A 72089-nucleotide genomic window follows, 5' to 3' on the forward strand; every position below is an offset into this window, starting at 1 on the left:
TTGCAAAGGAGAAAACTGAGGATGAGTTTGATCAAACTTACTTAGCCATTGGGTTCACATGGGTTCTTTCTAGTGTCTTGTAACATCATACTATTCTACTTAACTCACAGTAGCACAAAATGTTATGGGACATCGACTGAATGTTATGTTATGTAATAAGCGATAGAAACAGCCAAAGAACTGACAAAGTACCTGCATTCATTAAGGTCATCATCTGGTGTGGGAGAAAAACTAGTGTAGCATCATCCAGAGGACATGGTGTTAAGTGTGGGTACCCAAGGAGAGACCCATTAAGAGTTTTAAAGTGGAAATATGCGGAAAGATTCAAAATTCTCTGATAATACATATTAAACAAAACATGTTGAAAGTAATTTAAGTGTGTAATGATGATAGGTAAGTTAAATATCAGTGTCATTTTTTAGTTGACATTGTTACTGAAATGATTGTAGAATCATGTAAAGTTGTATGCAATAAAATGGAGAGATCCACGTAAATCCAGTAAAGATTCTGAACAGTTCCATGACTGTAAGGATGTCTCATGTGAGGATTTTTATCGAATATAAATATTGACCACTGAATAAAGCTATCAAATATTGGTAGTTTGTTAGAGGTTTAGATAAAAGAAATTAAAAGTTGTTTTACTCACTCTTTAACATTTTTTACGTTCTCTTTTTCCTCTTTCCTGCCTATGTCCACCTACTTACTCATTCAGTACATAAATCCATATTAACTGGCTATTGTGTGCTATGCACCATGAGCACAAAGATTAAAGAGACACAGACCTCCTTTCAAGGAACTTATAGTCTCAATAAAAAAGTTGGAGGAAATTGGAGGGGGAGACGAATCATGAGAGACTGTGGACTCTGAAAAACAATCTGAGGGTTTTGGAGGGGCAGGGGGTGGGGGGTTAGGTGAGCCTGGTGGTGGGTATTATGGAGGGCACATAATTGCATGGAGCACTGGGTGTGGTGCATAAACAATGAATTCTGGAACACGGAAAAGAAATTAAAAAAATTAAAAAAAGGAAGTGCAAAGACATAAGAAGAGGAGTCAGAAAAGGTAGACAAGTCATGAAGGAACTTGTCTGGAACACTAGGAAAAAGGATTTTCATCTTGCACATTTTGGAAAGTTATTGAAATACAGAAAATGCAACAGTAATATGATGGCATTTCCATTTAGAGATATAATTAATAGCGGCATGGAAGATAGCTTGGAGGAAGGCAAGCTTTAAGAGAGAAAGATCAACTAAAGAGCCCTTTCAACTGCATCTCAGAAAAGAAAGAAATGCACACTCATGACTCTCCAGGTCAACTACTCGTGTGGACAGGCAGTGGCAGCAGGCATCCAGCGTGGTGCAGCAGGTGGTAAATGGTAGCCAACTGTGTGAGGAGGTCAAGTCGATGAGGGAGTTTATGCTTTGGCAGTTGTGACATAACAAAGTAGAGAAAGCAATGAGTGAGTTCTGAGGGTACAATGAAGAGTCTAGTTTTAGAACTGTTTGGGCTAAATACCTGAAGAAATTTTAGGTAAAATTTTCTAGTTGACGGTGTAGCTTAGGAGACTAGGCAGCTAAAGACTACAAGGTTAAGTAAGCAAGAGGACGGGCCCCCTACATTCTGTCATTTGTGCTGGCCTTAAACATCCATTCCCTAATTGTGCAGAAAGAACCTTTTCCTGTTCCATGAGGAGCATAAGCAGGGACCAGCTCAGGGAAGAGCAACCTCCACCTTTCTTACTTTTCTACATAAGCCCAAGAAACATGGTTTGGGAGAAATCTGTTTGTACAAATCTGTTGTTGCAACTCATTTGTCACAATAATACCCAAAGACCTTTACAGAGATTGTAAAGTTAAAGATCCCCTAAGACAGTGCTTGGAAGAGCAGCTACTTCTCAATGGTAAGGTCCTGGAGATACCAAGGGATGGGAGGTCCTGAACGTTGTTCCACCAGTTCCCTAAGGCTATTGAACTATTCTGCTACAGAGATTACACGCATATAGCACCAGGAGCATATCCGAAGAAGATGAGATGGAAATGAAGTCAAAAGCCTTAACATGAATCATGAAGGGAGAGCTGGAGGGTTTGGGGGACAAAGATGCACAAAGTAGGCACATAGTGCACATGGAAACATACAAACTGGGCGTTTAAAGGCAGTGATGAGCCTTGTAACTCATAGTAATCTAGAGTGTGGACACTTGGCATAAATATTGATGTATAGATCAACGGAGAAGCATATGAGTGTAGACCCACACATATCACTCAGTTGACTTTTAATCAAAATCCCAAACCACTTCAAAGGGGGAAAATACATACTTTGAACAAATGATGCTTGAAAAGCTGGCTACGCATCCATAAATACCGACCATTGACTACTACTTCACTGCATACACAGCAGTTGTCTTAGATTGGATTACTGACCCAACTGTAAAAGCTAAAGTTATTACATTTGTATGGGGAAAAAAATCAAGAGAAAATATTTGTATACATGAAGTATCACAGATCTCTTAGAAAGGATAGAAAAGCATGAGCCATAAAAGTAAATGAAAAATACCCTTATTAAAATGCAATAAAAACTGTGTTCTCTGGATGAAATTAATGAAGACATGAGTAGGCAAGATACACACTGAATACACACATTAGTAATGCATATGTCTGAGAAAAAAATTCAAGCCCCAAATGTGTCAAGATACCTCATAAGTCAATAATCAGAAACAAAGGACTAATGAGAAATGGGCATAAGAGTTGGGGGCTCACTTTACAAAGAAAAACATGGGTAGCCAACAGAAAGGTGAAAAAGTACCCAACGTTATTAATAAACATTGAAACATCAATTAAACCGTAATAAGATACTACCACACAAATCAAATGGCTAAAATAAAAAAAAAAAAACTGACAACATCAAATACGCATAAAAATGCAAAGCAATTGGAACTCAGATACTGCTAGTGGATATATAAAATGGTATAATAAGATTGTAGCACAATCAGATAATTTCTTAAGGTATTAAACCTACACTTGTAATTTGACTTACCATTTCACTTAGCAGTTCTAGCCTCTGATGTTTACTCAAGAGAATTGCAAACATCTGTCCACACAAATATTTGCAAATGAATCTACAAAGCATCTTGATAAATACCAGGCCCAGACTGGAAGCAAGACAAATGTTAAACAATGGGCGATAAATTATGACGTAGCTATACAATAGACTACCATCCGGTGAGAAATGAATGATCGATAGGGACAAATACACAGATGAACGAGAAAAAGAAGGATGAGTGAAAGAAGTTGGTCACAAAAATGTGTGTGGTGTGGAGAGGGTGGTGGGGTTATGGACCCTGGTGAGGGTATGTGCTATGGTGAGTGCTGTGAAGTGTAGAAACCTGGCGATTCATAGACCTGTACCCCTGGGGATAAAAATACATTATATGTTTATAAAAACATAAAAAAAATTAAAAAAAAAATAAAAAATAATAAATAAAATCTGTTTCTATTAAAAAAAAAATGTATGTGTTCTATGAGTCCTTGCTGGAAACTCCCAAAAAACCAGATGTCGTCCACAGTGAGAAAGCAAGCAGCTGGGTCTGGGTTTCAGACTGGTGAAGAGCAACAGAAGGGACACCAGGATTCCACTGTGGTGATGCGAAAGGTTTTTATCTTGATTGTGGGAGTAACGGACATTTATAAAAGCTTCAAACTGGGTACCTAAAATGGATACATTTCAACATATGCAAATTATACCTCTATAAAGTTGCTTTTTCAAAGCAGGCAAGGAGAAAGGTCAAATTCCAAATTAAAAACAAAAAGAGAAAACATTATTTCTACACAGCCACGATGAAGTAGCGGTCAGACTTAACCTCCCTCTGAAAAAGTATGAACTGCATACAATATACTCCCGTGCCATAAAAATTACTAAGGGAAATTCCAAAATTGAATAAAATAGGGGCGCCCAGGTGGCTCAGTCCGTTGAGCCTCTGCCTTCAGCTCGGGTCATGATCCCAGGATTCTGGGATCGAGCCCCACATCAGGCTCCCTGCTTGGCTGGCAGCCTGCTTTTCCATCTCCCTCCACCTGCCACTTCCTCTGCTTGTGCTCTCTCTCTCTCTCTGTGTCAAACAAATAAATAAAAAAATCTTCAAAAAAATAAACAGAAATAGGTTTAAAAAAACCCCAACCCACCCCAAAATTGAATTAAAAGATCCAGATTGAAGAAGTACAAGAAGAAATAAATAGTACTCATAAGGGAAAGTATAGGTAAAGATAAAACACTATTAGTTATTTAAAGCACAAGTAATAATAAAAATCAATTAAATAATAAAGTACCAATAATGATGTCCTATGAGGTTTATAACATAATTAGAAATAAAATATAGGACAAAATATAAAAATGTATAAGATGTTACACGGAGTTAAATGATTGTAAGGGTTTTGGATTTTTTAGGATGTTGTAAAGTGCTAACATAAGTAAATTATTATTATTATTTTTTTAAAGATGTTATTTATTTATTTGACAGACAGGGATCACAAGTAGGCAGAGAGGCAGGCAGAGAGAGAGGAAGGGAAGCAGGCTCCCTGCTGAGGGGAGCCCAATGTGGGGCTGAGGCTCGATCCCAGAACCCTGGGATCATGACCTGAGCCGAAGGCAGAGGCTTTAACCCACTGAGCCACCCAGGTACCCCTAACATAAGTAAATTATAATTTAAAAAATTATATTGAATATCATAAAAAGATAAAGAATAATGAAAACAGGTAAAAACAAAAAAGTAAATAAAACAATGAAAACTCTTGTTAAATACACTAAATACTTTGATTAATATAAGGAAGACAAAAATTATGGGAATAAAGAAAAAAGAATTTAAGGTAAGAATTGAAAGCAAGTAACAAAATGTTCAATTTAAATCTAACTATATCAGCAATTACAGATAAAATAACCACCTTAAATAATATAAAAATGATACAGACAGCCTGGAAAATTCTTAATTATCTAGTTTATAAGAAATTGTATTAAATACAAACAATGGAAATTAAAAAATGGAAAGTACCAGAATGGAAAATGTATGCCACAAAAACACCAGGAAAAAAAACAAGTCTATATTAATTATCAAATATGGTGAACTTTAAGGTAGGAAGTAAGAAGCATGAAGGATATTTTTTAAAAAATTTATTGAAGTCTAGCTGATATACAATATTATGTTAGTTGTAGTGATTTGACAATGATCTGTATTAGGAAATGCTGTCAGGATAAGTGTAGTCACCATCGGTCACTACACAAAATTATGTATTTGCTGCACTTTTAATCCCAGTGACATGTTATTTGATAACCAAAGTTTTTACCTCCTTATTTCTTTCACCTACTTTGCTCATCCTTCCATTTCCTCCCCTCCCACTAGTTCTCTGTTTGAGCGATTTGCTATTTGCAGAGCCTGTTTCTGTTCTACTGTTTATTTGTTTTGTTGTTTAGATTCCAGGTGAAATCATATGCTATTTGTCATTCTCTCTCTGATTTCTATCACTTAGCATAATATAGGTCCATCCATGTCGTCACAAATGCAAGGTTTCATTTGTTTTGTGGCTGAGTATAAAGGGCATTTTATAAATATAAAACAATCAATTTAGCAGGAAGCTATTAAAATCCCAAATTCTTATGAATTAGCAAAACACCTTCAAAATATAGGACTTGTGAAAATTGCTTTTAGTAAGTTATTCTTCAGTGAAATACTGTTTGAACAGTTGATTGAGCCTCAGCAATGATACAAGTCGACAAATATGGAAATAAACTGCAAAGAGTGTGAGAAGATAACTGTCAATCCAGAATTGTATGCTGTTAAATGCAGAGAACTGGTGGCTGCCAGAAGGGCAGGTCTGGGGGCAGGGGTGAAGTGGGCAAAGGGGAGCAAAAGGTACAGGCTTCCAGATATGGAATGAGTAAGTCCAAGGAGGAAAGGCACAGCATAGGAAATACAGTCAGTGATATTGTAGCAGCGTCGTGTGGTGATAGATGGAAGCTATGTTTCCGGTGAACAGAGCATAATGTGCAGACTTATCCCATCACAATGTCATACACTTGAAACTAATGTAACATTGTGTATCCACCATGTTTCCATAAAAAATAAATATAATTGAATGTTGAGTAATTGTCAAATCTGAGTGTGAAATAGTAACATTTAGAGACATTAACAAATGGAGAGTTTCTAACACTATTACAATCGTACCAAGTAACTTCAAAATATACAACACAATAATAAAACTTTCCTGAAATGAGCATTTGCGATATAAGAAGGAATAGAAAGTTAAACAAAGTCATACCTATTAGCAAATCTGAATAACTACTGTATCATGTAAAAATAATGCTCAGTTCTTGAGCTTAAAAAGTCATGATTTGTGACTTCCGGTTTCATCTCCAATATGTAAAGAGTTGGAAGCTGTCCTTGCCTTCTTAGAACAAGGCAGACTGGGGGACACTGAAAATCAAGGCTTTTCTTGGACCCATCAGGCAAGGATGTATAATTAACATACAGCAGGCTGCCCATTGTGACTTTGCTCTTCTGTGTTGATTTTAGAATGTGGTCCACCTATGAATGATTGTCAAACTTTGTTACTGATTTCAAATACCCTCATATCACATTGTCTCACGTATGAATATACAGCCAGCAGACAGCCTTTGGAGGAGAACTAAATAGAATTCCTCCCATGTCTCAGCCACTCACAGCTCACTCCATGAGAGCCCTGTGCCTTCTGTTTCTATCTAATGATCTGAAGCGCTATCAGTAGGGCATCTGACCGCCTGACACTTGCTGCACAAATTCCACAATTTTCAAAATTCTACTATGGCTTTCCACGGCCCCTGCTGACTGTGGGTAAACTGGAGGAGTAGAGTGATAGCGAGTCTGTAGGGCTTCACCAATGTCTCCTTTGATCTAATATGTATGCACCCTGGTCACTGTGATAATATGGGCATCCAAACACGGGAACCAGGGCCCTCAAAATAGTTTGATAGTGATAACTTTGAAGAAGGATATAACTCTTATTTATACACATTTTGATAATGTCCCCCCATTCTACCAAAGAGATATGTCTTTGTCTTAATTTTACCCACAGCGAGAAAAATAGGGTTACACTGCAAACATTTGAGTTAGACCTTCGTCAGACTTCGTGCAGCCCACCTAGTATTTCCTCACGTCTTCCTTGAGGACATGGTGGCATTACACCTTCTTGTGTCTTTCCTGTGGTTGGGTGGGGGCAGATGCTGGCCAACATGTATGCCTGGTCAGGATACAGAGATTTTCAGACAATAAAAAGAAATGTGAAATGCCTTGGGTTTAGTCTCTTGTGTCCAAATTTTCTTCTTGTTAGAATGAAAAGATTCAATATGCATTAAGATTTGGCCTGGAAAACAGAAGCTCTGTAAATTTGGAGCAGACTCCAAAACACATAGACTGAAATCACCTTTGTGTTATTCATACTTTATATGTACTAATTATTTATTAGGAGTTATGTCATTGAAGCAAGCATTTGTTATCTGGATATGTTATTTTCTTCATTTTCAGGTGGTAATTCACTCTACTACTTAATCTGTGTTAGATATCATGTCATTTACTGTAGCACTCCATACTTACAGTAGGACATTCTAAGATTCACTTGTGTACTTGTGCGTTTCTCATTGAACTCTGGAGTTCTGGAGCATAGACACTGTCTTGATGCCCTGTATTTCCTGTGCCTTAAATATAGGTGTCACCTAATTTAAATTATTGAAAGAATTACTGCGCTGATTAATTATATGAGAAAGTATGAGTGAATGAACCAGTATCAGCACTGGGATCATTATAAAAGTCACCCTATTCATTCATAATTTGAGCCTGATTTTTTCTATTAGTTAATTACTTCTTATAATTCAGCTACGACATCTATAACATAGACGGTTTTCAACCATTAGTGAACTCAGAAAATATAGCTTCAAGGAATCCATCAGACACATCATGCTTCTACCAAATAACATTTTCAAAATTCAGTGAAATGGTACCAGTCATTAAGAGCCTCAGTGGAGAAGGTCAGTACTCCAGAGCTGCTATTTTGAGGAGAAACTCAGGAGAATATATCAAACTGTGACACGATGTGGTGAGACATTTGCTCATATTTCATTGGTCCCCATGTGGAATTCAGACATCAATTCTCCTGTATTTTATTCTTTTTTATTTTCCTCTTTTGGAAGCAGTACTAACAGCTCTTGGCGCATACTAACAACACAATGAAGTATTTACAAAAGAAGGTGTTCCAGTTGTTATTTGAAAATGCAAAGGATTCATTATTAAAGTTTTAAAATTATCCAACATTGTTCTTTATTTTCTGGAATTTCTTCATACCATCCTACCTCTTCCTTCTCTATTTCTTCTCTTACCCCCTTCCCAATTGCACGAAGAAGAAATGCATGAACAGAGTCTATGGGAAGATCTTCCGAGTGTCAGGGTTACTTTTGTTGGGTCAATCATACTACAGAGAGACAAATGTTGAAGAAAAAGGAAAAAGGGGTTTTGGTGTAGACGTAGGAATTTTGATGTGATAGCTTTATCTCCAAATGGAAGCATCGAAAAAACTCAAGTTACCAGGGACTTGAACAAAGAAGGTAGGGACAGCATGGACAGAAAGAAGTGGCATTTGTTTAGGAATGACACCTAATACCTTGAGTGTGGATCAGAAGTTGGGTCCCTCAAAAACCAAATGTTTGGAAATAGAAGGGTCAGTAGCAGGGAGAATATTCTAAAGAAATAAGACCAGGATTGATGTAGGTGGAGACTAAGGGGCTAAGACAGTATTTTTCCCAGAGGAATCCACACCTTCATGTGGAACACATGACACATTTGCAGTCTCACTTAGGTGGAGGTAGAGTAGATCATACACTTTTCCTGGTCTACGGGGGAAATGTGGTTTCCAACAAAACTTACATTTCAGTCATAAAATACATGTAACTATTCAAAGATCTGTGTTTTGTTATTCCAATAATTACTGATGTTCATTGATATGACTCTGCTCTCCCCCAAATAGAAAGTTCCTGAAATTAGTGATTGTAATGTACAGTAGAATTTACCACCATGAACTTTGGTACCAGATAGCCTGAAATTAAACCTTGACTATATTCCTTACTAGTGTGTGACTTTATCAAGTTATCTAAGCTGCCATCATTTTCTTTTTTATTTTTTTATAGTAGCAGAACCTATCTTATAGGGTTCTTATAATAATTAATTTACAAAATGTCTAGCATTTATCCCAAGCTCAATAATGTTTACTGTGTTTGCCTCTGAATTATCCTAGAAAAACTTAATTCATTATAATTTTAATGTTTCAGATACTTTCCTATAAATTCCTTGAAGGCTAGTAAATATAGGGGTAGCAAATTTATGAAAATAGTTAATGAATCAGAATGATTACATTGTCCATAATTAGCTAGATTTATTATCTAGAAGGTTATTTAAAGAAAACAACATTCATGTATCTTCAAAAGTATTATTTTGGTGGCTGGGAATCATTGACAGAATTTGTGAAGAGAATGATTCTGAGAATGAGGCTACCTGATTGGTGGCCTTAGGTTTAAACTTTAGATCTCTAATTGGGAATGTACTGGGGTGCCTGGTGGCTCAGTCAGTTAATCATCTGCCTTTGGCTTTGGTCATGGTCTCAGGGTCCTGGGTTGGAGCCCTATGTTGGGCTCCTGGCTCAGCGTAGACTGTTTCTCCCTCTCCTTGCCCCTCCCTGTCTCTCACTCTCGAATGAATGAATGAATGAAACAATAAAATCTTTAAAAAAGAATTATTATAAATCACTGTCACTCAAACCACTTCTATACACTCATTTAATCCTCATAACAGTATTTTGAGAGAGGGTCAATTTTGAGATGGAAAATTGAGGTGCAGGTCATAGAATTATTTCCAAATATTGAGCCAATATTTGCTTTTGTTTGGGTGCAAGTATAGCATTTCACCCATTATATGTGGACACCCACAAGCGTGGGCCATGTATCATTAATTAGGTATTTTCAGAGGGTTTTATCCTCTGCAGGCTTTTTTCTGATATGTAAAAGAAATGTTGAAATCCCATGAATAGATTACTTAAAGATATTTTCATTTTTCTACTTTCTACATGGGAAGTATCATTGGCCCCAGCCGGTAGTGTGGGTGTTCCTGTCCTAGACCAGGTTGTAGTTTGGTACAGCTGGATTTCCAAGACTCTAAAAGGGTAGGAGCAGGAGCTCCCTGGGCAGACGACCAGCTGCCTCCAGCTGCGGTAAAAGAATTCAGTGTTGAATGGTTTGGTGCTAACTGTGGACATCTGGTCAGATAGCACAGGAAATCAAGGTCAGAATATGTGGTGGAGACCAATGGCTTCTGTCCTTACCTTCCTCTTGATCTGCCTCACCCAGCCTGGGAAACTGCAGGACCCTGGCAATGTGGCAGTTGTTGGCAGTTCCTGAGAGGAGCATGTCAGCACCACAGCCTGTCCTGACAGACCCACCTGGAGAGTTAAGGAGCTGCTCAGAGCTTAGAGCTCTTTCAGTGTGGGAGCAATGAACATGGTCACGATGTGCCAGGTGGAGGGGTGGTCACACTGGGATCCACACACAAACACAGATGTGATGGAGAAGGCAGTCACACAGCTGCAACCATGAATCAGTGACTCTGATATTTGCTTCTGTCCTTGGACACTATGCTCAGGAGGGTAATTCCCAAGTTGTGCACATAAACCTCAAGCAAATTAAAAAAAAAAAAAAAGCATATTACAAAGTTAGGTAGATGACTAAAACAACCCTGGCGTCTGAGTTCCAAGCAGAATACAGAATTTTTAAGAAGGCAAAACTATGTTATATGTCAACTGTAGCTCAACAAAATGGAACAAAAGATAGAGAAAAAATTCACAGGGAAAAATTTGATAGACCAAAACTTAGGCAAGTTCATCACCAATAAAATTTAATTCTGACTTTTAAAAAATTCCTCAGACAAACCTGTGAAACAAATATTTCTGAGTGGATGGTTTTGGAGAACATTTAACACTGAGAACTACACATGTATACGTTGCACCTTGGTGACCGAATTATATTAGTATTTTTTTAAGAAAAATGATGATATCTACTTTCCAGTGTTTATTTGCTCCGGGAAAATGTTACTATGTGTATAAGCTTCCATAGAGCTTTCTTCACTTCCTTGTTCCTCAGAGTGTACACCACAGGGTTTAGAAGGGGTGTCAGCACCATGTAGAAAACTGCCACAACCCCATCCACAGCATCCCGGGATCCTGGCCTCAGGTAAATGAAAACACAGGGAACAAAGAAACAAAGGACCACAATGCAGTGAGAGGCGCAGGTCTGAAAGGCTCTGTGTCTCCCTTCTGAGGTGCGGATCTTCAGGATGGACCAGACGATGGACACATAGGACAGCACTATCAAGAGAAAGCAGCCCGAGGCCACTACCCCAATGTTGACAAAGATCACCATCTCATTGACAGAGGTGTCTGCACAGGCCAGCTTGAGGATGGGAGGTCCATCACAGAAGTAATGCTGGATCTGGCTGGGCCCACAGTAGGGCAAACGGAATGTCAGTGTGGTCTGGACAGCAGAGTGCAGAGAGCCACTGAGCCACGTGCTGGTGGCCAGGAGGGCACATGTCCTCCCACTCATCATGCTGGCATACCTGAGTGGGTGACTGATGGCCAGGTAGCGGTCATAGGACATGACTGTGTAGAGGAAACACTCGGTGCTCCCCAGGAAGTGGAAGGAGTAGAGCTGGGCCACACAGCTCAGAAAAGAGATGGCCCTGCCTCCTGGCGATGCCAAGGTCATCAGCATTTTGGGCACAGTGACGGTGGAGAACCACATGTCAATGAAGGACAGGTTGGTCAGGAAGTAGTACATGGGGGTGTGGAGGTGGGAATCCACCTTGATCACCAGCAGGATGAGGAGGTTCCCCACCACAGTGAGTACATAGATCACCAAGAAGATTCCCAAGAGGGGAATGTCCATTGCTGGAGCATGGGGAAGACCCATGAGGAAGAACGTTGTGACGAGGCTCACGTTTGTCATTTCCACGCCTTTGGTACTTCTCCCTATGGGAATAGAGAGAGCACCCAGCATTTAACTGAAAACCGAAAACCCATTTTCATGTGTCAACTTTATCATCCATGGTAGATAGTTCTAGAGCTAAACTAAATTTTGCTTCTTATGAAACTTATTTGTTAAAGATGATAGAATGATTTCATCATCTTCTCTCTTCCTCTCTCTCTCTTTCTCTCTTTCTCTTGCCCACACAGATACACATGCATGCACAAACAGAAACACAGATAGAGATACATGTAGAAGAAAGTCATAGAAATCCATTGTATTAATCTCTAGTTATATATCATAAATGACCACACACTTAGCTGCTTAAAAACCATACAAATTTCTATTCTTACAGTGTTTGAGTCAGGTGAGCTGGATGTTTTGCTCAAGGTTGAAATCAGGATGTCAGCTAAGTCTGGAATCTCATCTGAAGCTTGGGTTTCTCTTCCAAGTCCACGGAGATTGTTGGCAGAATTCAGTTCCTTGCAGCTTTAGGACTGAGGCGTCTGTCTTTCTTGCTGGCTCTTAGCAGGGATCATCCCTCTTAGCTTTTGAGCCCACCCTCGTGTCCTAACCACCTGGCCATCTGATAACATGGTGGCTTACTTTTATAAAGCTGGTAGGAGAATCTGTCTCCAGTTTGCTGTGATGAAGCGTAGTGTAAGAATGCATCATAAGTGATATCCCATCATGATCTCAAGTCTCACCCACACAAAGGAGAGACGATTTAGCAGGGAATGTACACCAGGGGCAGCATTCAGGGGGACCTCTTGGAATTCTATTTTCTCTCCAGAGTTCATGGAAAAATTTAAAGAACCAAGTATTTAATTGCTGATAGCAACGCACACTTCAAAAGTCTTTGGTACACCTGAATAATTCCTTGGGGTCCTCATATGTAACTTTATAGTAGTATTCCCAGCTAGGAGATAAAAACTAAATAAGATAATAGTTGTAAAGTCCATAATAAAGTATCTGACAGTTGAGAACTTCACAAGAAATTGTAGTGAATCATACAAAACTGTTGCCTTCTGATACAGAGTTGCCTATGTATCTATCTATCATCTATCAATCTATCTACCTATGAACAGAGAGGGGGAATGAATGGAAGAATAAATTCTCTTTGTGTTGTAGAGACTTCTTAGTTTCGAAACTAGATCTTTGAGGAAGGCTTCATCACTGGTATTTGACTGGTGTCTCACTACAGCCATCACCAGCTTATAAAGGGATTTCCCTCAGAGGACGTGAGAAACTCACTCTATGATATGAGACCAGCTACCTTCCATATCATTCAGAATACCAAACTTGTACACTGCTGTCTCCTTGCTTCTCTTACACTAGACTTACAATATAAGCTTACATAATGGATTTTGTGAGGCTCTAAGAACATAAAATTTATACCTGTTCTCCCAAACACAATCCAAGGGCAGTTTTCTAACATATATCTTTCTATCCTAAATACCTAGATATTTAGGCTAATTTGGCTTTGTTAGAGATAATATCCCTCCCTCCATCTTCCACTCTCATACTCATAAGTTCAGGCAATGCCCTTACAGGAGAAGACATCTCCACCAAGGGTATGGCTCTTATTTAAGACCTACTATCTGAGACAGGAAGAACAGAACCAACATCAGAGGAAAGGATGTTGCCAGCTCGATGTCAAGAAAAGTTGGGATTCTATAAAATGAAAATTGAGACAGAATTGATATTTTTAAAATTTAACCCAAATTCGTGTTGAGTTCATGATAATTATTAATTATTCTTTGAGGAAAACTGTGAAACCAGCTCCACAATATGAGAGAAGCCAGGATCTCTGATCCCAGCAAAGCTTAGACAAAATGTATCCCGTGTCTAGGCAATGTGGCTTAAGCTACATCTAAGCTAAAATTTTCATGGGTGAAGGAAAGTGGGAGATTCAGGCTTCCAGGTATGGAATGAATAAGCCATGGGAATGTAGGCCCAGCATAGGAAATAGAGTCGATGGTATTGTATAGTGACAGATGGTAGCTGCACTTGTGGTGAGCAGAGCATAAAGTACAGAGAATGTCAATTACTATGTTGTACACCTGAAAATTGTGTGACGTTGTGTGTCAAACATACAAGCACACACAAAAAATGTTAATCTATATTTTTCCAATAGGAGAATAAATAACAGAAACAAAATTATCATAATCACCTATATGGATATCATAATTCAAAAACTGGTACAAATGTATCTGAAGTTTCTACTTTACCAGTGGGATCCCATACCCAAGACATCTTCATATTCACATTAGATGAAATATGAACATTTTCATCAGGTGAATTGCAAAGTAGACTAAGATTTATCAATTAGAGGTGTCAATGTTTCATTTGTTTGTCCATTTTGCAACAATTTTGTGCTTCTTTGTAGGTTTTTAATTAATAATTGTGTGTGTGTGTGTGTGTGTAAAGAGAGAGAGAAACAGGCAGACAGACAGAGATGGGATACAGAGACATAGACAGAGATAGTGACAACCTGAGACTTGATAACCCAATGTAAGATGATGTCTAACAATGCCCAAGCATCTTACCTCTCAGTGGAAGTTGAAGAGGGAAAGCAGGAAGACTAAGAAAAATCTACCATTTTAAGAACTCACCTACAGTATGTGATTCATTTCAGTATAAATCTCATCCGTATTTTTTTCCTCCAATTTTTTACTATTTATGTCGAGGCAGTAGTTTGCATGTTATTACTCAAAGAACAGTTACCTGTGATTCTTTGGTGAGAGTGGCTCTTTTCTAGTCAAAGACCCAACTAGCTGAAGTCCAGGGAATAGAACACACTCAGCCAGATGGGTAGGAGCTTAACTTGATGTAGTGTCTCAGGGGATAGATTCCTCTTGAGTCTTCAGGTTCCTTGATGAGCAGAAAAACAAGAAGAAGAGACTAATGAAAGGTTTTTAATAATCATGCATAGATGTCCCACTGTGTTTGCTTTTTGAATGCTCCTGAGAGGAGCTCATGTCTTTCTGATACTTGTATTTACACCTAAGAGGAAGGAAGAAGGACCTAGTTCCCTTTTCCCTCAACTGTGATGCAGATAAACACAAAACTGTTGGCTCTCAACTTAAACTTGTCCAGAATCCATAAACAGTCACCACCTGTCCCCACGCTCCATCTCAATGCAACTCTCTCTTCCAACACCTTTTTAAGCTGTGTTAAAACCATCGAAATTCCTAAAAAATTTTATTGTTTAGAGTTTTTTTTTAAAAAAAGACTTTATTTATTTATTTGAGAAAGAGAGAGAGCTTGAGAGGGGAGAAGGTCTGAGTGGGAAGCAGACTCCCCGTGGAGCTGGGAGCCCAATGTGGGGATGTGGGACCGGAGCCTGATGTGGGACTCGATCCCGGGACTCTGGGATCATGACCTGAGCTGAAGGCAGTTGCTCAACCAATTGAGCCACCCAGGCACCCATTGTTTAGAGTTCCAGAGTGACTTTGCTGAAGGAAATATCTAAGGATATATAACTATTTCCCAGCTGTATATATAATAGGTTGCATTGCTGTCATAACTTTTATGGTCTTATAAGCAAGGGTAAACACTTGATATAGTAAAGTCATTCTTAATTTGCAAATAAGCTTTTCACAAACAGTATTGAATTCTTTGTTTTGAGGTAACAGTGCTTTCTCCCACATAGTGTTGGTACAAATCTGTATAGTTACAGCGCCTTCTTTAGGAAAGCAATATAAGAGTAGTTATTGAATATGCAGATCTATAACTGTATTGGAGATCTAGTGTTTGCACCAATGTTCACATTAACTATGAGCATAAGAGAGCCCTTGTAGTCCCCATTCTTGCTAGGACTTTGTATATTCACAGATGACACATTTTTCTCCAATCTTGAAAGCATAAATTTATGTATTATTGTAGGTTTTTTAAAAAAAGATTTATTTATCTACTTGAGAAAGAGAGAGTAGGAAGGAGAGGTAGAGGCAGAGGAAGAGAGAGAATCTCAAGCAGACTCCACTCTGACCATGGAGTCTGACCAGGTCTTGATCTCATGACCCTGAGATCATGACCTAAGCAAAAATGAAGAGTTGGATGCTTAACCGACTGAGCTACCTAGACACTCCTATTACTGTAGTTTTAATATGCATTTCCATGATTTCCAAAGAGGTTGAGCATAGTTTTTTTTTTTTTTTTTACTTTTTCAACATTTCTGGCTTTCCATTTCTCTGAAAACTCTATTATCTGACTTTTGCCTATTATATTTATTTCTTTTTACGTTTTGATTTATATATTTTTCAATACTGCAACTAATACTTTCTTTTTTTTTAAATCATTTTTTAAAATTTATTTTCAGCATAACAGTATTCATTGTTTTTGCACCACACCCAGTGCTCCATGCAATCCGTGCCCTCTCTAACACCCACCACCTGGTTCCCCCAACCTCCCACGCCCCACCTCTTCAAACCCTTCAGATAGTTTTTCAGAGTCCATAGTCTCTCATGGTTCACCTCCCCTTCCAATTTCCCCCAACTCCCTTCTCCTCTCTAACTCCCCATGTCCTCCATGTTATTTGTTATGCTCCACAAATAAGTGAAACCATATTATAATTAACTCTCTCTGCTTGACTTATTTCACTCTGCATAATCTCTTCCAGTCCTGTCCATGTTGCTACAAAAGTTGGGTATTCATCCTTTCTGATGGAGGCATAATACTCCATAGTGTATATGGACCACATCTTCCTTATCCATTCATCCGTTGAAGGGCATCTTGGTTCTTTCCACAGTTTGGCGACTGCTATAGACATTGGGGTCCAGATGGCCCTTCTTTTCACTACATCTGTATCTTTGGGGTAAATACCCAGTAGTGCAATTGCAGGGTCATAGGGAAGTTCTATTTTTAATTTCTTGAGGAATCTCCACACTGTTCTCCAAAGAGGCTGCACCAACTTGCATTCCCACCAACAGTGTAAGAGGGTTCCCCTTTCTCCACATACCCTCCAACACATGTTGTTTCCTGTCTTGCTAATTTTGGCCATTCTAACTGGTGTAAGGTGATATCTCAATGTGGTTTTAATTTGAATCTCCCTGATGGCTAGTGATGATGAACATTTTTTCATGTGTCTGATAGCCATTTGTATGTCTTCATTGGAGAAGTGTCTGTTCATATCTTCTGCCCATTTTTGATATGATTATCTGTTTTGTGTGTGTTGAGTTTGAGGAGTTCTTTATAGATCCTGGATATAAGCCTTTTGTCTGTACTGTCATTTGCAAATATCTTCTCCCATTCTGTGGGTTGTCTCTTTGTTTTGTTGACTGTTTCCTTTGCTGTGCAGAAGCTTTTGATCTTGATGAAGTCCCAAATGTTTATTTTGGCTTTTGTTTCCTTTGCCTTTGGAGACATATCTTGAAAGAAGTTGCTGTGGCTGATATCAAAGAGATTACTGCCTATGTTCTCCTCTAGGATTCTGATGGATTCCTGTCTCACGTTCAGGTCTTTTATCCATTTTGAGTTTATCTTTGTGTACGGTGTAAGAGAATGGTCGAGTTTCATTCTTCTACATATAGCTGCCCAGTTTTCCCAGCACCATTTATTGAAGAGACTGTCTTTTTTCCACTGTATATTTTTTCCTGTTTTGTCGAAGATTAACTGACCATAGAGTTGAGGGTCCATATCTGGGCTCTCTACTCTGTTCCACTGGTCTATGTGTCTGTTTTTATGCCAGTACCATGCTGTCTTGGTGATCACAGCTTTGTAGTAAAGCTTGAAATCAGGTAATGTGATGCCCCCAGTTTTATTTTTGTTTTTCAACATTTCCTTAGCGATTTGGGGTCTCTTCTGGTTCCATACAAATTTTTGGATTATTTCCTCCAGCTCTTTGAAGAATACTGGTGGAATTTTGATCAGAATGGCATTAAAAGTATAGATTGCTCTAGGCAGTATAGACATTTTAACAATGTTTATTCTTCCGATCCAAGAGCATGGAATGGTCTTCCATCTTTTTGTGTCTTCTTCAATTTCTTTCATGAGTGTTCTGTAGTTCCTCGAGTACAGATCCCTTACCTCTTTGGTTAGGTTTATTCCCAGGTATCTTATGGTTCTTGGTGCTATAGTAAATGGAATTGATTCTCTAATTTCCCTTTCTGTATTTTCATTGTTAGTGTATAAGAAAGCCACTGATTTCTGTACATTGACTTTGTATCCTGCCACGTTACTGAATTGCTGTATGAGTTCTAGTAGTTTGGGGGTGGAGTCTTTTGGGTTTTCCATATAAAGAATCATGTCATCTGCGAAGAGAGAGAGTTTGACTTCTTCATTGCCAATTTGGATACCTTTTATTTCTCTTTGTTGTCTGATTGCTGTTGCTAGGACTTCTAATGCTATGTTGAACAAGAATGGTGAGCGTGGGCATCCTTGTCGTGTTCCTGATCTCAAGGGGAAAGCTGCAAGCTTTTTCCCATTGAGGATGATATTTGCTGTGGGTTTTTCATAGATAGATTTGATGAAGTTCAGGAATGCAGGAAATATTAAGGGGGATTCTATAAAAGAGGAAAATCCTAAGAATAGCATTGAACAGAAATATAGAGACAATCTACAGAAAGAAAGACTTCAAAGGTAACACGATGTCAATAAAAATGTATCTATCAATAATCACTCTCAATGTGAATGGCCTAAATGTGCCCATAAAATGGCACAGGGTTGCAGACTGGATAAAATGACAGGACCCATCCATATGTTGTCTACAAGAGACCCAATTTGAACCTAAAGATACACCCAGACTGAAAGTGAAGGGATGGAGAAGCATCTTTCATGCCAGTGGGCCTCAAAAGAAGGCTGGGGTAGCAATTCTCATATCAGATAAATTAGATTTTAAACTAAAGACTGTAGTCAGAGATACAGAAGGACACTACATCATTCTTAAAGGGACTATCCACCAGGATGATCTAACAATTGTAAATATCTTTGCCCCCAATATGGGAGCACCCAATTACATAAGAAAACTATTAATCAAGATAAAGAGTCATATTGATATGAATACATTAATAGTAGGAGATCTTAACATACCTCTCTCAGAAATAGACAGATCATCGAAGCAGAAAATCAATAAAGAAACAAGAGCATTGAATGAGACATTGGACCAGATGGACCTCATAGATATATACAGAACATTCCACCCTAAAACAACAGAATACTCATTTTTCTCAAGTGCACATGGAACCTTCTCAAGAATAGACCACATACTGGGTCACAAATAGGGACTCAACCGATACCAAAAGACTGAGATTATTCCCTGCATATTCTCAGATCACAATGCTTTGAAACTGGAGCTCAATCACAAGGAAAAGTTCGGAAGGAACTCAAACACCTGGAAACTAAAGACCATCTTGCTTAAGAATGCTTGGATCAATGAGGAGATCAAAGAAGAACTGAAACAATTCATGGAAACCAATGAGAATGAAGACACTTTGGTCCAAAACCTATGGGATACAGCAAAGGCAGTCCTAAGGGGGAAATACATAGCCATCCAAGCCTCCCTCAAAAAACTGAAAAATCCAGAACACAGCAGCTGTCTCTACACCTTAAAGAACTGGAGAATCAACAACAAATCAAACCAACTCCACACATAAGAAGGGAAATAATCAAGATTAGAGCTGAGATCAATGAGGTAGAAACCAGAGATACAGTAGAATGTATCAATGAAACTAGAAGCTGGTTTTTTGAAAGAATCAATAAGATCAATAAACCATTGGCCACACTAATCCAAAAGAAAAGAGAGAAAGCCCAAATTAATAAAATTATGAATGACAAGGGAGAGATCACAACTAACACCAAGGAAGTAGAAACAATCATCAGAAGTTATTATCAACAGTTATATGCCAATAAGCTAAGCAACCTAGATGAAATGGATGCATTCCTGGAAAACTATAAACTCCCCAAATTGAACCAGGAAGAAATCAACAACCTAAATAGACCAAAATCTAGTAATGAGATTGAAGCAGTGATCAAAAACCTCCCAAAAAACAAGAGCCCGGCACCTGACGGATTCCCTGGAGAATTCTACCAAACTTTCAAAGAAGAAATAACACCTATTCTCCTGAAGCTGTTTCAAAAAATTGAAGCAGAAGGAAAACTTCCAGACTCTTTCTATGAAGCCAGCATTACCCTGATCCCCAAACCAGGCAAAGACCCTACCAAAAAGGAGAATTTCAGACCAATATCACTGATGAATATGGATGCTAAGATTCTCAACAAGATCCTAGCAAACAGGATCCAACAGCACATTAAAAAGATTATCCACCATGGCCAGGTGGGATTCATTCCTGGGCTACAAGGATGGTTCAACTTTCGCAAATCAATCAATGTGATAGAACAAATTAATAAGAAAAGAGAGAAGAACCACATGGTCCTCTCAATTGATGCAGAAAAAGCATTTGACAAAATCCAGCATCCGCTCCTGATTAAAACGCTTCAAAGTATAGGGATAGAGGGAACATTTCTGAACTGCAACTAATACTTTCTATTTTCTCTTTAGTTTATGCATAGTAAGCATTTTCTCTCAATGCACAACTTACCCTTTCTCTGTCTTTAGAATGTTTTTGGTAATTTGACCAAATCAAGATGAAGAATTTCTACTCAATTCTTTTTGTGTCTTTTTAAGTGTTTATCTAAATTTCAGTTAGTTAACATACAGTGTAATAGCTTCGGGTGTACAATTTAGTGATTTAACACCTACATACAACACCCAGTGCTCATCACAAGTGCCCTCTTCAATCCCCATCACCTTATGATCCAGCGATTGTACTACCCAGAGGATATAAAAATACTGATTCAAAGGGGCACATGTATCCCGATATTTTTAATAGCATTATCAAAAATAACCAAATTATGGAAAGAGCCCAAATGTCCATTGACTGATGAATAGAAAAAGATGTGATATATATATATATATATATATATATATATATATATCTCAGTCATAAAAAGCAATGAAATATTTGTCTTTTATTTAGCTATTTATTTATTTATTATTAACATATAATATATTATTAGCCCTAGGGGTACAGGTCTGTGAATCGCCAGGAATATTTGTCTTTTATTTTTTTATTTTTTAAAAAGATTTTATTTATATATTTGACAGACAGAGATCACAAGTAGGCAGAGAGGCAGGCAGAGAGAGAGAGGAGGAAGCAGGCTCCCCACGGAGCAGAGAGTCCGATGTGGGGCTTGATCCCAGGACCCTGGGATCATGACCTGAGCCAAAGGCAGAGGCTTTAACCCACTGAGCCACCCAGGCGCCCAGGAATATTTGTCTTTTAAAGAGAATTTTTCTACACCACAATTTTATTTATTCAAAGCTAATTTTTATCACATATGTGACAGGTACAATTTTGGATCTTTCTTTTTGTGTAATGATTTATCTGTAGTGACTTGCCCACCCATGAACACACCGGGTATTATGTGTTGACTATACTGGTGACATCATGCTAATAGGAGCTGGTGTGTGGGAAATAGAACATAGCCCAGATGCCCTAGAAATTCATATGTGAACTGCATTGTGGGAGTCGAGCCTACAGAAAAAACTGCCACCTCGGTGACATTTCTGGCCATCTAGTTGCCTTGCGGTGAGTTAAGCTAGTCCACAAATCTGGTCCAATTTGACAATGTTCAGCAATGTCAGCTCATACTGTGTTCAAGTTTCTTTTTATTTCATTTACTCCTGAAATACTAAACAAGTAGTTCAAAAGATTTATGTGACAGACTGACATAGGGTAAAGGACTTGACTTCCTCTGGTGTCCCTACTTCCACGGTGAGGGGGAGCTCTCCAAGGTTTCATTTCCTTGGCACATTAAGTGATGAAAAGTATCTGGCTGTCATACAACACAAAACTGTCAAATTACAGGTTTTTATCCCCTTGCTGAAAAAATACTTGCACTAACATACAAGGCAGTAATTTTTCTACTCTGCCCTCTTCCTTACCCAGACAGTGAATCCAGGTAATTCTATGAGAATTCCTGCATATAACTACATCTAGATGTAAAAATTAATCATAAGAGTACAGCATAAATTGGCAAGATCAGTAAGTGTTTTGTCTTGCAGAAACAATGTTGTGATTCATCCCATTGACGACACTGACATGCTGAGTGTCCTGATGAGACAATGTGAGGAAGAAGACAGAAGTCCTTAATGTCAGCTATTCCCTCATAACGAGTTGCAAAATAAGTCTTGTACCTTTGACATGTATTTCTACATTGCTTTGGTATGTGTGTGTTTCCATATTTTATTTTCCTCCCCCCATTCAGTCCATTATTATATCTAGGATGTGTTCATGGTAATTTTACTGTTTTGTCCATAGGGCACACGATGTTGAACTAGACTTGCCTCAGAACCAATGATAGAGTTGGATCTGGATGGAATAAATGGGGATTTTTCAGAACGGCTCCGTGTGTGAAGGGAGTGACACGAGGCATACAGTCATGCTGTAGTTGGTGCTGACATCGTGTGTGTGTAAGTAGGCAGGGAAGGATGTATAAAGATGGTGTGCAGTCATTGCAGTGCACAGCCATGGATCTTTACTGGCATACTTATTTGTTCACAGGTTGGCTGTGTCTCATTTAAGCCCTCTTCCTGTAATTGGGGCTGCATTTTGCTATAGAAACAGCAGTACCAGATGCTTTCCCATTCCCTCCAGCAAATAGGGACACAGACATGGGATCTAGACTTGAGCAATCGCTATGTCAACTTAGACTTTGGGTCAGAAGCAAGGGCAGTAAAAGGCACATGAGAGAGAGGATGATTCAGAGGATGGCCATGACAGGGTTAACAACACAGAGATTGGAAAGGCAGGGTGACAGCATCCTGCAGGGTGGTAAGGGGTTCATGCCTGGGGTGATAGTAAGCCGCTGTGGACTGGAGCCCTCCATGAAATGTCAGTGGGCCGTCGTCACATATTAGGCATGATTTTGCAATAATTCTGCCTGTTCCTGTTTCCTGTTCCTCCTCCAAGTTTGATTCATTGGTTTTTCTAGGGCTTTGTTACATGAGTGTGTGTGTGTGTGTGTGTGTGTGTGTGTGTGTATGGGGGAAACGTGTTTCCACTGACATGTAAATTTTTGTTTAGCTAACTTTTTTTTTTAAGCTATTGTGGACATCAATGCAAGTCAATAGATCAATATCCAAATCTTTAATTTTCTGGTTTCTTTAGGCATATAACAAAGGTGTATAATTTAAATCGACCAGTTTATATCATATATGCTATACTTCTGTTCTCATCTTTAATTTTTTTGTCCTTTTTTCAATACTACCTCTCAACTGTAGATTTAATAATCTCATTTTTATCCTTCTTCTCCTTAATCTATACTCCTACAATGTACAAATTGTCATTGTTTTCTTTATAAAGATGGCACAAGGCTAACATCACTTCTGTGCATTAAAGAAAATATCCTGCAAAAGCCACTCAGAGTTAACTGGTGCAGTTATAACTGCTTAATATTTCATGATGTAGCAGCACGATGATTTATTCAACCCTTTCTCTGTAAGGATATTTAAACCCTCTCTGTAACAATATTCACTTGCTTTTCAGTTGTTTTGTCACTAGAAACCATGTATGAACACAGACTTCATTCATTTATGTATTTATTTATGTATTTATTTATTTATATTATTTTAATCTCTACACCCAACATGCGGCTTGAACTCATGACCCCAGATCAAGTGTCACAGACTCATCCGACTGAGCCAGCAAGGCTCCCCAAAGCACATGTTTGAATAAAGACACTTATGACTGGTGCTTTTATAATCATGAATAGATTCCTGAATTGAATTACCGGAATTAAGTGTATATGTATTCTTAACTTCAACTACTGTCCTATTGCTTTCCTAAAGAAGGCTCTGTAACTGCATACATTTGTACAAACACTATGTGCGAGGAAGCTTTCTTCTTCATCCAAGTCAGCAATAAATATTGATATTAGTAACTGGAATTAGTTACCTTAATTAGTAAATGTCCTGACAAACCAATAAGAAAAGACTATTTCCTCAAAACAAAGAAATCAATACTGTTCATGAAAAGCTTATTTACAAATTAAGAACAACTTTAATATATCAAGTGTTTATACTTGCTTATAAGACCATAGAAGTTATGAGAGCAATGCAACCTATTATGTATACAGCTGGGAAATAGTTATGTATCCTTAGGTATTTCTTATGCAGAGTCACTCTAAAACTCTAAGCAACAAAAAAGTTTTAGGAATTTAGGTATTTTAAACTCAGCTTAAAAAAGTAGTGGAAGAGAGAGTTGCCTTGAGATGGAGAGTGGGGACAGGTGGTGACTATGTATGGATTCTGGACAAGTTTAAGTTGAGAGCCCATAGTTGTGTCTTTATCTGCATCACTGTTGAGGGAACAGGGTAATTAGGTCTCCCTTCCTTCCTCTTAGGTATAAATACAAGTTTCAGAAAGACATGAAATTTTCTCAGGAGGGTTCAAAAAGCAAACACAATGGGACATCTATGCATGATTATTAAAAACCTTTCATTAGTCTCTTGCTCTTGTTTTTCTGCTCATCAAGGAACCTGAAGACTCAAGAGGAATCCTTCCCCTGGGTCACCAAATCAAGTTAAGCTTCTATCCATCTAGCCATCTTCCTTTCATTCCCTGAACTTCAACTATTTGAGTCCTTGGATAGAAATGAGCCACTCTCACCAAAGAATCATAGATATATCTGTTCTTTGAGTGATAACTTGCAAACTACTGCCTTGACAATGATAGTAAAAAATTGGAAGAAAAAAAACCAGCTGAGTTTTATATTAAAATGAATCACATACTGTAAGGTGAGTTCTTAAAATGGTAGATTTCTCTTAGTCTTCCTGCTTTCCTTTTTGAACTTCCCCTGGGAGGTAAGATGCTTGGGCATTGTTAGACATGCCTCTACATTATGTTACTAAGTCTTTCTGTCTCCATCTGTCTTTTTCTCCTCGCTACACAGACACACACACACACACACACACACACAGAGTGACACCATAATTGATAGTCCTGTGTTAAATCTTAGTCTACTTTGCAATTTATCTGATGAAAAGGGCTCATATTTCAATTAATCTGAATACGAAGATATCCTGGATATGGGATCCCAATGGTAAAATAGCAATGTCAGATACCTATTTGTATCATTATTTGTATCATTATTTCAATTCTGATATCCATACAGCTATGATTATGATAATTCTGTCTCTGTTATTTATTCTCTTATTTGAAAAATATGATTTCAAAATCTTTTTGTGTGTAGTTGATACATTGTTGCACTATTTTCAGGTATATAATATACTGACTCAGCTTCTCTGTACTTTATGCTCTGCTTACCACAAGGGAAGCTACAATCTGTCACCATACAACACTGTGACATTACCATTGATTCTATTTCCTATCCTGTGCCTTTACTCCCATGGCTTATTCATTCCATACCTGGAAACCTGAACCTCCCACTCTCCTTCACCCATAAAAATTACAGTTTAGATGTAGCTTAAGCCTCCTTCACCCATAAAAATTACAGTTTAGATGTAGCTTAAGCCACATTGTCTAGACATGGGAAACATTTTGTCTAAGCTTTGCTGGGATCAGAGATCCTGGCTTCTCTCATATTGTGGAGCCAGTTTCATAGTCATCCCTCAAAGAATAATTAATAGGGCACCTGGGTGGCTCAGTGGGTTAAATCTCTGCCTTCGGTTTGGGTCATGGTCTTGGAGTCCTGGGATCAAGTCCCGCATCGGGCTCTCTGCTCAGCAGGGAGCCTCCTTCCCCCTTTCTCTCTGCCTGCTTGTGATCTTTCCCTCTGTCAAATAAATAAATAAATAAATAAATAAATAAAATCTTAAAAAAAAGGAATAATTAACAACAATTCTGAACTCAAAGCTAATTTGGATTAAAAATCAATTCAGCCTGCCTTTTCTTGACATTTCTTTACATCAAGCTGGCAACATCCTTTCCTCTGGTGTTGGTTCTGTTCTTCCTGTCTCAGGTAGTAGGTCTTAAATAAGAGCCATATCCTTGATGGAGATGTCTTCTCCTATAAGGGCATTGCCTGAATTTATGAGTATGAGAGTGGAAGATGGAGAGAGGGATATTATCTCTAACAAAGCCATGTTCATCTAAATATCTAGATATTTGTGACAGAAGGTTATATGTTAGAAAACTGTCAGTGGATTATGTTTGGGAGAACAGGTATAAATTATATGTTCCTAGAACCTCATAAAGGATAGCCTATTGTAAACAGAGTATGGAGCCAACAGTGTACAAGGCTTGGTATTTTCTGGATCAGACAGAAGATTGCAGGAATCATGTCACAGCATTGAGTTTCTCAAACTCCCCTGAGGGAACTCCCTTTATAAGCTGGTGATGGCTGTAGTGAGACATCAGTCAAATACCAGTGATGAACCCTTCCTCAAAGATCTAGTTTTGAGGGGTGCCTGGGTGGTTCACTGGGTTAAAGCCTCTGCCTTTGGCTCAGGTTATGATCCCAGGGTCTTGGGATTGAGCCCTGCATTGGGCTCTCTGCTCAGTGGGGAGCCTGCTTCCCCCACCTCCTGCCGCCCTCTCTGACTCCTTGTGATCTCTGTTAGTCAAATAAATAAATAAAATCTTTAAAAAAGGTCTAGTTTTGAAATTGAGATGTTTCTATGACACAAAGACAATTTATTCTCCCTCTCATTCCCCCACTCTGGTAGATTGGTACATAGATAGATATTGGTAGATACAGATACGAAGCCGGTTCTGTATCACAAGGCAATTTTGTATGATTCATTATCATTTGTTGAGCAGCTATCAAGTGCCAGACACTTTATTAGGGACTTCAAATCTACTGTCTTATTTAATACTTATAATGTCTCAGCTGATATTACTACTGCTGAGTTACCTATGAGGACCCCAGAGAATTATTCAGCTATGCTGTAGACTTTTGAAGTGTGCAGCCCTATCAGCAATTAAATTCTTGGTTCTTAAGTTTCCACATAAACGCTGGAGAGAAAATAGAGTTCCAAGAGGTCCCCCTGATTGCTGCCCCCTGGTAAACACTCCTTGATAAATCACCTCCCCTTGGGTGCGAGCGAGACCTGAGACTGTGACGGGATATCACTTGTGATGCATTTTGTTACATCACACTTTGTCACAGAAAACTGGAGACAATTTCTTCTACTGGCCTTGAAGCAGTAAGCTGCCATGGTATCAGATGGCGGGGGGGTTAGGACCTGGGGGTGGGCTCTACAGCTGAGGGCGAAGATTCCTACTAACAGCTAGAAAGCCAAACACCTCAGTCCCAAGCCTCAGATGAAATTCCAGACTCAGATGACATCCTGATTTCAGCCTTGAGCAGAACACCCAGCTCACCTGACTCAAACACTGTAAGAATGGAAATTTGCATTGTTTTGTGTTGCTAAATTCGTCATCATTTATGACACATAACCAGAAGTTATACAATGGATTTCTATGGCTTTATGCTGCATAGATCTGTGTGTGCCTCATTGGTGTGTGCATGTGTTTGTGGGTGTGCAAGAGACAGAGAGAGAAAAAGAGAGAGAAAGAGAGGATGATGATGAAGCAAGTTGAGTATAACTCTTGCATTATCTGCCAGGGATGATGAAGTTGACACATGAAAATGGGTTTTCAGTTTTCAATTAAATGCTAGGTGCTCTCTCTATTCCCATAGGGAGAGGTACCAAAGGCGTGGAAAATGACAAACGTGAGCCTCGTCACAACGTTCTTCCTCATGGGTCTTCCCCATGCTCCAGCAATGGACATTCCCATCTTGGGAATCTTCTTGGTGATTTATGTACTCACTGTGGTGGGGAACCTCCTCATCCTGCTGGTGATCAAGGTGGATTCCCACCTCCACACCCCCATGTACTTCTTCCTGACCAACCTGTCCTTCATTGACATGTGGTTCTCCACCGTCACTGTGCCCAAAATGCTGATGACCTTGGTATCGCCAGGAGGCAGGGCCATCTCTTTTCTGAGCTGCGTGGCCCAGCTCTACTCCTTCCACTTCCTGGGGAGCACCGAGTGTTTCCTCTACACAGTCATGTCCTATGACCGCTACCTGGCCATCAGTCACCCACTCAGGTATGCCAGAATGATGAGTGGGAGGACGTGTGCCCTCCTGGCCACCAGCACGTGGCTCAGTGGCTCTCTGCACTCTGCTGTCCAGACCACACTGACATTCCGTTTGCCCTACTGTGGGCCCAGTCAGATCCAGCATTACTTCTGTGATGCCCCTCCCATCCTCAAGCTGGCCTGTGCAGACACCTCTGTCAATGAGATGGTGATCTTTGTCAATATCGGGGTAGTGGCCTTGGGCTGCTTTCTCCTGATAGTGCTGTCCTATGTGTCCATCGTCTGGTCCATCCTGAAGATCCGCACCTCAGAAGGGAGACACAGAGCCTTTCAGACCTGTGCCTCCCACTGCATTGTGGTCCTTTGTTTCTTTGTTCCCTGTGTTTTCATTTACCTGAGGCCAGGATCCCGGGATGCTGTGGATGGGGTTGTGGCAGTTTTCTACACGGTGCTGACACCCCTTCTAAACCCTGTGGTGTACACTCTGAGGAACAAGGAAGTGAAGAAAGCTCTATGGAAGCTTATACACATAGTAACATTTTCCCAGAGCAAATAAACACTGGAAAGTAGATATCATAATTTTTCTAAAAAAATACTAATATAATTCAGTCACCAAGGCGCAACATATACATGTGTAGTTCTCAGTGTTAAATGTTCTTTCATGAGTGTTCTGTAGTTCCTCGAGTACAGATCCTTTACCTCTTTGGTTAGGTTTATTCCCAGGTATCTTATGGTTCTTGGTGCTATAGTAAATGGAATTGATTCTCTAATTTCCCTTTCTGTATTTTCATTGTTAGTGTATAAGAAAGCCACTGATTTCTGTACATTGACTTTGTATCCTGCCATGTTACTGAATTGCTGTATGAGTTCTAGTAGTTTGGGGGTGGAGTCTTTTGGGTTTTCCATATAACGAATCATGTCATCTGCGAAGAGAGAGAGTTTGACTTCTTCATTGCCAATTTGGATACCTTTTATTTCTCTTTGTTGTCTGATTGCTGTTGCTAGGACTTCTAATGCTATGTTGAACAAGAATGGTGAGAGTGGGCATCCTTGTCGTGTTCCTGATCTCAACGGGAAGGCTGCAAGCTTTTTCCCACTGAGGATGATATTTGCTTTGGGTTTTTCATAGATAGATTTGATGAAGTTCAGGAATGTTCCCTCTATCCCTATACTTTGAAGCGTTTTAATCAGGAGCGGATGCTGGATTTTGTCAAATGCTTTTTCTGCATCAATTGAGAGGACCATGTGGTTCTTCTCTCTTTTCTTATTAATTTGTTCTATCACATTGATTGATTTGCGAATGTTGAACCATCCTTGTAGCCCAGGAATGAATCCCACCTGGCCATGGTGGATAATCTTTTTAATGTGCTGTTGGATCCTGTTTGCTAGGATCTTGTTGAGAATCTTAGCATCCATATTCATCAGTGATATTGGTCTGAAATTCTCCTTTTTGGTAGGGTCTTTGCCTGGTTTGGGGATCAGGGTAATGCTGGCTTCATAGAAAGAGTCTGGAAGTTTTCCTTCTGCTTCAATTTTTTGAAACAGCTTCAGGAGAATAGGTGTTATTTCTTCAAAACCACCCACTCAGAAATATTTGTTTCACAGGTTTGTCTGAGGAATTTTTAAAAATCAGAATTAAAATTTATTGATGATGAACTTGCCTAAGTTTTGGTCTATCAAATTTTTCTCTGTGAATTTTTTCTCTATCTTTCATTTCATTTTGTTGAGCTACAATTGACATATAACATTGTTTTGCCTTCTTAAAAATTCTGTATTCTGCTTGGAACTCAGACACCAGGGTTGTTTTTGTCATCTACCTAACTTTGTAATATGCTTTTTAAAAAAATTTTTGCTTGAGGTTTATGTATACAACTTGGGAATTATACTCCTGAGCATAGTGTCCAAGGACAGAAGCAAATATCAGAGTCACTGATTCATGGTTGCAGCTGTGTGACTGCCTTCTCCATCACATCTGTGTTTGTGTGTGGATCCCCTCCACCTGGCACATCGTGACCATGTTCATTGCTCCCACACTGAAAGAGCTCTAAGCTCTGAGCAGCTCCTTAACTCTCCAGGTGGGTCTGTCAGGACAGGCTGTGGTGCTGACATGCTCCTCTCAGGAACTGCCAACAACTGCCACATTGCCAGGGTCCTGCAGTTTCCCAGGCTGGGTGAGGCAGATCAAGAGGAAGGTAAGGACAGAAGCCATTGGTCTCCACCACATATTCTGACCTTGATTTCCTGTGCTATCTGACCAGATGTCCACAGTTAGCACCAAACCATTCAACACTGAATTCTTTTACCGCAGCTGGAGGCAGCTGGTCGTCTGCCCAGGGAGCTCCTGCTCCTACCCTTTTAGAGTCTTGGAAATCCAGCTGTACCAAACTACAACCTGGTCTAGGACAGGAACACCCACACTGCAGGCTAGGGCCAATGATGTTTCCTATGTGGAAGGTAGAAAAATGAAAATATCTTTAAGTAACCTGTTCATGGGATTACATTTCTTTTACAAATCAGAAAAAAAAGGAAATGCTATACTTGCCCCCAAACAAAAGCAAATATTGTCTCAAGCTAGTTTTGAAATAATTCTGTGACCTGTACCTCAATTTTCCATCTCAAAAATGCCCCTCTCTCAAAATACTGTTATGAGGATTAAATGAATGTATAGAAGTGGTTTGAGTGATAGTGATTTATAATAAATATTTTTTGAAAAATTTTTTTATTTTTATTTATTTTTTTTATTTTTTGAAATTTTATTCATTCATTCATTCATTCAATTGAGAGAATGAAAGTCAGGATGGGATAACATTTTCAAAATGGGTATAAATAAGCGTCTTATCCTTTTTCAAAGTTATCACTATCAAATTATTTTGAGGGCTCTGGTTCCCGTGTTTGGATGCCCATATTATCACAGTGACCAGGGTGCATACATATTAGATCAAAGGAGACATTGGTGAAGCCCTACAGACTCGTTATCACTCTACTCCTCCAGTTTACCCACAGTCAGCAGGGGCCGTGGAAAGCCATAGTAGAATTTTGAAAATTGTGGAATTTGTGCGGCAAGTGTCAGGCGGTCAGATGCCCTACTGATAGCGCTTCAGATCATTAGATAGAAACAGAAGGCACAGGGCTCTCATGGAGTGAGCTGTGAGTGGCTGAGACATGGGAGGAATTCTATTTAGTTCTCCTCCAAAGGCTGTCTGCTGGCTGTATATTCATACGTGAGACAATGTGATATGAGGGTATTTGAAATCAGTAACAAAGTTTGACAATCATTCATAGGTGGACCACATTCTAAAATCAACACAGAAGAGCAAGGTCACAATGGGCCACCTGCTGTATGTTAATTACACATCACTGTCCCAGGCCAGTTTGCCCTGTGACCTCAGCTCTCTGACGGGTCCAAGAAAAGCCTTGATTTTCAGTGTATCCCAATTCGCCTTGTTTTAATAAGACGAGGGACAGCTTTCAACTCTTTACATGTTGGAGATGAAACCAGAAGTCTCAAATCATGACTTTTAAAGTTCAAGAACAGAACATTATTTTTAATGATACAATAGTTACTAAGATTTGCTTATAGGTCTGATTTTTTCAACTTTCTATACCTTTCTATATCTCAAATGCTCATTTCTGGATGAGTTTTATTATCGTGTTGTATATTTTGAAGTTACTTGACATGGTTGCAGTAGTGGTAGAAAGAAACTTCCCACTTTTTAATGTCTCTAAATGTTATTATTTCACACTCATATTTGACAGCTACTCAGTATTCAATCATACAGAAGTAATGCTGGATCTGGCTGGGCCCGAGGTAGGGCAGATGGAATGACAGTGTGGTCTGGACAGCAGAATGCAGAGAGCTACTGAGCCACGTGCTGGTGGCCAGGAGGGCACACGTCTTCCCACTCATCATGCTGGCATACCTGAGTGGGTGACTGATGGCCAGGTAGAGGTCATAGGACATGACTGTGTAGAGGAAACACTCGGTGCTCCCTAGGAAGTGGAAGAGTAGAGCTGGGCCACACAGCTGGGAAAGGAGATGGCCCTGCCTCCTGGCGATGCCAAGGTCATCAGCATTTTGGGTACAGTGACGGTGGAGAACCACATGTCAATGAAGGACAGGTTGGTCAGGAAGTAGTACATGGGGGTGTGGAGGTGGGAATCCACCTTGATCACCAGCAGGATGAGGAGGTTCCCCACCACAGTGAGTACATAAATCACCAAGAAGATTCCCAAGAGGGAGATGTCCAGTGCTGATGCATGGGGTCGACCCATGAGGAAGAATGTTGTCACTATGCTCATGTTGGTCATTTCTTTTCATATATGGAGCTCTGTCCTTACTGGAAAGAAAGCAAACACAACATTTACTGAGATCATATATCATGGTAACTGCATTTTCACTGATAGAAAACACAAGATGTAATTGTCATTTATGTGTTACATGGCATTTTCACTTTCATGGGGCTTTGAGGAGGATTGGTCACTTCCTTATCACAGTACCCCAATCAGCCAAGTAGAAAAGAGGGGTAAATTGCATATTTTATTTTCTGTAGAATTAGAAAAGTTATACTAGAAGCAGCAACTTTCCAGAGTTGGCATGCTCTTCCATGGGTAAGTCTTTACCCAGACTTCTCTCTCTCTCCCTTTTCCTCTCTAACCACCCTCCCCACACAAAGTACACACAAGCACATGCACACATGTGTACAAACTACAGCCCTATAGACAGATGCAGTCTGTCATCATCAGAGGATTTCCACTATAAATACAGATTTCTAAAGAAAGCTTCATCCATAATGGCTGAGAAAACTGCCCTCATAAAGCTCCCTGAGAAGCAGCAGCTGTGTCAGGGCGGGACCTCAGAAAGGACTTAGCCTCACGGGTTCATCTGCTCGATGCAAAGCAATGATCATAGCCCCCTAACCAGTTGTGAAATCTTACCCCAACCTGATGCATAATGGTCCGAGTACTGTCCTGTTCCCTACCTCCTCTCATCCTATGTTCATTTCTATTTATAAATTTTATTATTCCTCATCCTCCTTCTGAAGTATCATCAGATCATGTCAGAATGTATTTTGAGGGGCCATGAAGCATTACATTTGATTAATTAGTAAAGAAGTCCAAACGGCATGCTTGGGTTTTGAGTTCCAAGACAGAATATTTATATTTGCTATAAAACAGACACCAATGTTCTTTTAAAAATAAAGGGAAAATATGTAGTCTTAAATAATGTTTATGTTTTCTAGGATTTCATTATTCCAGGGCTCAGACAGCAGTTTCCTTCCTTCTTCCCTCCCTCTCTCCTTTCTCTTTCTCTCTTTCTTTTGAGTGATCTGAAGGTCCTTGAAAATATACATTGAATGAGAAAACACATAAAGAGGGATGAAGAAATGAAGAGGAATCTGGTTCAACATTTGGAACTCTCTGATAGAAAAAGAGCATTTCTTTACCAATTTCTAAGATTCTTCTGCCATATAGAGTCATGGCAGCGACAAGTCTCCATTCTGGTGTATCTGATAAAAACAGACTTTTTCTGTTGTTTCAGCTCAGAGTTGTAAATGTTACGTTTTATCAAGAAAGCACTCTATTCACTGTGATTTTATAGAAATTTGAGTGTTTCATAAAACCATGTAAAGCTCATCCTGCAGCCATGACTAAGCAGTATAAGCCAAAGCTGAAGAAGAAGAAAAGTAAAATGATGAATTCTCATCAATGAAAAGTGCTGAGGTTTTGCCAATTTTTGCTACTTACCAATTTTACAATGAAGTTTGGGTCATAAGGTAAAATTCAAAATTTAAAGAAACTCTCAGTCTTTGACAAGTAAGATGCTTGTTCTTCTTGAGAGACAAAACCACAGGAAGAACAAGCAATAGAAACAAACATTTTATTTTTTTTTTTAAAAAAAGATTTTATTTATTTATTTTTTTACATTTATTTTTTAAATTACTGTTCAGTGTACTAGAATTCATTGTTTATGCACCACACCCAGTACTCCATGCAATACGTGCCTCCACAATACCCACCACCAGGCTGGCCCAACTTCTCACCCCCCACACCTTCAAAATTCTCAGATTGTTTTTCAGAGTCCATAGTCTCTCATGGTTCATCTCCCCTTCCAATTTCCCCCAACTCCCTTCTCCTCTCCATCTCCCCATGTCCTCCATGTTAGTTCTTATGCACCACAAATAAGTGAAACCATATGATACTTGACTCTCTCTGCTTGACTTATTTCACTCAGCATAATCTCTTGCAGTTCCGTCCATGTTGCTACAAAAGTTGGATATTCATCCTTTCTGATGGAGGCATAATACTCCATAGTGTATATGGACCACATCTTCCTTATCCATTTGTCCGTTGATGGGCATCTTGGTTCTTTCCACAGTTTGGCGACCGTGGCCATTGCTGCTATGAACATGGGGGTCCAGATGGCCCTTCTTTTCACTACATCTGTATCTTTGGGGTAAATACCCAGTAGTGCAATTGCAGGGTCATAGGGTAGCTCTATTTTTAATTTCTTGAGGAATCTCCACACTGTTCCAAAGAGGCTGCACCAACTTGCATTCCCACTAACTGTGTAAGAGGGTTCCCTTCTCCACATCCTCTCCAACACATGTTGTTTCCTGTCTTGTTAATTTTGGCCATTCTAACTGGTGTAAGGTGATATCTCAATGTGGTTTTGATTTGAATCTCCCTGATGGCTAGTGATGATGAACATTTTTTCATGTCTGTTAGCCATTTGTATGTCTTCTTTGGAGAAGTGTCTGTTCATGTCTTCTGCCCATTTTTTGACATGATTATCTGTTTTGTGTGTGTTGAGTTTGAGGAGTTCTTTATAGTTCCTGGATATCAGCCTTTTGTCTGTACTGTCATTTGCAAATATCTTCTCTCATTCCGTGGGTTGCCTCTTTGTTTTGTTGATGGTTTCCTTTGCTGTGCAGAAGCTTTGGATCTTGATGAAGTCCGAAAAGTTCATTTTCGTTTTTGTTTCCTTTGCTTTTGGAGACATATCTTGAAAGAAGTTGCTGTGGCTGATATGAAGAGGTTACTGCCTATGTTCTCCTCTATGATTCTGATGGATTCCTGGCTCACGTTCAGGTCTTTTATCCATTTCAAATTTATCTTTGTGTACGGTGTAAGGGAATGGTCGAAATTCATTCTTCTACATATAGCTGTCCAATTTTCCCAGCACCATTGACTGAAGAGACTGTCTTTTTTCCACTGTATATTTTTTCCTGCTTTGAAGATTATTTGACCATAGAGTTGAGGGTCCATATCTGGGCTCTCTACTCTGTTCCACTGGTCTATGGTGTCTGTTTTTATGCAGTACCATGCTGTTTGTTTATTTATTTATTTATTTATTTGTCAGAGAGAGACACCGTGAGAGAGGGAACAGAAGCAAAGGGTGTGGGAGAGGGAGAAGCAGACTTCCTGCTGAGCAGGGAGCCCAATACTGGGCTCGAACCCAGGACCCTGGGATTATGACCTGAGGTGAAGACAGATGCTTAATGACTGAGCCACCAAAACAAACATTTTAAATAACAGACTTTAAAATGGATTTGACACCTCAGGAGATATTGCCTTGACCCTTGATTCTTCCTGGATGAGGATCATGCTTCTCCATGATGATAAATACTCAGAATGTTTTCCAAATGCCTTGTTTAGCTCGGTTTTATATATGACAGGCCAACATTCCAGAAAACATTTTATTTAGCAAAAAATTAATTTATTATTATTATTTATTAATTTATTTATTTCTAAGTAAGTAATCATGACACTCTGGGTTAGAAAATGCCTTGTCTTGGGAGGATATAGTTATGTTTTGTTTTGTTTTGTTCTTTCCTCTGATTTCTTCCTGAAATTCAAAGGTAGAAAATAAGGGCTTTCATATCAAAGGGACAGTTCTCTGGTGAGGTTCATAGTCTCCTTGATGAATCTTTTACTTTCTGGTGATTATGGCCAGTATGAACAGGAGCTCTGGAACTTCTTTACCCCAGGGACCACCTGAGTATTCATCTCCTAAGATAAACATCTTACTAATTAAACTTTCCCCCTCCAGGGCTTGGCAGACTAAGTTTTTCAAGTATGGATGCCACCTCACTTGTCTGATTCAAAGATTTTCTTTTTTCTCAGGGACTTCTGCCTTTGTACCTTCTTAGAACACATTCAGATTTTCTGTGAAAGTTGATTTTTTAAAGCTTGAATTAATATAACTAAAGAAAGGGAAAATACACTTTCCTACTAGAACTAATGTATGTCTTAATTAGCAGGAAAAGGGCTTTGTGAAACAAAGAAAACTTGATCTAGGGGCACCGGGGTGGCTCAGTTGGTTAAGCATCTGCCTTCAACTCAGGTCACGATCTTGGGGTACTGGTTTCAAGCCCCGCATCAGGCTCTCTGCTCAGCAGGAATCCTGCTTCTCCCTCTCCCTCAGCCGCCCCCCATTCATGTTTTTTCCTCTCTTTAATAAATAAAATCTTTAAAAAATAAAAGAAAGGAAGGAAGGAACCAGGGGCGCCTGGATGGCTTAGTCCCTACACATATGCCTTCAGCTCAGATCATGATCCCAGGGTCCTGGAATCCAGCCCATCATCAGGCTCCCTATTCAGCAGGAAACCTACTTCTCCCTCTCCCACTCCCCCTGCTTGTGTTCCCTCTCTTATTGCGTTTCTTTCTGTCAAATAAATAAATAAAATCATAAAAAAAAGAACTGCACTGAATCTATAGATCAATTTGAGAGAATTGGCCCCTTAACAATATCTTACCATGAATACTGAGTCTCTTTCCTTTCTCTCAATAATGTTGTATCATTTCCATGTTCAGGTTTCCAGCACATCTTTTGTCAGATTTATCACTATCTTCTATTTTGATGCTATTTTAAATGGTAGTTTTAGCATTTTTAATTTCTGATTATTCATTGCTAATAAATAGAAATACAGTTGATTTTGTAAAATGGTTATGTTCTACAACTTGGCTACACTCATTTATTTGTTCTTGTAGCTTTTTTAGATATTTCACCAGATTTTATATATAGATGATCATTTTGTCTACACATGTAGACAGTCTACTTCTTCTTTATAATCTGGATGTCTTTTATTTCTCTTTCTTGCCTAATTGTCCTCACCTTTGCTCCTGATTTTAGGCAGAAAATGTTGTGTATTTTTAACATGAAGTATGAAGGTAGGTGTGTTTTTTGTAGTGTTTTTGGTTTTGTTTTTCTCTTTAATAAGTTGAGAATGATTCCTTATATTCTTAATTGCTACTGTGTTTATCAGGGATGCATTTGGGAATTTGTCAAATGCATTTTCTGCATCTATTGCGATGATCATTTAGTTTATTAATATGATAAATTATATAGCTTGAGTTTTAAATGTCAGACCAAACCTACCTTCCTGGAATCAACCTCACTTGATCATGATGTATAGTTATTTTTCAAATATCAAGGACTTGATTTGATAAAATTTGTTAAGAATTTTTGTTTTTGTGTTTATAAAGGATATTAATCAATAGCTTTATTCTTGCAATGTCTTTCACTAGTTTTTTGTATCAAGGTAATGTTGGGGTTATAGGATGTGTAGGAAAGTTTCTTATTTATTCAATTTTCTGAAAGACAATTGGCGTATCTTCTTCACCTATCACAGTCTAGAATGTGCCTCGCAGCAGAAGTATTCACGCCATTTGTTTTTCTTCTGTATGGGGTTACAGTCTTGTTCTGCCTATTGTCTCATAGCTGAAAATACCTGTTTTTATACTTTTTGCTCTAGTTTTATATTTATGGCAGGAGAATAAATCCAGTCCCTGTTATCATATCATAGGCCAGAATAGAAAACAGATAATTTAACTGTTTTAATTTTTAATTTGTTTAAACTTTTATAAAATTTTATTTAATTTCTAGCTTAGTCATTTGCTTGTGTTGTGAAATATAACTTACCTAGGTAAAAGCTCATAAGCACAAATGTACAGTTAAAGTTCATTATAAAGCAAACAATGTCACCACCACACAAATTAAGAAATTAAATGTTGCTCACAATCTTGAAGCCCTCACATATCCCTTCCTTGAAGTCAGTCCTCTCCCATTCAACTATCATGACTTCTACTGTAATTCTGATTTCTTATTAATTTTGAAGTTACTACTAAACAATTGCTAAACTTTGTCTTTTTAGAATTTATATTTGTGGGATCATGTGCTACTACTTAATTTCTAGTTTCTATTATTTAAAATTGTGCTTTACATTATAACTACATCATAGTTATAAATTCATTCTTTATATTGATGTGTATTATTACATTGCAAAGCATGTTCTTGGTAGACATTTGTGTGTTCAAATTTTAGCTATGGCAAAAATTCTGCCTTGAATATGCATACATTATTTTGATCCACATGTGCATGGGTTTCTACAAAGAAATTTCTGTCTTATGAGGGAAATATCTCCCACCTTATACAAAAACGATTAACTATTTTCTGAAGTGGTTCTATAAATTTATGGTCCCCTCAACAATGTGAAAGTTCTAGTAATTGATGATTTTGATATTTAAGCAAATTTTATTGCAATATAAATTTTCATTTCCCTATTTCTTCAAGAGATGGAGCAGATTTTTTTGTTATTGTTCCTCGACTATTTCTATTTTTCTTTGGTGAAGACTGGTCAAGTCATTTGCCTGCTTTCATATTGAATTGCTTGTTTTTAAAATATACATACTAAAAATAAAAAAATAATAAAATAAAATATACACTATTGGAGTTCTTTACATATTGTGATATGAGTCATTATTAGTAATATGTACTATAAATAACACCTCTGATTTTTACTTTTTCTTTTTGATTTTCCTTTCCATTCTTTTAATGTTGTTCTCAGTTTGAAAGCAACCAAAATTATCAATGTTTACTTTATTGTTACTAGTTTCTATATCAGGGTCAGAAATACTTTTCTCAGTTTAACTTACAAAGCTGTATTGTTTGTCTTACAGATTAGAATTTAGAAAATCCTGGAATTTATTTTGTAGAGGGTATGTGGCAAGAGATTAAATGTATCTTTTCCTTATTGACTGAGTTGCCCAAGCATCATTTATTGAAAAAAAAAAAATTTCTCCATGATCTTCCATATCAGCTTTGACTTAAAGTCAATTATCCGTATATTCAGGGAAAATGTTTTTATGTTTTCTCTTCTATTCCATTTCTCTGTTAGTCTAATCCAACATCGACACATTGTTTTAGCTGCTATAAGGAAAAATAATAAATAGACATTTGTAAACATGTTTAGCCTTAAGAGTTACCAAAAATTAATATCTAAAAATAGTTGGTTGTCAATTGCTTATGATAAAAACTGCAACTTTTAAATATGTTATTACATAATACTGGTAAAATTGGCCCTCATAAGCACTGCTGCCAACAAAGTAAGTAATTTGCCAATAATCTTTAAAAAAACAATATTCACTAATTCTTATGGCATTTCTATTTAGGTCAGCTTATTTTTTTTCTAAAGATTTTATCTATTTAACCAGAGAGAGAGAGAGCTAGTGAGCAGGGGTACGAGCAGAAGGAGAAGGAGGCAGAGAATCCCAGGCAGACTCCACACTGAGGAGCCTGACATGGGGTTTGACCCCACGACCCTGCGACCATGTTCTGAGCTGAAACCAAGAGTCATTCACTTAACCTCCTGAGCCACCCCAGCACCCCATAGGTTAGTTTATTTTTAATAAGTTCTCAAATATGGATAACTGTATGAGCTAAGAGGTTTATTACAGTGCACTTTATATATATACTTATCTATTTATCTACCTACCTGCTTAATTTATTTTGGGAAATATAAGGAAACCTGTTAATTTAAAAATTGAAATTAAAAGGGAGACATGCAAAACTACATATGTGGTATGATTGTATGTAGTTCAAAATATACCATAACCATGTGGTTCAGTGATTGGAAAGAAAACACCATACTGTTAACATTGGTAATGGTAAGGCAGAGGAACTGCGGTTTATTTTCTTGCTTTATTGGATATTTACCAAAAAGCATATAAAGTTGCAATGCTACTTTTATGATGAGTATATGTCATTATGAAACAATGAGGTAAATAATGGAAGAGGGGTATGAGGAAGGAGAGAAAGTTCTCTAATTATTCCCTTTGCTCATTCATGCTCTGTAAGTCTGATTATTGGGCCACTGGGGATATGTCTCAAAAGAAACTCTCCAGCTTGAAAACATAAATCCTGAATTTCAGGGTCAGACTACACAGCAGGGCTGAGTGTGGAATCTATGTGTCTTAGGTTTGAGAGCAGAGAGTGCAAAACCTTGGCTCTGTGTGTGGCATCCTACACCAAAATAGGGTTTTAGCCTTACGAACACATTCTTCTTGCCTAGAAACTAGAAAAATCTCTCTACCATGTTAGATGTGTTTTTCATTAGCTGGTATGTGTCTTTAAAACTTTGCCTGCTTCTCTTTAACTTTTGTTCTGCTTATACGATTCTTGTCTCTCTCTCGGTCCTATTTCCACTCTGTATTTGTCCTGCTCATTTCCCCTCCTCAACCAACTGAAGAAGGAGAATCCTGGAACTTAGGAAAATTCTTAGATGTGGCTGAGTTCAGTGACCCATAGTAAGTCTGCCCTCAGAAAGAAATGAAGGGGTGAAGTCAGATTAAAGTGTGCTTGTGTGGCAGGAAAGTGGTTTGTAGGAGTAGGTGGTGATATTGAAGGGGATGGATTCTTTGTGAATCTATTTTGCAGATGGTACAAAAATTGGAAATTATACCTACTCTTGACATCTTATCAATATCAATTCACTCTTCTTATCAATAAGAGAATTTCCTATAACAGGGGCATATTTTCATTCCTTCATTGAAGATGAAGGCATAAAAGGCAAATTTCAGTGAATGTGGTGATAGTGAAACACGAAATTTATAAAAAGCTAATAATATTAAGTTTTAGAATTTCCAGTTGGAGGAAAACATGTTGTCTACCTTCCTTTGCAGGAGAATTAATTCCTTCATTTCCCCAAGAGCCTATACATTCTGCTTGAAAATCTTCTGTGATGGAAATTTAGTCCTTTTCCAAATGACTTTATGATTATGCAACACGTGGTCTTAGAAAATCTTTTTTTTTTGGACTGATGTTACATTCTTTCTTGAAAATAAGTTTGGATGGAGATGAGTCATTGAGTGCGGACAGCAGGGGAGGACTGAGAAATATTTCAAAAGTGGATCTAAGGTAATTTGTGAAATTTATACTTTTTCCTGGGGCGGACCTTTGTGAATTCTGTTGTTGATCTAGAAACAGAAAGGTTCAGATTAAAGGGAGAGTTTATGCACTTCTAGTCAACAAGGAGATCTTTTAATTCTGCCGGTATTATTTACTTAATACTCTCTTGTGGATCTAATGAAAATAACATTTTCCTAACCTGAGTGTCTTTCTCTCCTTTTTCTCAAGGAAAGACTTATTTTTTTTATAGAGGAATTTTAGGTTCCCAGCACAAAAGAACAGAAAACAGAGATTTCCCATATACCGCAGTCACTGGCATATGTACGGCCTGTCCCATTATCAAACATTCCCCACCAGGTGGTACTTTGTTAAATGATGAACCTGTATCAACACATTATAATTTTTCAAAGTCCATAGTTTATATTAGGGCCCACCTTCGGTGTTGTACATTCTATGGGTTTGGAAAATATATAATGACATATGTCCACCATTTTAGTATCACACAGAGTGTTTTCACTGCCCTAAAAATCCATACTCTTCTTATTAATCCTACCCTTGCCCTTAAACCCCGGGCAACCACTAGTTTCTTTACTGTCTCCAGAATGTCATAAAGTTGGAATTACACAGTATGTAGCCTTTTCAGATTGGATTCCTTCACTTAGTAATATGCATTTAAGTTTCCCCCCTATCTTTGCAAGGCTTGATAGCTCATTTCTTTCTAGTGGTGAATAATATTCCACTTCTGGATGTACCATAGTTTATTAACTCATGCCCCTACTGAAGGACGTCTTAGTTGTTTCCAAGTTTTGACAATTATGATTAAAGCTTCTATAAATATCCATGTGTAGGGTTTTGTGTAGATGTAAGTTTTCAACTCCTTTGAGTAAATACCAAGGAGCATGACTGCTGGATTGTATGGTAAGATTATGTTTAGTTTTGTGAAAAACCATCAAACTGTCTTCCAAAGCAGCTGTACCATTTTACATGCCCACCAGAAATGAGTGAGAGATCCCACTGCTTCACAGTCTCACCAGTATCTGGTGCTGCCAGTGTTCTGGATTCTGGCTGATTCTATTAAGTTTGTAGCAATATTTCATTATTGTTTTAATTTGCATTTCCCTGGTGGACACATGATGTAAAACATCTTTTCATATGCTTATTTGACATCTGTACATCTTCTTTGGTAAGGTGTCTATTAAGGACTTTGGCCCAATTTTTAATTGGGTTGTTTGTTTTCTTATTATTGAGTTTTAAGGGTTCTTTGTACAATTCGGATAATGGTCCTCTATCAGATATATCTTTTGTAAAATATTTTCTCCCAGTCTGTGGCTTGTCCTCTCATTCTCTTGACTGTCTTTTGCAAAGCAGAATTTTTGAAAATTATGATGAAGTTCATCTTATCAACTTTTTCCTTAATGGATGGTGCTTTTGGTGCTATATCTAAAAGGTCATTGCCATACCCAAGGTCTTCTAGATTTTCTTCTATGTTATCTTCTAGGAATCTTATATATACTTTTGTATTTCACATTTATCTCTGTGATTCATTTGTGAAGGGTGTAAAGTTTGTGTTTAGATTTATCTGTTTGCCTATGGATGCCCTGTTGTTTCAGATACATTTGTTAAGAAGACCATATTTTCTCCATTGTATTGCCTTTGCTCCTTGTTCCAAGATCAGTTGACCTTGTTTATGCTTTGTCTGCTTTTTCAAATCTCACAGATATTTTTCAAATACATTCCTAATTATATCTCCATCACATCTGCTTTTGTCATTACCATACTATCACCCATTCTATCACAGTCTTACATGCATAAGGTTGGTTGTGTCTTACATGCATAAGGTTGGTTGTTCAACTAATATCGAACATTTACTACAAAGTGCCAAGCACCGAGGTAACCATATCATGTTCATTATCTCATTCAATCCTCACAAAGATCTTATGAGGCAGACAGTATTATGACCCATTACTCTTTTGCAGGGTATGAGGCCCAGAGATATTAAGTATTATGGCCCCAGTGTTAGTGAAAGGTAGAGATAGGGTCAGGTTTATAAACCAATTTTATGTACCTCTCAAGTAAGATTTTACAAGAAGAATACTTCATTTTATTCATCTTTATATTTCTAGCAAGTTGATAAAAAATGAATGTTTTTGAGCTTAAATCACTTGTCATGGCTTAAACTCAATATTTAAACTGCATTTTGGGCTGAAAAAGAGTCTTTTTGTCTTCCTGTCTATCTTTGCTGGGATCATAATCTTTTCAAACACTTTGAGCAAGACAAGCTTTATATAGGGGTGTGGCTCTATAGATTGATTTCAAGAATGGTCTGCTGAGCTCTTATTTTCTCTACTTCCTTATTCTTGCTAGAAATTCTACTTATTGAGATTTTTCTCCATGAGACTTTATCCTTGTTAAAATGGAGATAATGCAGGAGATAGTAACAGATCAGCAATTTATAAGCTGGTATGAATATATTTATCAGATGATTTCCTATGAACAAATATTGATCACAGAGGGAAATCAGTTATATCCAATGACAAATATGGAAGGCTAACATAAAATTGGATACAAATGAACAGAAGGAGCTATTGTCCTTCTGAAAATATAATCAAGGGTTTTTTTTTAGGTTTATCTGATGACATTAATAAAGCTAATGATAGTAATGTTATTGAAATTTAGATTTGTGAGCTCTGTAGTAAATAAATAAAGTCTAGCTTCAGAAAGATACATTTCTAGTGTGTGGATAGCTTATAAATATGAATGTTCTAGTTTTCTTCTTGAATATAAACACTGGAGAATGGAAAGAGTATTGTTGAAGTTAAAAATAAGTAGGGCCTATTTACCACCAACTGATTACAACTTGGCTGGTATTAAAATAGGACGGCTACCTGATGACAAATTTTCCTTGGAGAAGATGACTCTGAAATGCACCAGTTTGTGTGATGATAAATCAGATTGGGAGAAACTATTATAAAATTGATAATAAGAGTTGATTCCTGCAAGAGGTTTGCCAACTATAAAGATATATTACTCCGTGATTTAATTTAACACATGAAAAAACAGGCTGGAGGTGACACATGACTTAGCTTCAGGGCCAGATTAGTGTTGGTCTCCTTTTCCTTTTTTGGACCCCTGTTGCTTGTAGCCCTTGCCTCAGAAATAATTCTACTCAGAAGGTACTTTCACAGTCATTTGTGATCTGTCACAACTATTGCTTTACTTCTCCAGGATGCCCCAGTGTGCGGACATGTGGAACTACACTTCTGTGACAGAGTTCACCTTATTGGGAATTCCCAATACTGAAGGGTTGGAAAACATGCTTTTTGTCTTATTTTTGGCCTTCTATCTCTTCACTTTGCTGGGAAATCTGCTCATTTTCCTCACTATTCTGGTCTCCTCCACCCTGCACACCCCCATGTATTTCTTCCTGGGAAACCTGTCTGTGTTTGACATCTTTTTCCCTTCCGTGAGTTCCCCCAAAATGATGCTCTACCTCATGGGGCAAAGCCGGACCATCTCTTACCAGGGCTGTGCCTGCCAACTCTTCTTCTACCACTTCCTGGGGGGCACTGAGTGTTTCCTGTACACCGTGATGGCCTATGACCGTTTCATGGCTATTTGTCACCCTTTGCGATACACCATCATCATGAATCCTAGGGTGTGCACTGGCTTGATGTTGGGCACTTGGCTGGGTGGCTGTCTACATGGAAGTATCCTCACATTTCTGGTCTTCAAGTTACCCTACTGTGGCCCCAATGAGGTGAACAATTTCTTCTGTGATATCCCGGTGGTGCTGCCCCTGGCCTGTGCAGACACCTCTCTAGCTCAGATGGTGAGTTTTACTAACGTGGATGTTGTGACTCTTACATGTTTTTTCCTTATCCTTACTTCCTATGGTCACATCGTCCTTTCCATATTGAAAATCAGCACCTCTGAAGGCAGGCGCCGAGCTTTTTCAACCTGCAGTGCCCACCTGATTTCAATCTTCTTGTTCTACGGGCCGGTGATGCTCATCTATCTCAGGCCTGCGTCCAGCCCCTGGCTAGATTCTATTATTCAGGTGTTGAATAATATTGTCACTCCTTCTCTCAACCCTTTGATTTACACCTTAAGAAACAAGGATGTGAAATTGGCTTTGAGAAAAGTATTCACTCAAATGGTCCACATTTCGGGGGCATAAGGTATAGGGGCAATTCCTCTCCAAAATTCTTTGTGAAGTTGCTTCTGATCCACTACTCTTAGAATGAGATTGTGGCCAAATAGTGAACTGGGCAAAGTTACTACCAGTTCCTTAGGAGTCCTGACAGTCACGTGGTAGGGGTCCCCTGAGCCACTGATTTAATCCTACATGGAAACTTTCCAGATTAACACAGCCTTATCTCTTTTTAATTTGCCAAAACAATGTACTTTTTCTGCCTCACACAGGCTGTACTTGTTGGAACTCTGGTTTGATCAATTACCACAAATCTTCAAGTTTCTAGAAGCCATGGCCTATCTTCCTTCCTTCCTTCTCTCCCTCTTCTTCCCATCCTTCCTTCCAAAATGTATGCCTTACTCTATTCTATTACGGTCTGTCTCTGGCCATTCAACAAAGCTAAGTTTCATGGTTGACATGCTATAAAACTTAAAAGCAGGATTGTACCATTTGGTAAATTTAGGTTTAAACTTAATTTATAACTTTGGCTTTAATGATATGCTCCCATTAGACAATAATTCCATTTGGAGCTTTATTCCTTTGGCCTTCAGAGATGTCTGGCATTGGAATTTACTCATTATATCTCAAGTGAGAAGTTGGCCATTAATCCATTCTTATAAGATAAAAGAGTGGATTCCTGTAAATTTTAGAGGAGAGGCTTTTTGAGCTAGAATTCTCTATACACTATAGATACTTTTTGTTTCTTGAAAATATATCTGTAATTAATTGAAATTGACCCAGTAACAATATTTACTATTTATTTTTAAATCTTTCAACACTTAAATTTTAACATTTAATCAAATGAATTTCAGGCCAATTACCTATCTGTTCAGTCATCCATTCAAACATCTAGAACAGTAAGCTACCATTGAAAAATCTTACCATGTGTATGATGGTGTTCTAAGCGCTTTCCATGTATTGACTAAGTTAACTCACAAAATCCCAAGAGGTAAATACTGTGATATCCTTCTTTTAAAGATGAAGAAACCTATCTTCCTCAGATAAGTATTGACACAAAGAAGTGAAGTCAGAGAAGTATTGTCACAAAGGAGTCTGAATCTGGAACTAAACCTTCACTGCCTTATAAGAAGCAGTGAAAAATCATAAATTCTGTATAATCAAGCTAACCCTTATATCTTACTTTTTATATACCATTTACGGTTCTAATATTTTTCACATTAACATGTAATATTTTGCACATATTAACTAATGTAATCTGAGCAGCATCTCTATTAGGTGGGTACATTTACTCTCTTCAATTATATGTGAAAAAATGAAGGCACAAGGACGTTAAGTAACTGCAGGAGAGACAAACAGTGAGACATTGGACATAATGAGGAAAGTGCTATGGGTGATATAAGTAGAAATAAACAATGATGGGAAAATAAGAACCTCAACTCCTTTCCACCCCATTGTAATATCCATTCAGTTGGTCACGGCCTGATTAACTTAAAACTGTGTATCTGACTAGTGTCAGATGGGATCAGAACAGAGTGTCCACTAAATTACTTATGCAAAGAGTAAAAGGGAAGAAGTATTTGTGGGAGCAACATCTACCTGTCTATGATGGAAATCAAGTATTTATATAAAACTAGCTGATTTACTCTAACAGTTGCTAATATCTCTACTTTATTTGTCCAGGACCACCTTATTTACTTTATTTGAATGTTCCTGAATCCATGGCACTATCTGTGTATTGTTTCCATTTGTATTATAGTACAACAAATTACTCAGATACTAAGCAGTTTGAAACAAAATCATTTATGGTCTCATACAGTTCCTGAGGGTCACGGATCCTGGAGTAACTTAGTGTGTGGTCTTGACTTGGGATCTCTAATGAGGTTGTAGGCACACACTTGGGTAGGGCTGCACTCATCTGAAGGTACAACTGGGGCTGAAGGACATGCTTCCAAGATGGCTCATTTCATGGCTGTTGGGAGAAGGCCACAGTCTCTCACTCAGTACCTGGGCGTCTTCTATATATAGTCATCTACATGTCTTCGCAACATGGCAACTGGCTTCTACCAAAGTGACTGATCCAAGAGAGAGTCTGAACAGGAAGCTGCAAAGCTTTTTATGACAAACTTTCCCAAATCATGTACAACATTCCTGCTTTTATTTTCTTTCTGTTAGAAGTGAGTCAGTACATTTAGCCCACCTCCAGTGGGAAATTAGGCTCTACTTTTTGAAGCGAATGTCAAAAAAAAGTGCTCCCTCACAGTTATATGTCCAACTTATATAAACTTTTTTTCTTATTATAATTCTTCATTTGGGATTATTTCATTTGCTAAAGACATACCCTGCCATACATATTTCTTTATATGGTTTTCCTGATTTAGAATGTCCATTATAATTCTTTCTGCCTTTATGAGAACCACATAAATTTTGGGTTCTTGTTCATCCTCAAACATTTCTGTGATACTTTCTCCAAACATCCCATTCTACAATGATCAATTTCTTCTACGAGCAGATAGTTCTTATTGCTTTATTGTTCACTTATCAGTAAGAAATACAAATTATAAGAGTTCTTAGATCATCATCATTTTGGTAGTTACATGATTCCTAAGTTACTATTTAATATTTCAATCAGTGACTAGTCCAGAATACAATTAAGTCAGAAGGACGGCCATCAGGGTAACATAAAATATTTATTGGCAGTTTACTATTTATATATTGATATAGTGCTATCCAAAGAGGATGGATAGTATGCTAGATAGATACAATCTCTGTCCTTACAGAGGACAAAACATATTGGGCAAGACAGACTTGGAACAAACAATACATGATTGGAATAAAGGCTTTGAATAAAAAAAGAAGAGACTGTGAAGGCTCAAGTCTAGGTGAAAGTACAAGGATCAAGGAATAAAGAAAGATAGAAAATTCAGCAAAAAAGGAAACCCATAGCATCCCTAGAGACTAGGGATATTAACTATATTGCTATATATTATTCAGTTTCTGTTTCTGTAATGCCACATTTGACGAACTTGAACACTACCAGTCGTCCCAGCTGGCACTGTGAAATAAATTGAAATGGTGCCCTTTCAATGAAAGGAATGGCCCTTTAGAAAATTAAATCTGATGAATATTGTTCAAAATATTTTAAAGCAAGTTGAGGAGTTACTTGTCTCCATTGACAGGGAACCTCACTGAAATAAACATTATTTTAAAAAGGAAAAGAAACAATTTTAATGAATGGCTTATCTTCTCAAATAGTCTGCAATCTTTCTGAGATAAAAATTTATACCTAATATCTCTCCATCTCTCTATTTCACCTCACATAGTTCTCTTGCAGAGTAGGTCCTTTCTGCGATCTGTTCTAAACCTGAGAAATTCTATCCGTATTCAAACCTATGAAAGAGCTAGCAACTACTGTCTCTGAATCAAGTCTAGAAAACCATTTCCCTTACCTTTGGGAAAATTCAGCTCACTTAAACCTATGGAAGGAATAGATGTCTCTGAATGGCTGGACTAGAGACTCCTTTCATTTTTTGACACCACAGTCATAGTCTTTTATATGCACTCAGTATAGTCGCACAGTGTGAGATGTGTTAAGTCAGTTCACTGTCACCCAAAAGTTTTCACAAATTCATCTTATACCCTCATTGATCCCCCATCCCCCGGGCTGCCCACAATTTGATCCATTTCTTTTGCAATTGCCAACCTGGGGTGTAATCTACTTATTGATGTTGGGCGGGGGGCAACACTCTTGATTTCCCTCCCAAGTCCAGAAACAATTGAGATGAAGACAAAGGTGTTTGAGTACATAAAAATAGCAACTTGATTACTGATAATTAAGTTATATAGTTACTAAATTAAGAAATATGGCAAAGGTGTTTGAGTACATAAAAATAGCAACTTGATTACTGATAATTAAGTTATATAGTTACTAAATTAAGAAATATGGCTTGGGGTACCTAGGTGGCTCAGTTGGTTAAGCATCTCCCTTTGGCTCAGGTCATGAACCTAGGGTCCTGGGATCGAGCCCCACGTCTGGCTCCCATTTGGTGGGGAGTCTGCTTGCTTCTTTCCCTCTCCCCCTCTTCCTTTCCTAGCTCATGCTCTCTCTCTCTCAAATAAATAAATAAACCTTAAAAAAATATGGCTCAGATCTGTGGCCAAATATGTTTCTTAATTTTTTTTTTTTTCCCAGTGAAAGCATTTGGTTCCCCCTTTGTTCTGTCTCTGGAATCTTTCTCAAAGAATTTAGTTTATGTTTCCCTTTTGCTTACATATTGACTTGGGTAATGCATCCTACCCTAGGTGTTAGCGGGATTGTCAGTTTCTATGGCATGTGGTACCATAATAGCTCAACAGTTAGCAAGTGAGTGAGGCATGGAGGTCCCTTTCTTCATCTGTTGCTGTGGTGTGAGTAACTACAGAGGAAAGCAGAGAGGACCCCAAATTTCATCACAGCGATAGCTGATAGTTCACAGTGAAGTACTTCAACTTCCAAAAAGCTGTTGTGGCTTCAAGCTCTTTTGAAAGAACTTATGTCTGAAATTTATTAGACAGTCCTTATATGTGACCTCTTTGTATAAAGTTCTGCCCAAGGCTGACCCAAACAATCAGGAAAAGAGCTCTCTTTGAAAGAGTAAGCTGTAAGAATAAACATTTGAGTGGTGACATTGGATGTCTACCAAAATTATTCTACCATTTAGACTTTATGAGGCTTATCACTAATATCAGAGAGAAGATACTGTGAGAATTTCAACAAAACCTCAAAAAACAATTTACAGTCTTTGAGGATAGATGAAAAGGGAATGGATACACAAAAAGATTTGTATGGGAATTTTCATAGAGATATTATTCATAATCAAAGCTGGGAACATTAACAACACAGGAAACAATAGGTGTTGGTGAGGATGTTGAGAAAGGTGAGATTTGGTGGGAATGAGAACTGTTGCAGCCACTCTGGAAAACAGTATGGAGGTTCCTCAAAAAGTTAAAAATAGCACAATCCTATGATCCGCAATTGCAGTACCGGGCGTTTACCCAAACAATACAAAAATACTAATTCAAAAGGATACATGTACCCTGATGTTCAGAGCAACCTTATCAACAAGAGCCAAATTATGGAAAGAGCCCAAATGTCCAGTGACTGATAAATTGATGAAGAAGATGTGGTCTATATATAAGACGTGGATGGAGCTAGAGAGTATTTTATTAAGCAAAATAAGTCAGTCAGACAAAGATAAATACTATATGATTTTACTCATATGTGGAATTTAAGAAACGAAACAATCATAGGGGAAGAAAAGAGAGAGGCAAAACAAGAAACAGACTCGTAACTTTAGAGAACAAACTGATGGTTACCAGAGGGGAGGTGGGCCAGGGCTGGGTTAAATAGGTGATGGGGATTCAGGAGTGCACTTGTTGTGAACACCAGGTTTTGTATGGAAGTGTTGAATCATATTGTACACCTGCAAATGATATTATGTTGTATGTTAACTAACTGGAATTTAAATTAAAAAAATCTGAGAAAACCCTAAATGCCCATCATCTAGTGAAATGATAAAGGAAATGTGGTATCTTCATACTCTGGAATATTATTTGGCAATAAAAAGGACAAATTATTTTTACATGTTACATCCTAGATGAAGCTTGACAACATTAGGCTAATGAAAACAGCCAACTTCAAAAGGCTACCTATTATTTCATTTCATTTATATGAAAGTTCTAAAAAAGACAGATGTGTAGAGACAAAAAGCAAATTAGTGGTTGGTTTCCTGGGGAGGGGAATAGAAGTGGGAATTGATTGCATGTTGGCCCCAGGGAAATTTTGGGGGTGATGGAAGTATTCTTAATTTTGACAATGTCTGTACAACTGTATAAATTTAATAAAAATATTTAAACTGTACACTTACAATTGTTGAATTTTATAATAGGTAAACTATATCTTGATAAAACTGGAAAATAAGAAGTAGATGTTGAACAAGTGGATAGTATATCTCTTGTGTCTGGGGGGAGGAAAGAACATCTGACAGGGACATTTTGACCTGCTTGACAGGTATGCTGATATGGTAAAGAAAAGTGCATCAAATTACTGTAGCAGAACACTTGGTTATAATCATCCTGTTCCCTCTGTTTTACACTTAGTAAAACCCTCCTGAAAGAGTATTTTGCTTTGAATGTAGATTATTATTACTTTGGAAATAAATAAGCTGACCCACTAACACACGCTTTCCAGTAAATATGGTGTTTTATTTCTCCTTACAAATTTATATACTGATATTCATATGTAATGTGTAAATCATATATTCATAAACCCATGTAAAAACCATATGTATGGTAGTCTTTTGAAACTGACTGACTGGGTGACAAATGAACTTCCTTTTTTTTTTTTTTAAAGATTTTATTTATTTATTTGACAGACAGAGATCACAAGTAGGCAGAGAGAGAGAGAGGAGGAAGCAGGCTCCCCACTGAGCAGAGAGCCCTATGCGGGGCTCGATCCCAGGACCCTGGGATCATGATCTGAGCCAAAGGCAGAGGCTTTAACCCACTGAGCCACCCAGGCGCCCCAACAAATGAATTTCTTCAACAGATACTTGTTGAATGAATTAATGATATAGGAAGTATAGGAAAAACACTTAATATAAAGATACAATCTTGGGCTATTTCGTTAATTGTTACTTTAATGACTCTTAAGATTTTGTCACAAACAATTCTAGGAAATCAAAATGAGATGGTATACACAGAGGCTCATTATAGCTTTATCTTTTCTTAACATGTGTGTATTTTGGGACACCTGGGTGGATCAGTCAGTTGTGTCTGACTTGTGATATCAGCTCCAGTCTTGATCACGGGTTCATGAGTTCATGCCTAGCTTTGGGCTCCATGCTGGGTGTGGAGCCTACTGAATTAAAAAAAAAAAGGAGGAAATGAAATCTTGCCATTTGCAACAATGTGGCTGGACTAGAGGGTACTATGCTAAGTGAAGTAGGTCAATCAAAGAAAGACAATTATCATATGATCTCACTGATATGTAGAATTTAAGAAACGAAACAGGATCATAAGGGAAGAGAGGAAAAAAATGAAACAAGATGAAACCAGATGAAGAAAATGAAACAAGATGAAGAGGGAGACAAACCATAAGAGACTCTTAATTATAGGAAACATACTGAGGGTCGTTGGAGGGGAGGAGGAAGGAGGAATGGGGTACCTGGGTGGTGGACATTGGGGAGGGTATGTGTTGTAATGATTACTGAGTATATATAAGACTGATGAATCACAGACCTGTACTCCTAAAACAAATAATACATTATATGTTAAGTAACTGAATTAAATAAAATTTTAAAAAAGAAGGAACCTAATGTGTTTGTTTTAAAGAGTTATAGTGATGATAATTATGAGATGTATAAACCCCTTAAATAATTAATTCTTGGAGTTACTTAAATATTATATATTTATTATATATAATAAAAACAAATAAAATCAATAGAAATAGATTTTAAAAAGAAAAAAAATAATGGAGGGCGTCTGGATGACTCAGTCAGTTGTGTCTGCCTTTGGCTCAGGTCATGATCCCAGGGATCCTGGGATCCAGCCCTGTGTAGGCTCCCTGCTCAGTGCGACACCTGCTTCTCCCTTTCCCTCCCCGCCTCTTCATGCTCTCTCTCTCTCTCAAACAAAGAAAATCTTAAAAAAATAAATGCAAGGAAAAAATTAATGGAAATTAAGTTCTAAAGTGTTCTAAACTAAGCAAGTCTGGTAAGCATATAAATCTTAGAGATCTTGAGGAAGTAATAATGAAGCATTATAGAACTAAATATAGAAACAGCAGTTGTAGGTGTGTTTGTTTTAATGCCAAGTGGTTTGGTGCCTCTTTTCTTTGAGTGGTTCCTTTGCTAACCCATAGCCTCTTCTTCAAACCTATGTCTTCCAAGCCCAGGGTCACTGAGCAACACAATCTCTGAACCCAGTGGAGGGTTCTCTGCCAGAGGAAAAACATGCCCAAGAGTTACTGCTAATCAGAGATTTAAAAACAGAATATAACTAAATACCGCTACTTAATTGGATTTTCATCTAAGAAGTTAATGAGGTAGATGCAATGGGGAGAAAGAAGGAGGGAGGGAGGAAAGGAGTCCCTACTTTAATGGCTCCCTCTGCTCTACAGATCTTCTAGTCAGGACTCACCAGGGATGAGGGTCCCAAAGGAATATCAAAGACATTTACTTTCTCTACAGGGTATGAATGCTGTTCCTTCACTCGGGGAACAGAGAACTACTGGGTCTAGATTTTCAGACCTGAGTGGATGAGTCTGAGAAAGAGGAATGTTTGGCTTTCCTGGCCCCAGAACCTGGCTCTTGAGTTCCACAGCATCTAAAAGCAATGGAAACAGAGGATGGATGTGGAGCCTGGCTTTCAGCCCAAGTTGGCCATTTCCCTTCAATCCGATCTGTAAGTGCTTTCTGCCTAGAGTGCTTTCTTCTTCTCATCTGTTGGGTTGTACACACCAGAGGAAGGTGGGAATGTGGGAACTGGCTCTATTTGAGACTGGGCTAATACCGCCTTAGTTGACTCCATGGTACTTTCTTAAGATAGTCTCTGATTAATGAAGCTCAACCTTAAAACCTTAACGGTGATTGTGTATGTTCTGTCATATTGCAGATATAACTGCTACTCCGAGATTCAATTTTGTATTGAAAGAAGATGGTTGTTGTGAATATTGGTAACCGTCTATTGCATTTCCCTACATTAACCATTATCTTTCCCATCCTGTTTTACTGTGTTTTCACTACACAATTCTGTTTTCAGTTATCTGGCTGATGATGGAGAAGGCAGTTTTGCAAGTCATTGACAGCCATAGGTCATGTCAGAACTTCTGCAAGTCAAACGAACAGATAGAATGTGTGGAAATAAAGACTCATTAAACCGGACTATTAGGATCTGGAATGATTTTTTTTAAACAAGGATGGGTAGGATCAGATTAGGGACTTCATATACATTAAAGTATTAGTCCTCATAAGAATTGTAAGATATATGCTATGTATACAGATACAGAGATTCAGAGATTTCTTTTCAGTTATCCAAAGTCACAGAGCAAGGTGTAGATTAAACTCAGATATAGGCACTGTAAGCTATATTCTCAGCCCTCTATTCTATTCTGCCTCTAGTGTTATCTCTATTTTTCTTCTGAAGAAACAGGAAAAATAAACAAAAGACTTAACTCATGTCACGCATTGATTAGTGACAGACTTGGATTGACTCCCTTTTATAGTAACAGAAATCTCAGTTTCCAGTGAGTTCTTTGAAGATATTAGTTTTGGGGGAAAAGTTCATCTCAGCAAGGCCATTCTTTGCTCTTTCAGGACTGACTAGGCATGGAGATGAGGAATCACACTCCTGTAACCATATTCCTCCTGATGGGAATCCCTTACACAAAAGGGCTGGAAAATGTGCTCTTTGTCTTCTTTCTGGCCTTCTACCTGCTCACTCTTCTGGGGAACCTGCTCATTCTTCTGGCCATCCTCACTTCCTCCACTCTGCACACCCCATGTATTTCTTCCTGGGAAACCTATCTGTGTTTGACGTCTTTTTCCCTTCCATGAGTTCCCCCCAAATGATGCTCTCCCTCATGGGGCAAAGCTGGACCATCTCTTACCAGCGCTGTGCCTGCCAACTCTTCTTCTACCACTTCCTAGGCTGCACTGAGTGTTTCCTGTACACCGTGATGGCCTATGACCATTTTGCAGCCATCTGCCAACCCCTGAGATACACAGTCATCATGAACCCCAGGGTGTGCACCGTCGTGACACTAGGCACCTGGATGGGGGGCTGTCTGCATGCATCTGTCCTCACATTCCTCATCTTTAAGTTGCCCTACTGTGGCCACAATGAGGTGGACAGTTACTTCTGTGATATCCTGGTGGTGCTGCCCCTGGCCTGTGCAGATACCTCTCTAGCTCAGACAGTGAGCTTCACCAATGTAGGTGTTGTGGCACTCTTGTGTTTTCTTCTTGTCTTCGCTTCTTATACTCTCATTGTTATCTCCATATTGAAAATCAGCTCCTCAGCAGGCCGGCGCAGAGCCTTCTCCACCTGCAGTGCCCACCTGACTTCCATCCTGCTCTTCTATGGACCCGTGGTCCTCATTTATCTTTGGCCTGCCTCCAGCCCCTGGCTGGATTCTGTGGTTCAGGTGTTGAATAATATTGTTACCCCTTCCCTGAATCCTTTGATATACACCTTGAGAAACAAGGATGTGAAGTTGGCTCTGAGAAAAGCACTAATCCAAGGAGTACCTACTTGTCGGGCATAACCTTTCAGGTCATGCTTTGTCCCTACAACTTGGTCTTACATTTATCTGGGGCAACTTGTCCCTTAGAGTTGGAGTGATTGCCAAGTGAGGTTTGGGATAAGTAGGTGAGGTTGAAAAGATTCTGGTATGATTTATGTGGATATATATGTTTATATAATTGTTTATTCAACAAAATCTTTTTTTGTCTCTCTTTTTTTTTAAATTTTATTTTTTATACACATATATTTTTTTCCCCAGGGGTACAGGTCTGTGAATCATCAGTCTTAAACACTTCACAGCACTCACCATAGCACAATACCCTCCCCAGTGTCCATAACCCAACCACCCTCTCCCTACCCCCTTACCCCTGGCAACCCTCAGTTTGTTTTGTGTGATTAAGAGTCTCTTATGGTTTGTCTCCCTCCTGATCCCATCTTGTTTCATTTATTATTTTCCTCCAAACCCCACACATTGCATCTCCACTTCCTCATATCAGGGAGATCATATGATAATTGTCTTTCTCTGATTGACTTATTTTGCTAAGCATAATACTCTCTAGTTCCATCCACGTCGTTGCAAATGGCAAGATTTCATTTCTTTTGATGGCTGCATAGTATTCCAATATATATATTGGAATATATATATATATATATATATATATATATATATAATCTCACATCTTCTTTATCCATTCATCTGTTGATGGACATCTAGGTTCTCTCCATAGTTTGGCTATTTATTCAACAAAATCTTTTATAAGGCTTACTAGGTGCCAAGCACTATTCTCTGCACTTTACAAATACTGATATATGTAATTACCATAATTATCACATGGAGGAGATAATTGATTATGATAAATGATCCCAATTTACTCAAGAGGATTTTAAGGCATTGAGAGGTAAGATACTTCCAGTGTCACAAAATTAGAAAGATGTTGAGCTAAGATGTGAAAGGAATGGTCCTTATCTGGTGCTAATGTTGCCTCTGTATTTTAAGGATTATAGCATAAATATGTATTTCTTCCAGGAACTTCTTGTCAATTAGTTTTCAGTGTATAGGCCTTTCACTTCTTTGGCTAAATTAATCCTGAGGTATTTTATTCTTTTGGATGCTGTTATAAGTGGGGTTGTTTATTCAATATCCATTTGGGAATTTTCATTGCCAGTATATGGAAATACAGTTGGTTTTGTATATTGATCTATCTTGCAATCTCCCTGAACTCCTTCATTAGTTCTAATAGATTTTTAGTGGATTTTGTTGTATTTTCTATATATACGATCATGTCATGGGCAAATAGAGACACTTTTACTTTTTCCTTTCTCATACAGATGTGTTTTAGTTCTTTTTCTTGCCTAATTTCCCTGGCTAGCAATTCTAGTACAATGTTGAATAGAAGGGCTCATAGTAAGCATCCTTGTCTTGTTCTTCACATGGAAGGAAGGTATCTAGTCTTTTACCATAAAGTATGCTGTTGGCTGTGGGTTTTTCATACATGCTCGTTATCCCATTGGGGAAGTTTCCTTCTATTCTTAGTTTGCTGAGTGTTTTTTATTGTGGAAGTGTTTTGCTATTGTCAAGTGATTTTTCTGCAACTATTGACATGATCATGTGATTTCTGTGTTTTTTTTTTGCTTTCTTGTTTATTTTATAACATTTTACTAGAATGATAAATGACAATAGATTTAAAAGAATGAAGCTTTTGGCAGACTATAGGACAGTCACCTAAGAATACATTACTTTGGAACTTTTGTTACTTTCTTAATATATTTTTTATCATGTTCAATTAGCCAGCATAGAATACATCATTAGTTTTTGATACAGTGTTCAGTGATTCATTAGTTGTACATAACACCCAGTGCTCCTCACCACATGTGCCTTCCTTAATACCCATCCCCCAATAACCCCATCCCCCATATCCTTCCCTTCTGTAACCCTCAGTCTGGTTTCTGGAATCCAGAGTCTCCCCCATTTGTCTCCCTCTCTATTTCTTCCCATTCAGTTTTCCATCCCTTCCCCTGTGGTCCTCCGCACTATTCTCACTTGCTTTTTAATATGGAACATTATATAAGTTGATTTTCAGATATGACTGCAAAGTTGCATACCTGGGATAAATCCTCATTTGATCACAGTGTATAATTCTTTTGACACATTGATGGATTTGGCTTGTGAGTATTTTCCTGGGGATTTTTATATTCACATTTATAGGAAATGTTGACTTGTAGTTTTTTTTTTTTTTTTGGTGATATCTTTGGGTTTGGTATCAGGGTCATCTAGGCTTCATGGAATGAGTTAGGAAGTGTTCTTCCCTCTTCTATTTTTTGGAAGCATTTGTGAAGAATTTTATTTTTTCTGGTGTATGGGTCATGTTTTCCTGTTTCTTTGTCATAATTTTTTTGTTGTTGAAAACTGGACATTTTAGCTAATGGATTTTATTGTCTATGCTGGGCCCAGAGCATGTTATTGGTATTTGTTTATTCAGGAAGCGGCTGGGTAATTTTGGTGAAGTCTATTCCTCTTCCTGCACTGTGAAACCTCTGCTGTTGTTCCTCAGGGTAAGGTATAGCCTTGTGGGGGCCCAAAGTTGTCCTCACACTACACTGGTGTTGGCAGGGCTCATTCTCATGGTCTCTTTCCCTGGCCACACCCAGCTGTAGAGCTCCACTAATTTCTGACTGATTGCTTTATTGTATTTCAACAAGGTCTGGGCACCTAAATTTCTCTAAAAATGAATCCAATCTTATTTCAGTTCCTCGAAGGTGTAGTTCCCTGAGGTGCGGGTTTGAGATTTGTCCTGACCCCAGGCAGGCGTCTTTTGCTTGTCTTTCCTCTGTTTGATTCTCTCCCCAAACAGAATGTCTGAACCAGATCTCCAGAGCTGGGAGTGGAGACAGTGGTGTGCTTCTCTCTTATACCTCTACTCCAAGAGCTTCGTACTCAGTGCAAATGGGAGATGAGCAGTAGCCTCACATCATCTCATCTTGTGCCTCTTTGTGTGGAACCATTGTCTTACAACCCACAGCAAAGTCAGTCAGGGCCCCAGTACTCTCAAGATAGAGCCTCTATTTTCATCAGCGGGAGCTAGGCAGAAGAAGGGAGCTGTCATATTTAGCCACACTCACCTGAAACTTTGCCTCAGCAACAGGTAGTTGGTGACAGGATGAGAAATGCTGACATCCTGCCCCTCCCAGGAAGATAATCTCTTACTGGGAGCTGGGGAGAAAGAACCCGTTCTTGGCTGTACCAGTCTGGAGTAGACTTTCTGTCACACTGGATTGGAGGGGATGGTGGGGAGCAGATCTCTGTTCCAATACTGCAGATATTCTCTGTTATTACCAACTTATAGTACAGTTTCTTAAATTATTATTATTTTTGCCATATACCCTTAGGACTACTTTCAGAGACTTTGTATATTTTATTATAATTTTTTATCAGTTTTGCTGGGCAGAGATCCACTGTCCTGCTAGAAACCCCTCCTCACAATAAAATGTTAATAAGCATATTTTTAAAGGCTGCACGATATTCCATTTTATCAATATAATCATAATAATTCATGTACCACCAACCTTAAAATATGATTTATTTTTCCCGATTAGCCAATACCCTACGTGAATACTTTTGTGCTTACAGTTTTTCCCACATTTCATAGGTGTTTTTAGTTGTGGTATTACTGGGTCAAAGAATATAAGCTGTTTTGTTTGTTTTATGCACCCTGTCAAAATACTTTATAGAGATGTCTTATAACCACCCCCCAAAATAAATATTCCTTTCAGTATTCTGTCACAAAATTTGTTAAGTTAGTAATTCATTGTTGGAATGTTCATTGTTATTTCAAATGGGCAGTATAATTTTATATATTTATTTGAAAAAACTTTTTAATATAGGTTTGGGGAATTCTCTTACTATTTTGTGTTTTTCAGAAATTGAGAATATTAACTTTTCATATGTTCACTCATTTTGTTATTTATCTTTTGTTTTCATTTGCAGTATTTTATGTACAGAATTCTCTATTTTATATGTAATGAAATTTTTCAATCTTTTTTCTCTGTTTTTTATTCTTTTTCCTTATTTGTGTAAACCCAGAAGTTTTTGGTACTCCTTTAAAATAAATGTTTTATAATGAATTCTAGGTGTTCTTTTTAGACAATAAATTCATTAATGTGCTTGGAATTTACTTGATTAAAATTTAGAAATTTAATTTCTGTTTATCTTCCTGATAGCTAAACTGTTGTCTTATTATATATTATTTGGATGCATTCCCAATATTAATCTACCTGTGAGCTCTTAGGATAAACTAAATAGTCATTGATACTGGCTTTTCAGTATTTGCTTAGGTTTCATTTGTTTGAACTTATTCAGAGATTCACATCTATTTTAACTACGGATTTAGTGGCATGTTTTTAAAATTAATTTTTAGTCTCATCTGTTACCTTTATAAAATAAATCAGGTAAACATACTGATTAAATTTTGTGTGCTAAAGAAAAGAGAACACAGGAGGATTATCTTTTTCTTAAAATAGTCTATAACATCATCTGGCTGTAATGTGATTTTTATAAGTAATTCTTAGAAAATGTTTTTCTTTTTCTTCATAACCATTAATCTATTCAAGTTTTCTATTTTTCTCTTGAGTTGTTCTTGTGATGAATACTTTCCTAATGAAAATTTCATTTTATCAATTCAGTAACTTTCACACTTTAGCTACTTTAAATCACCTTGAATCTGTGAGATTAGAGATTATAATTTAAAAATACAGTTCCTGTGTGTCATCCTCCAGAGATTCTGATTCATAAAGTCTGAAGAGAGGACCAGAAATCCCCATCTGTAAAACACACTCGGGGGATTAATTTGGGCTTTCAAGTTTGTCAGAATAACTACATTAACTTTTCCCTTGTATCTGTTATTATAATCTCATCCTCACTATAATTTTTGTTTGCACTTTCTTGCTGTCTACATAATTAGATTTGCCAAAAGTTTGTCTTTTATTCAGTTATGTGCTGAATGAAAAACTTTTATGTTCATTTATTAGTTGTCTGAACATTTGGTTTTGAGGTGAAGGATGTTGGGTTGTCTCTTTGTTACTCATTCATTCCAATATCATTAATATATCTTTTTTTTTAACTTGGGTCTTTTCTCTTGCTTTGTATAAAATTGTACATATGTGTATGATGTTTTTACCCACAAGGTTAATTATAAAGAGCTGTAGGTTTTTATAAACTTTGCTTTTTGAAAATTATTATTTTATACATTAGTTGTTAGAAAATACGAATGATATGTTTTCCATTTTGGAATTGATTAAAGATATTTTTATATTCTCACAAGTAATCAAGTTGTACCTCTGTCTACATATACCAGCATCAAAAATAGGCTTGTTATGTACCAAATTTTTTAACATCAATTTAAGCATCAGATTTTTTTTCAAACTTCACTTGTTTCTTGTTTTAATATTTCCTGATACTATACTATTTAATGGCTTTAGCATATAAAATTATGACAATATGCAACTTGGGGCATAGCAATTATTAATACTCCTACTGTAATTGAGGAGGGGGAAAAAGCCTTCAAATTTTACCATTGGATTTCTAACTGGGAATTTTTCTTACTTTCTTCTTACCTTGACTAAGTTTCTCTTCATCTAAACTTGGTATCTCTCTGACTCCCATTTTCCTCTTACTAGAGACCCTGTCTTTCTCACTTTTATCACTCAGAGTACATCAGTTACAGATTTTTCTCCTTATTTGGCCTACATGTCCAAAGAACTCCCTCCTTTCTCCCTCTAACTGTAGTTCTCCAGCTATGTTGCATATTAGAAATTGCTTTCTGCACAGGGCTGTAGAAAGGAATGTTGATGGAGAAGAGAGTGTACAGGAAGGTGGCTTAGAGTCAGAAGATGATGGAGGGGTACCTGGGTGGCTCAGTAGGTTAAAGCCTCTGCCTTCAGCTCAGGCCATGGTCTCGGGGTCCTGGGATCGAGCGCTGCATCAGACTCTCTGCTCAGCGGGGATCCTGCTTCCTCCTCTCTCCCTGCCTACCTCTCTGACTACTTGTAATCTCTATCAAATAAATAAATAAAATCTTTAAAAAAAAAAAAGATGATGATGATGGAACTGGTACCAGACCAAAGACTTACTCATCCTCATTCTTCTTCTTTAACCTACATTTATTTATTTATTTATTTATTAGAAGTTGGTTCATGGTTAGGTTGTGATTTCCAATCTCTCTCTTTTTCACTCTTTTCTTTGTTTCAGATAATACCTGAGTTCCTATTATTGGGAAATTTCCCCAGATTCTAAGACATCTTTTTCAAAATGATTTTATATCATTGGTTTCTGGCATGATTATAAGATCTGAACATCTTTATGGGCATTTTAATTAGAAGATAAGATGTGGCTACTGTGCCACCACCTCAATTTATAACCTCTCCAAATGGAAACATCTAATTATAAATTGTACTTCCTCTTCCTGGACTTACTCTATACTGGATTTGGACTTAAACTTCTTATTTATACTTCCTGTCTTAACAATGTTAGACTTACTCCATATTGGTTTTGGTGGGGAACTTGTCAATTGCCCATGCCAGAATATAGAAAACTTGTTATGAATATTTAGAGGGTAACCTTCCTGAGCACACTACTAGATCACACACACACACACACACGCAGTTCATATAAAGAAAATGGAAAAAAATTAATTAATCTCTTTCCTTAATAAAATGATAGTTTTGCTGTTGTTTAAGGTTGCGTTTCTACATAATCAGTGAATTAAACACAATAAATGAAATTAAACTCACTATAAGTGGTTGATCCATTTTGATGGAAATGACATTGGAGGAGCCATGTGATGTAAGCTAGGTTAGCTACCCTCTCTCAGTTTGTAAGCTTCTATTGTGAGATAAATAGGAATCTCAACCATTTCTCACTCTTTAGTAATTATATAAAAATTTATTTCCTTCCTTTTTAAAGTAATCATACACAAAACCAGATACTGAATATAAAAGCAAATGTATTTTCTTAAACCAATTAGTATTTGAAAATTCATGGTGTTTATGCATGAAATTCTACCTTTGGGAATCACCTGGACTTTTAAACTGCAGGGATTTAATTTTTTTTTCTTTTAAAGATTTATTTATTTATTGGAGAGAGAGAGTATGTGTGTGAGATAGAGCGAGCACGAGTGAGGTGGAGGGATGCAGGGTAAAGGTCAAGCGAGGAGCAGACTCTGTGCTGAAGCCCAGCGCCACCCAATCCTAGGACCTGAGCTGCTTCAGGACTGAGCCACCCAGGTGCTGCAGAGGTTTTAGCTTCTATTAACCTCAGTCTTTCACAAATCAGGCTATTTTCTTCTAATTGTACCAAGCCTCCAATACCACCTCTTTGCATCTGCATAAAGCCTTGGGTCCCTTTAATCCTACATGACTCTCATCCTAGTTATTCCCAATCACTGAGCTCCATGCATAAGCTGTACCTTCTGCCTTGCTCACCTATTCAAACTGCATTGCTTTCTCCACAGTGATTCTCCAAGCACCGCTGACCTCTTCCTTAACCCTTCCTATTGTCTCCTGCAAAAATCTTTTTAGAATGTTACTTACACTTTCTGTCTTAACTGAAAGAAGAGTCTTCCTTTCAGGAGAATTTGTATTTGCTTTATCTGAAAATTCCTTATGTTGCAAAAAGCCAGGTGTGTTAGTCGCCATGTTGGTAATTAAGTTAATTGTTGATTGTGCCTCTGATTTCTCAAATAACCCAGAAATGCAGGTATTTATGCAAAGCTTAACAATTTTTAAATGTTGCAACCAACTTAATAGAAAAAAACCAAATTTATTATCCAAAGCCTACCCAGTAGGTCAGGTTTGAACTTCTTCAGTTCATTACTCCTGTCTTGCAAAAACTTTTTCTCCTGTAAAAGTCCAGAAAGTTCTTCCGGACTCATCCCTTATCATCAGTTATTCTCATAGTCATGCCTAAACACTGAAATCTTTGGTAGCAAGAGAACTTTCTTTTCCTAACTGAAGTCTACATTCAGTCTCAAGTATTCAACGATGAACCATTCATCGTCTTAGCCTCAAAGCTCTTATACAGTTTCCCTCACCCCCACTGTACTCCAGAATCCCAACCTGGGGCCATTCCTTGGAACCTGCCATCACCCTTACCTACCCCATTTCTGAACTTTCAAACTTGAACACTCTGTTCTGAATATAACCTCCTTTCTTTCAAATTTGTCACTCCATTCTCCCACTAGACTTTCACTTCTACCTCACTGAAATCTCCTGTCTATAATTTCCCCCCACTGTTTTCTCTTCCATTTACCTTCTTCTCTATTCTTCTTTGAACATATCGCTCCCATGTGTCTCCTTTTTATTGTGTTCATATAGGTTTCTTGGTGCCTATTCCCATCATCCTGGTTCCCTCAGCCTAATCTTTTTATAGCATGCTCTCCCCTAACCTCATAAATATATCACAAAGAAGACTTGGACTGAAGGTTGAGTGTTCAAACCTCTCAGTAGACCAGCCTCCTATCTTTTTGTCTGTTCTCATACACAATCACTCTTTTTACTCACACCCACATTTTAGCCATTTTACCGTACTGAAACTCTGAGAGAGCTCTTTACAGAATTGTGTCTCTATATCATTCCATAAGCATCTTTCACTTCCCCTTTCTAAGCTCCAGCATTATAGAAATGATGGAACAATTGTATGAGATTTGAAGACCAGAGATTTTGGCTTCAGATTCTAGACTCATCACTTTGGGTGCCAGTGTCATCATCTGCAAAATGGTGTAAAAAGTCAAATCTCACAGCTTTCTGAAAGATTGTGTTGTAAGAATTAAATGAGATAATGTGTACAAAGCATCTTACATATATCAGGACCGTGTAGGCTTTCAGAAAGATGTAATTTCCTATTTCCCATTCTTACCAGCACAACTCAATTATCTTCTATTCTGGGAAGCTCTCCCTAATCCGGCTTAGCCACACTGATTTCTCCTTGCTCTGTGCTATTGCTGTGTCTAATACATTATTATTGTTGAACTTAAAGTAGTAATTTGAGATTTGTTAATGTAACCCTCCCTAGCCCACATTCACACAAACACTAGCCTATAAACTGTGCATGGACAGAGACTAAATCTCAGGCACAGACCATAATACAGAGGAACATAGAAGGAGCTAAATGTATTTTTTTGAAATAAATGGAGTTAACTGTATCTTTAACTAATGCTCCAAGTTTTTTGTTTTCCCACTTCCATTTTTTTTCAGGTCCAATAGTCAGCATTAATGTTATTCTTAATAAATTAATTTGTTTAATGAGCATAATTACACAACGCATACTAACTCATTTCTCTTAGTTAACAGACCAAAGTCTTAGATCTCACGTGCAATACTGTGGATAACTCAACTATCTGTCCACATTCTCCCAATTCCAGGGTTATGTTTCTGGAATTACACCCATTGGTTCCCAATTACATAGTCAGCTCTATGTCATAGTTACCATTTAAAGTTTCAGAGAGTAGATGCACCATGGTACATTGGTAGTGTTTCTAGGTCAAGTTTTAAAGCTAGGTATAGCCCAGACAAGCTCCATTTCATGTGGGCAAAATTCATATGGGTAAAGAGAAGGCTCTCACAGCTTACAAAATTCCCCCAATAATATATAATGTTATGGAATTTTTAAAGACCAGGCAAAGATTTTCATTTCAAAATTAAATTGCAAAATGCAAACTTCTGGGATTTAATAACCAATGTATAATAAACACAATGATACCCTAGTTTCAGAAAATGTGATACTTTTACCTTATCTTTCAACTAACATGTAATAACTGTAGACCTTGTAACATCCTGATCCCCATTCTTGGGAGGGGCATGATTACTATCTTTGGAAGATTGCCCTGGTCAGCCATGGGCTGTGATTCACAATTTAGTGCCATAAATTTTACATTTAAGAGGTATTCTTCTAAATGAAATAATGTGGATGTCATTATTATATTTCAGTCTTCCTAGGAATTTTTTTTATTTCTGATTTTTCATAAATACTTCACGGGAAATCAGTAAAGGCTAACTCAGAGACTACTATCTGGATCTTATTTAAAATCACAGATTTGTCCTGACAATTACTACAGAGAAGAACAACCTATTGAACATAGTTACGTGTGATAAATCTAGAGAGGAGGTAAGAAGGATGGGATATTTCCTCATTGTGACAGGATGATATATCTTCATGGTTTTGAATAAGAAGAAAGGAGAAATGGATCATTATAATAATGAAAATCCTTTAGAAATGTTATCAAGAATTTCTGGGCATAAAATAATTCTTGTATCATTTAATTCTACCTAGTGTAGATTCCTATATTATACTTATTTGCCTTTATGCCTAATAAACTGATTTAAATTATGTTCAGAGTCAATTATGCATTGAATTAAGACACTTGATTTTTGAATACCGCCATTGAGATTGACCTCTGAATCAAGGTGAATGCCCCATATTGGTCGGCAGATGGCACCATTGGGACATGGACAAGCTAGAGTCATTACTGCATGCTGAGCGGCAGCAAAAAAGATCCTGGGACTGAATTGAAAGGACAAAGAATGGTTGAAATGATAACAACTGTGCAGGAGAGGTTCGGGAAGCTTATGGTTTTCTGATGATACTACCGTGTGTAAATCTCTTCCTAGAGAAACTGCTTCAAATTACTGTCATTTTTACTGGCAGGTGCCACTGTATGCATTGTACTGTGTGCCATAGAGGTAATTTAGGTCAGAAGAGAGAAAGTCTTGATGGGAATATGGCTGGCAAAGGTTACAGGACCCCACATTGCATCTACAGAATGCAAAAACACTACTTTGATGCTAATACACATATCTGTTCTAGCCCATACCTTCATTAACCCCACCTCTTAGCTACTAAAGGAGGAAGAGAATTGGGCATTTTCTTTATCATAGATGGAGATTTCATCTCCTTTATCAAGAAGCCCCAGGGACTGATTTTAGCCCAGAAATTGTGTGATGATGATAATTTTAGTTTCAACATAAGGAAATAACAGAGGGAATTTCTCAGTTACCAGGTATTATCATCATCCTTGATAGTAACTGTAGCAATCTATACCATTGGGTATTGTCAAGTCCCTTTCAGTTAAATGATAAAATGAAAACACTCACAAAACTCCAGGTCTTGAGAAAATGTATAGTGCTGTATTTCTGTCTTTGATTTTTATAAAATTGCCTCTGTAAGTGTTACTTTAATAATGGGAACTTTTAGGACACCTGCTTGTACTGGGGAAGTTGTTTCATGTCCTCTGAAATGTAACTTTTGCTGCTTAAGATGTCTGGTTTCCTATTTGGTTACTTTGGTGGATAATTTGCTGCATTAGTTTTAGTACTTAAACACACTTGTATTTTTCTGAAAGTATCAGTACTTCAACAATTTATTTTCAAGCAGAATTATTTTCCTCTTCTTAGTTCAAAACCTCAGGACCTTTCCAGTATAATCTGAAACTGGGCCCCCATACCACATCACTGTCTCAAGGCTGAGTACCTTGGGGCAACTTCTGGCAGTGGGGGAGGCAAGTGGGATGCACATTCCAAGGACAGGGGAGGGGCGAGGAGCCTCAGATTGCCAGGTTCAGCTCACGTTTAACCTGTATCACATCCTTTTGATGATCTCTCCAACATCTTTCCTCCATGTATTCATAAAGGTATAATATAAACCTATTAGCCCAATGTGTTTCTTATTTAAACAAAGTCTTTGGAAGTTTTTGTCTCTTAGAAGTTAAAGCAAATCATAATAGGTGGCTGGGGTCTTATATCCTTTTCCTTTTGCTCTTGTGAAACCATGAGTAACTGTGTAAGCAATGAAGGAGGGGTGAGACTCTGCCTTCCTCCCACATCTTCTCAGGTGCATATCCCTGTGGGAAAGGATATCTGTAATTTTCTTCCTTTCAGGTTGTCCTTCTAAATGTCCTCTATGTGAACTGTTTGGTTTTTAAATTTGAGTTTCCTTTCTTTGTGTTTTAGAATGCTCACTCCCAAATTTCATAACCCAAAGAAAATTTTGTAAAAGTAATGAAATTAGAGATTTCCCTTTTAAGAAATGCAAAAATATTCTGGGAAAAGATGTGAGACTATAGCTATGTTACATTGCCTTCCTAAACCAGGGAAGGAACTAAGTTATACATGGATGGATGAAATAGCCTTATAAAGTAAGTGTCTCAGTTGGCAGGATTAAACAAGATGGTTTATGACAGTGAACAGTTAAGAAACAATATTTCCATTAGTGGATTATATACATTCTGATGCCATAACATTGTTTTTTGGTACCTACTGTGTTTGAGATGGTTATCTTTATTTATTGATGTGGAAAATGTTTAGGAAGTAGGAATATTAGCGTATAAAATAATAATACAATATTATTTCATTTGTTTAAGTTTGTATATATGTGGGCATGCATACGTGTGTTTGGGGAGAAGATGTCCACCAAATTATTACTAGTGGTCTTTTTTTTTTTTTAACAATTTATTTGAGAGATAGCCCACATGTGTGCATGCACATATGTGAGTGGTAGGGGGAGTGGGGGAGTGGAGGGCAGAGGGAGAGAGTCTTCAAGCAGACTTCTTGCTGAGCATGGAGACTGAGGAGCTATGACCCATGAGATCACAACCTGAGCCAAAACCAAGAGTCTGGCTCTGAACCACTGAGCCACCCAGATACCTCTATTATCAGTGGTTTTTAATGGGTAGTGAGATTTTTAGTGGATAAAAAAAACATTTTTTCCTTGTGTTTTTTGTTTGTTTGTTTATGGTATCATTACCATCTTATTATTAAAAAATTATGTAGTTCTTAAAAGAAAAAAAAATACAACAACAATCCTCTTGAATGAATCTTCCAGTAACTGTTCTCCCCTAATATGAATGGAATCTACTGGGCCCACTACATAAAGCTAGATGAAAGGAAAGGAAGCTCATTGAGCTCTCAACACACTCTCAAAAATAAAAGTGATAAAACCAAAAGAAGACTTACTGATTTTACATTTTCTGTTTTAAATCTTTTTGTGTATGTGCTGTATTCTGGATGATTTTCAGAGTTAAACCTTCTGGTTTAGCAATTTATTCTCTTTTGTCTACTATTCAGTCATATATCATATTGTATTTTTAAACTTAATAATACTATTTATTATTAGAGCACGTGTTGGGATGAGCACTGGGTGTTACGTGCAACTAATGAATCATACACTACAACCAAAACTTACAATGTACTATATGTTGGCTTACTGAAAATAATGAAAAATAACTTCTTCATAACTTTTCTTGTCCTGATTGAAGGATTTCTTGTTCTTGTTTCGTAATATTTTTGCTTTAGTTCCCTCTTTTATACTTATATTTTAAATTCTTTTAGATGCTTCATTTTTAAATTTCCTACAGCTTCTGATTTTTTTCTTTTTTCTTTTTTAAAGATTATTTATTTATTTATTTGACAGACAGAAATCACAAGTAGACAGAGAGGCAGGCAGAGAGAGAGGGGGAAGCAGGCTCCCCGCAGAGCAGGGAGCCCGATGTGGGGCTCAATCCCAGGACCCTGGGATCATGACCTGAGCCGAAGGCAGAGGTTTTAACCCACTGAGCCACCCAGGCGCCCCGATTTTTTTTCTTTTTATTTTTTTGTATGTCTTTTTAGAATGTTGGTTTCCCTGAATAGAGTCCCCACAGGTGATTATTTTGTAGGTGTGGCCCTGGCCTGGAGCTGGCTTGGGTTGTGCAGCTCTGGTCTGAGCCTAACTTGGACAGGGCAGTTCTGGTCCGCAGCTTCAGATGGGTGCTCTGGGTGTCTTGGCTGTGTATTTTCAATTTCTTGTTCCTAGAGAATTCTTTTTACTTGTTTTCATCTGCAGTTATATATTTACTATGTTGTTCTATAATTTCTCTGTGTTTTGAGAAAGAGATCAAAATTTTGGTGTGTACTTACTCTTTGTTCTAGAATCAGATGCCCAAGAAGTAATTTTTTACGTTATAACTTCGTAAGCTTTTTATACTTATGCTTTTCCCACACTCTATAACAATCTGTGGTAAAACCTTTGGAATTAAAAGGAAGTAGAGGGTTTGGCTCACTGGAGCTTCAATACACTGGGAAGTTTGTGTCTTTTCACATTCTTTGCCTAAAGAGACTAAAACCCAGATGGGAAAAAGTGAAAAGTGGGAGCTGGGAATAGAAGTGGACAGCAGGTTGATTCTATAGGGCTTTTGAATAATTCAAAAAAGTTGTATAACAAGCAATATCAGTACGAAGAAGTGGGCACAGGACAGTACTAATGAGTTGGAGGCCAGTGTGGGTGCCCCAAGGCATGTACCGGAAAACACCACAAACTATGCTCCATCATACCACTGTGAAAATAATCTGGTGAGTGTCTCAAAGAGATAAGGGGAAACTGATCTGCATGTCAAATCAGCATTCACTATTTGACAAGATTATCGTACTCTCCATCAGATTATCATTTATCTCTGAGGACTTTTTGTGCCATTCATGTCACTTGTGATTTGGTAAATGCTCATTTCTGACCATCTCCCTGTTTATTTTATTCCTATATAGATTTTTGCTATGATGATAAAGAGTTCATTGGTGATTTGTACCATTGACACATTCACAAGTCCTTGACAGCATCTGACTTTTTGCTCTACCTTCAGTGGAGGCAACCTTGTTTTCCCTGAGAAACTTCCCTGAGTTTTTTGACTGGGTAGTAAGAAGAGGAAAAAGGGACAGGTAAGGGCATAGAAAGAGTAATCTTGAAGTTCTTTCACTATATGGTAGTTCTGAGATCCTTGGGCCACAGCCTGGCCTGGGTATCAGCCATCCCTCTCTCTTGTTGGGTTAGGTACATAGCAAGGGAAGACCGACTTGTGCTAGTATCTCATCTCAGTTATCCATCTGGAAGTTGTCCCCCAAGAATCTTCTGTTGCTCCTAAGCTCTGTGATGGCCTCTGATCATTTCAACACCTGCAACTCTTGGACAGAGTCCCTAGAGAGACTGTTTCACTTTCTACTTGGATGTCCACAGAGGACCGAATATGGAGGAGTTATCACCTGTAGAGATTTCAGGACTTTACAGTTTGATGATCTCACGGGATCAAGCTCATCTGGCTTTAAACACTGATGCAAGAGAGGAAGCACAGCCATCCTAGTGAGAATTGCCAGCCAGGCAGAGCTTCCAGGCCGCATCACTGCACCCACCATGCACGTACATAACAGGTGAGGCAAGATACCCAAGGAAGATGGCACCATATGGACCCTTGCTCTCAGTTTTCCTGCAGCTGGATCACATGAATTATATTTTACAATAGAGAATCTCAATAACCGGGTTCTGGTTGCTTTGAGAAACACTGCAAAGAAGCAGGCAGCCTTAGAAATATGCCTCACTTACGATCAGTTGATGCTCATTCTTTTCGTAAGTAGTATGATCCCTGTTCATCTCTGGGGCTGGAAGGGAGTTTGAAAGTCCAGCTGGGAAGCCCCCTCCTTCCAGTGGGGCAGGCCACACTTCTTCCTTTTTCTTTTCCTTATTCTTTATGATATTCTCCAACAAAGTTGTGAAGCTATGCCAGACATTTAAAGGATTTCCAGGATAGAAATCTCCACTTCGATATTAGTGTTCTCATATGATACGGTTAATTCACTGAAAAATGTAAACCTTTTGCAGAGGAGTCCTCTCCTTTTGGATGTTCCCAGTTCACAGTCTTCCTTCATTCCCTTCAGGTCCCCATCCTTCTGAAAATTCTTTAAATTTTTAATTCCTCGTCAAATGTCTAAAAAGCCCAATTTCTACCTCACTTCCATCACCCCACATCTAGGAGCCCTGTCTCCTTTTCCTTTCAGATATTCCTCTTTGTTTATTTTCATGTCTGTAAATTAACTGTTGAATCACGTGCCTGACAAACCTCCCATGTGAAAACATTAATTCTCAGGCTCAATGAAGTCTCTTTTGATGAGAAGGAAGAAATACATGTTTTGAACTGTGACAATTTGCAAGATTGTCTCGTTCACAATGAAGTTAGTATTTTGCATTATTAGGCAGAATTCTAGCAATTTTTCCCCTACATTTTCCCTCTCAATTCTGCCTCATTATTTTTATAAAAATAAGCAACAGCCTTAATAGTGAGTCATACAATTTTCAATTGTCTTATACTGGCTGCTTTGAAAGTACATGATTAAATCCTCAGGCATCAGTGGCTAAATTATTTCAGTAATAGAGTCAGTGTGCATGAAAAATATAATTTTCTTTAAATAATCAAGAGTCCTTGAATTTTTCTCTTTTTAATAGAAAAGAGCTGGGTAGAAGATAATATAATTCTCACCCACAT

General features: G+C 38.0%; 4 protein-coding genes and 1 pseudogene across 4 annotated transcripts; 3 read left to right on the forward strand and 2 right to left on the reverse strand.

Moving 5' to 3' along the window:
• Positions 1-11100: 11100 nt before the first annotated feature.
• Positions 11101-12060, reverse strand: LOC116874365 (olfactory receptor 10G9-like). Its single transcript, XM_032869029.1, has one exon. It carries the CDS (start codon positions 12058-12060, stop codon positions 11125-11127), a length of 936 nt encoding a protein of 311 aa, XP_032724920.1. The 3' UTR covers positions 11101-11124.
• Positions 12061-27764: 15704 nt separating this feature from the next.
• Positions 27765-28700, forward strand: LOC116874366 (olfactory receptor 10G9). The gene has a single exon (XM_032869030.1). It carries the CDS (start codon positions 27765-27767, stop codon positions 28698-28700), a length of 936 nt encoding a protein of 311 aa, XP_032724921.1.
• Positions 28701-31904: 3204 nt separating this feature from the next.
• Positions 31905-32452, reverse strand: LOC116874328 (annotated as a pseudogene).
• Positions 32453-44574: 12122 nt separating this feature from the next.
• LOC116874329 (putative olfactory receptor 10D3) lies at positions 44575-45507 on the forward strand. The gene has a single exon (XM_032868995.1). It carries the CDS (start codon positions 44575-44577, stop codon positions 45505-45507), a length of 933 nt encoding a protein of 310 aa, XP_032724886.1.
• Positions 45508-54845: 9338 nt separating this feature from the next.
• LOC116874330 (putative olfactory receptor 10D4) lies at positions 54846-55783 on the forward strand. Its single transcript, XM_032868996.1, is given in 2 exon segments — positions 54846-55011; positions 55014-55783. Coding segments are annotated over 2 exon segments (936 nt in total).
• The last annotated feature ends 16306 nt before the right edge of the window (positions 55784-72089 follow it).

This window comes from Lontra canadensis, unplaced genomic scaffold (genome assembly GCF_010015895.1).
Source record: "Lontra canadensis isolate GAN:19392208 unplaced genomic scaffold, GSC_riverotter_1.0 scaffold36, whole genome shotgun sequence".
NCBI lineage: Eukaryota > Metazoa > Chordata > Mammalia > Carnivora > Mustelidae > Lontra > Lontra canadensis.

What these genes read in the sequence shown, in the direction of transcription:
- LOC116874365 (XM_032869029.1), bottom strand. Translation starts at nt 12,060, where the DNA reads ATGACAAACGTGAGCCTCGTCACAACGTTCTTCCTCATGGGTCTTCCC.
- LOC116874366 (XM_032869030.1), top strand. Translation starts at nt 27,765, where the DNA reads ATGACAAACGTGAGCCTCGTCACAACGTTCTTCCTCATGGGTCTTCCC.
- LOC116874329 (XM_032868995.1), top strand. Translation starts at nt 44,575, where the DNA reads ATGTGGAACTACACTTCTGTGACAGAGTTCACCTTATTGGGAATTCCC.